Genomic DNA, 72,089 nt, shown 5'->3' with positions numbered 1-72,089 from the left:
AGCAGACTTTTGGTGGAGTCTATCGGATTTTCCATGTATAATATCATGTCATCTGCAAAAAGCGAAAGCTTGACTTTATCTTTGCCAATTTGGATGCCTTTGATTTCCTTTTGTTGTCTGATTGCTGATGCTAGAACTTCCAGCACTATGTTAAACAACAGCGGTGAGAGTGGGCATCCCTGTCGTGTTCCTGATCTCAGGGAAAAAGCTCTCAGTTTTTCCCCGTTGAGGATGATGTTAGCTGTGGGCTTTTCATAAATGGCTTCTATGATGTTTAAGTATGTTCCTTCTATCCCGACTTTCTCAAGGGTTTTTATTAAGAAAGGGTGCTGGATTTTGTCAAAGGCCTTTTCTGCATCGATTGACAGGATCATATGGTTCTTCTCTTTTTTTTTGTTAATGTGATGTATCACGTTGATTGATTTGCGAATGTTAAACCAGCCCTGCATCCCAGGAATGAATCCCACTTGATCATGGTGAATATTTCTTTTTATATGCTGTTGAATTCGATTTGCTAGTATCTTATTGAGAATTTTTGCATCCATATTCATCAGGGATATTGGCCTGTAGTTCTCTTTTTTTACTGGGTCTCTGTCTGGTTTAGGAATCAAAGTAATCCTGGCTTCATAGAATGAGTCTGGAAGTTTTCCTTCCCTTTCTATTTCTTGGAATAGCTTGAGAAGGATAGGTATTATCTCTGCTTTAAATGTCTGGTAGAACTCCCCTGGGAAGCCATCTGGTCCTGGACTCTTATTTGTTGGGAGATTTTTGATAACCGATTCAATTTCTTCGCTGGTTATGGGTCTGTTCAAGCTTTCTATTTCCTCCTGATTGAGTTTTGGAAGAGTGTGGGTGTTCAGGAATTTGTCCATTTCTTCCAGGTTGTCCAATTTGTTGGCATATAATTTTTCATAGTATTCCCTGATAATTGTTTGTATCTCTGAGGGATTGGTTGTAATCATTCCATTTTCATTCATGATTTTATCTATTTGGGTCATCTCCCTTTTCTTTTTGAGAAGCCTGGCTAGAGGTTTGTCAATTTTGTTTATTTTTTCAAAAAACCAACTCTTGGTTTCGTTGATCTGCTCTACAGTTTTTTTAGATTCTATATTGTTTATTTCTGCTCTGATCTTTATTATTTCTCTTCTTCTGCTGGGTTTAGGCTGCCTTTGCTGTTCTGCTTCTATTTCCTTTAGGTGTGCTGTTAGATTTTGTATTTGGGATTTTTCTTGTTTCTTGAGATAGGCCTGGATTGCAATGTATTTTCCTCTCAGGGCTGCCTTTGCTGCATCCCAAAGCGTTTGGATTGTTGTATTTTCATTTTCGTTTGTTTCCATATATTTTTTGATTCCTTCTCTAATTGCCTGGTTGACCCACTCATTCGTTAGTAGGGTATTCTTTAACCTCCATGCTTTTGGAGGTTTTCCAGACTTTTTCCTGTGGTTGATTTCAAGCTTCATAGCATTGTGGTCTGAAAGTATGCATGGTATCATTTCAATTCTTGTAAACTTATGAAGGGCTGTTTTGTGACCCAGTATATGATCTATCTTGGAGAATGTTCCATGTGCACTCGAGAAGAAAGTATATTCTGTTGCTTTGGGATGCAGAGTTCTAAATATATCTGTCAAGTCCATCTGATCCAGTGTCTCATTCAGGGCCCTTGTTTCTTTATTGACCGTGTGTCTAGATGATCTATCCATTTCTCTAAGTGGGGTGTTAAAGTCCCCAGCAATTACCACATTCTTATCAATAAGGTTGCTTCTGTTTATGAGTAATTGTTTTATATATTTGGGGGCTCCGGTATTCGGTGCATAGACATTTATAATTGTTAGCTCTTCCTGATGGATAGACCCTGTAACTATTATATAATGTCCTTCTTCATCTCTTGTTACAGCCTTTAATTTAAAGTCTAGATTGTCTGATATAAGTATGGCTACTCCAGCTTTCTTTTGGCTTCCAGTAGCATGATAAATAGTTCTCCATCCCCTCACTCTCAATCTAAAGGTGTCCTCAGGTCTAAAATGAGTCTCTTGTAGACAGCAAATAGATGGGTCTTGTTTTTTTATCCATTCTGATACCCTATGTCTTTTGGTTGGTGCATTTAATCCATTTACATTCAGTGTTATTATAGAAAGATACGGGTTTAGAGTCATTGTGATGTCTGTATGTTTTATGCTTGTAGTGATGTCTCTGGTACTTTGTCTCACAGGGTCCCCCTTAGGATCTCTTGTAGGGCTGGTTTAGTGGTGACAAATTCCTTCAGTTTTTGTTTGTTTGGGAAGACCTTTATCTCTCCTTCTATTCTAAGTGACAGACTTGCTGGATAAAGGATTCTCGCCTGCATATTTTTTCTGTCTAGCACACTGAAAATCTCGTGCCAATTCTTTCTGGCCTGCCAAGTTTCAAAAGAGAGATCAGTCACGAGTCTTATAGGTCTCCCTTTATATGTGAGGGCACGTTTACCCCTTGCTGCTTTCAGAATTTTCTCTTTATCCTTGTATTTTGCCAGTTTCACTATGATATGTCGTGCAGAAGATCGATTCAAGTTACGTCTGTAGGGAGTTCTCTGTGCCTCTTGGATTTCAATGCCTTTTTCCTTCCCCAGTTCAGGGAAGTTCTCAGCTATTATTTCTTCAAGTACCCCTTCAGCACCTTTCCCTCTCTCTTCCTCCTCTGGGATACCAATTATGCGTATATTATTTCTTTTTAGTGTATCACTTAGTTCTCTAATTTTCCCCTCATACTCCTGGATTTTTTTATCTCTCTTTTTCTCAGCTTCCTCTTTTTCCATAACTTTATCTTCTAGTTCACCTATTCTCTCCTCTGCCTCTTCCATCCGAGCCATGGTGGTTTGCATTTTGTTTTGCATTTCATTTAAAGCGTTTTTCAGCTCCTCGTGACTGTTCCTTAGTCCCTTGATCTCTGTAGCAAGAGATTCTCTGCTGTCCTCTATACTGTTTTCCAGCCCAGTGATTAATTTTATGACTATTATTCTAAATTCACTTTCTGTTATATTATTTAAATCCTTTTTGATCAGCTCATTAGCTGTTGTTATTTCCTGGAGATTCTTCTGAGGGGAATTCTTCCGCTTGGTCATTTTGGATAGTCCCTGGTGTGGTGAGGACCTGCAGGGCACTTCCCCTGTGCTGTGGTGTATAACTGGAGTTGGTGGGCGGGGCCGCAGTCAGTCCTGATGTCTGCCCCCAGCCCACCGCTGGGGCCACAGTCAGACTGGTGTGTGCCTTCTCTTCCCCTCTCCTAGGGGCGGGATTCACTGTGGGGTGGCGTGGCCCATCTGGGCTACTTGCACACTGCCAGGCTTGTGATGCTGGGGATCTGGCGTATTAGCTGGGGTGGGAAGGCAAGGTGCACGGCGGCAGGGGGGGCAGGCTTAGCTCGCTTCTCCTTAGGTGATCCACTTCAGGAGGGGCCCTGTGGCAGCCGGAGGGAGTCAGATCCGCTGCCGGAGGTTTGGTTCCGCAGAAGCACAGAGTTGGGTGTTTGCGCGGAGCGAGCAATTTCCCTTGCCGGAACCGGTTCCCTTTGGGATTTTGGCTGGGGGATGGGCGGGGGAGATGGCGCTGGCAAGCGCCTTTGTTCCCCGCCAAACTGAGCTCTGTCATCCGGGGGCTCTGCAGCTCACCCTCCCTTTGTCCTCCAGCCTTCCCGCTTTCCGAGCAGAGCTGTTAGCTTATGACCTCCCAGACGCTAAGTCGCGCTTGCTGTCGGAACACTTTCCGTCAGTCCCCTCCGCTTTTGCAAGCCGGACTCGAGGGCTCTGCTTGGCCGGCGAGCTGCCCCTCCGCCCCGGCTCCCTCCTGCCAGTGGGTGGAGCGCGCACCGCCTCGCCGCCCTTCCTACCCTCTTCCGTGGGCCTCTCGTCTGCACTTGGGTCCGGTGACTCCGTTCTGCTAATCCTCTGGCGGTTTTCTGGGTTATTTAGGCAGGTGTAGGTGGAATCTAAGTGATCAGCAGGATGCGCGGTGAGCCCAGCGTCCTCCTAGGCCGCCATCTTCCTGACGGTTCCCAAGAGAGCCTTCTTGCAAGTGGCTAGAGTCCCTAGCCATCTAGTATTATCTTAATCCAACTTCAGAGACTGAGATTTTTGGAAGCTGGGCTTCAAATCTTGTAAACATCAGTCTATCTCCAGTTTTCCATTATTACTATGATGTAGCCTTTTTGAAGTGCCACCTAAGAGTTTTGGGTGGACTTTCCAGGCCCTCTTCTCCTTGGTGATCTCTAATCTGCAGATTTTGTACCCCCTTGTCCCTTGAAGCTATTAAAGCACTGCTTGGCTTCTCAGTCATTCAGCAGTATATTCTGGAATCAACAAAAGCCTTATAGGAAAAGTTGCCCCCAAATGCCCTACTTACCTTTCTGAGTTTCTGCCTTTTCTTGGCTCTTTGGATCTTGACTTCCAAAACTCTTGATTGCTTTGAAGCAATGAATAATTACATACACACACACACACACACACACACACTTTTCATAATTTTCCTCAATGGGAGGATTGTTCTAATTCACCATTGCCAGAGTGGAAATCCTGCTTGAAACATTTTTTTTAATATTACCTCAAATATTCCTCACAATAATCCAGATGGTTTTCTCAGCATCACACAGCTAAAAATTAGGAGAGATAACAATGGTAGCCCAGTCTCTCTGATTCCAACCTATAAGTAACAAGACAGAGGGCAATATAGCAGCCTTCATGGCACGGGATTAGAGCTAATAATTTTTATTAATCATTCCATCTCTAAACATTTAGTGTTAATTCAAGTATTAAAGGAAAAGACAAAAATCTCTTTGAGTTATACATTTCAGAAAGAAATATATCAAGATAAGGGTGGCTAATACATATAAACTTCTGAAGATATAAGCTGAGGTAAAAATTCTACACAGTGAGGAATGCATTTGCCTCCCACTTTCCATTCTCATTACCATTACCTTAGTTGAGACTAATTGTCTCTCATCTGGATCTCTCCCTGTAATTTCTACTCTGCAGCGGAAGATAAAGAGGATCAGTCTTCCTAAAGCACTAATGGGGTCACTACCCTGCTTTAAAACCTTCAGAGAGGCTCTGCTATTTTTTTAGACCCCACAGCTCCTCCAACTAACCCCAGTTTCTCTGTTCCCTTTCACAGTAAAGTGTCTCAGAACAGTTACCTCTACCTTATCTTCATTTCCTTACTTCCATTCTCTCTTATACCCATTTCGCTCTAGCTTCTGCTCCTGAACATTAAAAAAAAAAAATCCCGCTTATTTTTTAGGTCACCGGTATCTCCATGTTGCCAAATTCAATGGACCATTTTCCTACCTCATCTTCGTCTCAGCAGCATTCCACATTGTTGTCCACTGCTTGTTTGTGGAGACACTATACTAGACTCCTCTTCTGGCTTCTTTCCCCCTCCCCAATATCTGAATGTTGGCGTCTCAAATATTCATTGTAAGAAACACCTCTTTATCTATATTATTTCCCTCTATGATTCCATCTAGTCCTAGCTTGGAGTACCACTTATATACTATTTCCCAAATTTACATCATCAACCTGACCATTTCTGAACTTTAGCTTCATATATCTTAACATTTTATTTGATATTTCCACTTAGATACCTCAAATTCAACATGCCAAAAACAAAACTTTGATTGTCATACTACTCTATCCCTCTACAGTTTTCATCTCAGAAAATGTTCTTTCCCTTTCTATCACCATCATCCTAACCCAAACTACTATTGTTTCTTGCCTAGACTAGACCAGTTGCTTCCTGACAGGTATCCCTGCTTTTATCTTTGTGTTTCTATAATACAGTCCACACAGAGCAGCCATAATAAGCCTTTAAAAGCCTAAATAAGAACACAGAACTGCCTTTCTTAAATCTCTCCTTCTTTTATACACCCAAAGATTTTATATGTAGTATGAGGAATAGAAATTGTGAGACATCACAAGTATTTGTGCATGTCTTACTCTTCCTAAAAGATGGCCAACATATAAAACTTCAAAGACTCTATCCTCTCTCTTTCCCTCCCCTGTGTGCACACTCTTTCTTGATGAAAATATATAAATAAATCAACATTTAAAAAAAAAAACTTCAAAGACTCCATTGTGCCTTGCATCTTACTAAATATATACTAAGTCAGGGGTCTGCAAACTTTTTCTGTAAAGGGCTATTTGTTAGGCTTTATAAGCAATATAGTCTTATCATAACTACTCATCTCTGCCATTGTAGCCTAAAAGCAGCCATGAACAAGAAATAAATGTGTGTGGTTAAGGACCGATAAAACTTTATTTACAAAACCAGGTGGCAGGCTCAGTTTGGCCCCTGGGTCATAGTTTGCTGAGCCCCGTACTGTGTCCTAAATCTCATCCTGACAACATCAAAGAGAAATAGATACTGTGGTAGACATGAAAGGACACCATTCAGATCTCACTTCCAGAGATTCCAGATTCCACTTCCAGATTCCAGAGAATCTGCCTCAAGGAGTGCAATTATCTGACAGCTTCCAGCTGCAGGCTCCTATAGGGCCTGCTGTTTCTGAGTTGAGGCCATGTGCTTCCCAGGCAGCTTTCAGCCTATGACTGAGCATGTTACGGCCAGCACAGGATAATCTTTGCAGAACTGCACATCTAGCTGGCCAAGATTTTTTCAAAGCTGCACTGCAATCTGAAACTCTTCCTCCCCAATCTTCCTTCCTTCCCTCTTTGCTTCCACAGGTGTCAGACCTGCATGATAGTTTAAAGACAAGTGATGTCATGGCAGCGTTGGCCTCAGTAGTAGTAATGGTGGTGGTGAGAAGTGGTCAGTTTCTGAAAATATTTTGCAGGTAGAGACAACAGGGTTCATGGATAGATTGAGTATAAGTTGTGAGCTAAAGAAAGGTTTCAGGTATGATACTGTAGATAATTCTGTCTAGTATATCTTTGTTTTCTAGTTCATCCATTTCTGCTATTTTTATTACTTGCCTTCTATTCTCTTTAGCTTTATTCTGTTGTTCTGGCTATGAATTCTTTTTTATTCTCTTTTTTTATTTAAGTAAAATATACAGTGTTATATTAGTTTCAGGTGTACAATATAATTATTCAACAATTCTGTACATTACTCAGTGCTCATTAAGATAAGTGTACTCTTGATCCCCTTTATGTATTTCACCCATCCCCCCACTCACCTCCCTCAAAACTTTTACACAGTGATGGAAACTATCAGCAAAACAGAAAGGCAACTACTGAATGGGAGAAGATATTTGCAAATTATATATCCAATAAGGAGTTAATATCCAAAATATATAAATAATTTATACAATTCAACACCAAAAACTAATGTAGTTAAAATGGGCAGAGAAACTGAATAGATGTTTTTCCAATGAAGACATAACAGATGGCCTAAAGACACATAAAAGATGCTCAACATCACTAACCATCAAGTAAATGCAAATCTAAACCACAATGAGGTATCACCTTAACACCTGTCAGAATGGCTAAAATAAAAACAAGAAATAACAGGTGTTGGCAAGGATGTGGAGAAAAAGGAATTCTATGAGCTGTTGGTAGGATTGCAAATGGTACAGCCACTATGGAAAACAGTATGGAAGTTCCTTGAAAAATTAAAAATAGAATTACCATATGACCCAGTAATTCCACTACTGGGTATTTACCCAAAGGAAACAAATACACTAATTCAAAAAGATACACGTACCCCTATGTTTCTTGCAGTATTAATTACAATAGCCAAGATACTGAAGCAACCCAAGTATCCATTTATGGGTGAATGGGTGAATGGATATATATATACATACACACACACAATGGAATATTACTCCACCATAAGTAAGAATGAAATCTTGCCATTTGCAACAACATGGATGGACCTACAGGTTATAATGCTAAGTGAAATAAGTCAGAGAAAGGCAAATACCATATGATTTCACTCATATGTGGAATTTAAAAAACAAAACAGCGGGAAAAAAAAGACAAAAAGTTATGTTTCAGAATTCTTAACTTATACCTTTAATGAATTAATTTTTAAGCATTTCTTCATTTTTATTTTATTATTTTTTATTTTTTTAATATGAAATTTATTGTCAAATTGGTTTCCATACAACACCCAGTGCTCATCCCAGCAGGTGCCCTCCTCAATGCCCATCACTCACTTTCCCCTCCCTCCCAGCCCCATCAACCCTCAGTTTATTCTCAGTTTTTATGAGTCTCTTATGTTTTGCCTGCTTCCCTCTCTAACTTTTTTTTCCCCTTCCCCTCCCCTATGGTCTTCTGTTAACTTTCTCAGGATCCACATAAAACATATGGTATCTGTCTTTCTCTGTATGATTTATTTCACTTAGCATAGCACTCTCCAGTTCCATCCACGTGGCTACAAAAGGCCACATTTCATTCTTTCTCATTGCCACATAGTATTCCATTGTGTATATAAACCACAACTTCTTTATCCATTCATTAGCTGATGGACATTTAGGCTCTTTCCGTAATTTAGCTATTGTTGAAAGTGCTGCTATAAACATTGAGGTATAAGTGCCCCTATGCATCAGTACTCCTGTATCCCTTGGGTAAATTCCTAGCAGTGCTATTGCTGGGTCATAGGGTAGATCTATTTTTAATTTTTGGAGGAACCTCCACACTGTTTTCTAGAGCGTCTGTACCAGTTTGCATTCCCACCAACAGTGCAAGAGGGTTCCCATTTCTCCACATCCTCTCCAGCATCTAGAGTCTCCTGATTTTTTCATTTTAGCCACTCTGACTGGTGTGAGGTGATATCACAGTGTGGTTTTGATTTGTATTTCCCTGATGAGGAGTGACATTGGGTATCTTTTCATGTGCCTGTTGGTCATCTGGATGCCTTCTTTAGAAAACTGTCTATTCATGTTTTTTGCCCATTTCTTTACTGGATTATTTGTTTTTCGGGTGTGGAGTTTGGTGAGCTCTTTATAGATTTTGGATACTAGCCCTTTGTCCCATATGTCATTTGCAAATATCTTTTCCCATTCCGTTGGTTGTTCCTTGTCCCGTCTTTGTAGATAGCCATGGGTAATTATGTTCAGATAATTTTGACCTTGAAATGACTACATCTGTAATGATGCATATATATCTAGTAAGACATATAGGAAAAGTTTTAGTTTTGTTGATTGTTTCCTTTGCAAAGCACAAGTTTTTATCTTCACGAGGTCCCAATAGTTCATTTTTGCTTTTAATTCCCTTGCCTTTGGAGATGTGTCAAGTAAGAAATTTACTGCGGCTGAGGTCAGAGAGGTTTTTTTCCTGCTTTCTCCTCTAGGGTTTTGATGGTTTCCTGTCTCACATTCAGGTCTTGCATCCATTTGGAGTTTATTTTGGTGAATGGTGTAAGGAAGTGGTCTAGTTTCATTCTTCTGCATGTTGCTGTCCAGTTTTCCCAGCACCATTTGTTAAAGAGACTTTTTTTCATTGGCTCTTCCTTCCTGCTTTGTCAAAGATTATTTGGCCATACTTTTGTGGGTCCAATTCTGGAGTTTCTATTCTATTCCATTGGTCTCTGCGTCTGTTTTTGTGCCAATACCATGCTCTCTTGATGATTACAGCTTTGTAGTAGAGGCTAAAGTCTGGGATTGTGATGCCTCCCGCTTTGGTCTTCTTCTTCAGTATTACTTTGGCTATTCGAGGTCTTTTGTGGTTCCATACAAATTTTAGGATTGCTTGTTCTAGCTTCAAGGAGAATGCTGGTGCAATATTGATTGAGATTGCATTGAATGTGTAGGCTGTTATGGGTATTATTGATATTTTAACAATATTTATTCTTCTAATCCATGAGCATGGAATGTTTTTCCATTTCTTTGTATCTTCTTCGATTCTCTTCATAAGTTTTCTATAGTTTTCAGCATACAGATCCTTTACATCTTTGGTTAGGTTTATGCCTAGGTATTTAATGCTTCTTGGTGCAATTGTGAGTGGGACCTGTTTCTTTATTTGTCTTTTTGTTGCTTCATTATTAGTGTAGAAGAATGCAACTGATTTCTGTACATTAATTTTGTATCCTGCAACATGGCTGAGTTCATGTATCAGTTCTAGCAGACTTTTGGTGGAGTCTATCAGTTTTTCCATGTATAGAATCATGTCATCCGCAAAAAGTGAAAGCTTGACTTCATCTTTGCCAATTTGGATGTCTTTGATTTCCTTTTGTTGTCTGATTGCTGATGCTAGAACTTCCAACACTATGTTAAACAATAGTGGTCAGAGTGGGCATCCCTGTCGTGTTCCTGATCTCAGGGGAAAGCTGTCAGTTTTTCCCCTTTGAGGATGGTATTAACTGTGGGCTTTTCATAAATGGCTTTTTTTTTTTAATTTTTTTTTTCAACATTTATTTATTTTTGGGACAGAGAGAGACAGAGCATGAACGGGGGAGGGGCAGAGAGAGAGGGAGACACAGAATCGGAAACAGGCTCCAGGCTCTGAGCCATCAGCCCAGAGCCCGACGCGGGGCTCGAACTCACGGACCGCGAGATCGTGACCTGGCTGAAGTCGGACGCTTAACCGACTGCGCCACCCAGGCGCCCCTTTCATAAATGGCTTTTATGATGTTTAAGTATGTTCCTTCTATCCCGACTTTCTCGAGGGTTTTTATTAAGAAAGAATGCTGAATTTTGTCAAATGCTTTTTCTGCATCCATTTACAGGATCATATGGCTCTTTTCTTTTCTTTTATTAATGTGATGTATCACATTGATTGATTTGTGAATGTTGAACCAGCCCTGCAGCCCAGGAATGAATCCCACTTGATCTTGGTGACTAATTCTTTTTATATGCTGCCAAGTTAGATTTGCTAGTATCTTGTTGAGAATTTTTGCATCCATATTCATCAGGGATATTGGCCTGTAGTTCTCTCTCTCTCTCTTTTCTGCGTCTCTGTCTGGTTTGGGAATCAAAGTAATGCTGGCTTCATAAAATGAGTCTGGAAGTTTTCCTTCCCTTTCTATTTTTTTGGAAAAGCTTGAGAACGTTAGGTATTATCTCTGCTTTAAATGTCTGGTAGAATTCCCCAGGGAAGCCATCTGGTCCTGGACTCTTATTTGTAGGGAGATTTTTGATAACTGGTTCAATTTCTTCGCTGGTTATGGATCTGTTCAAATTTTCTATTTCTTCCTGTTTGAGTTTTGGAAGTTTGTGAGTGTTTAGGAATTTGTCCATTTCTTCCAGGTTGTCCAGTTTGTTGGCACATAATTTTTCATAGCATTCCCTGATAACTGCTTGTATTTCTGAGGGATTGGTTGTAATAATTCCAATTTCATTCATGATTTTATATATTTGGGTCATCTCCTTTTTCCGTTTGAGAAGCCTGGCTAGAGGTTTATCAAGTTTGTTTATTTTTTTCAAAAAACCAACTCATGGTTTCATTGATCTGCTCTACAATTTTTTTAGATTCTATATTGTTTATTTCTGCTCTGATCTTTATTATTTCTCTTATTCTTCTGGGTTTGCTGTGTCTTTGCTGTTCTGTTTCTATTTCCTTTGCGTGTGCTCTTAGATTTTGTATTTGGGATTTTTCTTGTTTCTTGACATAGGCCTGGATCGCAATGTATTTTCCTCTCAAGACTGCCTTTGCTGCATTCCAAAGCATTTGGATTCTGGCATTTCATTTTCACTTGTTTCCATATATTTCTTAATTTCTTCTCTAATTGCCTGGTTGACCCATTCATTCTTTAGTAGGGTGTTCTTTAACCTCCATGCTTTTGGAGGTTTTCTAGACTTTTTCCTGTGGTTGATTTCAAGTTTCATAGCATTGTGGCCTGAAAGTGTGCATGGTATGAACTAAATTCCTTTATACTTATGAAGGGTTGTTTGGTGACCCAGTATGTGACCTATCTTGGAAAATGTTCCGTGTGCACTTGAGAAGAACGTATATTCTGTCACTTTGGGATGCAGAGTTCTAAATATATCTGTCAAGTCCATCTGATCCAATGTATCATTCAGGGCCCCTGTTTCTTTATTGATACTGTGTCTAGATGATCTATTCATCACTGTAAGTGGGGTATTAAAGTCCCCTGCAGTTACCAAATTCTTATCAATAAGGTAAAGTCTAGTTTGTCTAAGTATGGCTACTCCAGCTTTCTTGTGACTTCCAGTAGCATGATAGATAGTTTTCCATCCCCTCACTTTCAGTCTGAAGGTGTTCTCAGGTCTAAGATGAGTCTTTTGTAGACAGCAAATAGATGGGTCTTGTTTTTTTATCCATTCTGATACCATATGTGTTTTGGTTGGAGCATTTAGTCCATTTACATTCAGTGTTATTATGGAAAGATATGGGTTTAGAGTCATTGTGATGTCTGTAGGTTTCATGCTTGTAATGATGTCTCTGGTACTTGTGGTCCTTGCAACATTTCACTCACAGAGTCCCCCTTAGGATCTCTTGTAGGGCTGGTTTGGTGGTGATGAATTCCTTTAGTTTTTGTTTGGGAAAACCTTTATCTCTCCTTCTATTCTGAATGACAGACTTGCTGGATAAAGGATTCTCAGCTGCGTATTTTTTCTGTTCATCACATTGAAGATTTCCTGCCATTCCTTTCTGGCTTGCCAACTTTCGTGGTCCCTGTCTGGGCTACTTGCACACTGCAAGGCTTGTGGTTCTGCTTTAACGGGATCTGGTGTATTAGCTGGGGTGGATCCACAAGGTGCACAGGGGCGGGAGGGGCAGGCTCAGCTGGCTTTACAGTGGGGGGTCCCCTGTTGGAGGGGCCCTGCAGCACCAGGAGGGAGGCAGGCCCCTTGGAGGGATGGATCCACAGAAACACAGCATTGGGCATTTCCACGGTGCAAGTTTGGTGAGGGGAACTGGTTCCCTTTGGAATTTCAGCTGGGGGATGGGAGAGGGAAATGGCCCTTGCCTGCGCCTTTGTTTCCCCCACCGAGCTCTGTCATTCCTGGACTCAACAACTCTCCCTCCCGGCATCTTCTGGCCCTCCCCGCTATCCAAGAGCAGAGCTGTTGACTTTTAACATTCCAGATGTTAAGGCCCACTGGCTGTCAGAACTTTCACAGTCCAGCTTTTTCAAGCCAGACTTCGGGGGCTCTGCCTTGCCTGGCGGGCTGCCCATCCACCACCCCGGCTCCCTCCCACCAGTCCGCCTGTCCCTGTAGCTCACACCACCTCCCCACCATTCCTACCCTCTTCCGTGGGCCTCTTGTTTATGTTTGGCTCCAGAGTCCATTCTGCCAGTCTTCTGGCAGTTTTCTGGGTTACTTAGGCTGATGTGGGTGGAATCTAAGCAATCAGCAGGACAAGGTGAGCCCAGTGTTCTGCACCACCATCTTTGCCCATCTTCCTTAATATAAGCTTGTAAAGATATAAATTTCCAATGAGCAATATTTAGCTGCATGCCATAGTTTTGATACATAGAATTTTCATTATCTCTGTTTTGTAATTTTTTTAATGTCTATTTTTGAGAGAGAGATACAGAGTGTGAGCAGGGGAGGGGCAGAGAGACACACACAGAATCTGAAGCAGGCCTCGGGCTTGAGCTGTCAGCACAGAGCCCAACATAGGGCTGGAACTCATGAACCATGAGAAAATGATGTGAGCCGAAGTTGGATGCTTAACCAACTGAGCCACCCAGGCGCTGCTGCCTTATACACTTTGAAGCTATGTTGTTAGACATATTCAAGTTTAGAATTGTATTCTTCTTCTGGTAGCTTGAAACTTGTATCATTTACATAGTGACAACATTCTTTATTTGTAATAATGACATTTGTCCTCCATTATATTTTGTTTAATATTAATACATCTATGCCATCTTTCTTTTGGTTAGTGTTGGGTCTTCATGTCATAGAGGTGTTTTTGGTACAGAGCATTTGACTCAAAAAAAGAAAAAAAACCTAAAACACCTAGTCATACATTTGTTCATCTTTTAACCATAGTTGTTTTACATGTGTTGTAATTTTTAAAAATATATTTAGATTTCTTTCAGTCATTCTGTGCTTTCCAATTGTCCTTTCTGTTTCTTTTTCCTTGCCTTGTTTTGAATGAAAGATTCTTTGTTCTTACACCATTTCTCCCTTTACAGACTTGTAAGTTACAGCCTCTATGTTTTTAGGATTTATCCTTGAAGTTCAAATTTATATTCTATAAAGCTTTCTTAGAATATTTTGACTCCAGTCATCTCCTGATGGCTTAAGTGCTAATTTTAAAGCATTTTGTTGAAATTTAACATACCTAAAACATTGCAGATTAGTGAACAGCTCACTGAATTTCTATAAACTGAACACATTATTTAATCAACCACTAGCCATGTCAAGAAATAGAATATTACCAGTGCCTCAGATGGCCCCCTCAAATACCTTTCTAGTCATTACAGGCACCCCAAACTATCCTAATCCTAGTAACATAGATTAGTTTCCCCTGTATTTTTTGAAGTACATACTCCTTTGTATTTGGTTTATTTTGCTTAGCATTATGTTTGTGAGATTCATCCATATTCATCCAATATTCAACTATATTCATGATTAAGATTGCATAGTATTTCATTGCGTGAATATACCTCATTTTATCTATGCACTCACCTATTGGTCATTTGGGTAGTTTCCAGTTTGGGGATATTATAGTGTTGCTGTAAATATTCCAGTACATCTTTTGGCAAATATACATCTTCCATAGAATACATATCTGAGAGTGAAATTGCTGAGGATTAAGGAATGTATACCTTCAGCTGTATTAGATACTACCAAACAGTTTTACAGAGTTCTGGTTCTTCCACTGTCTCACCCACCATTGCATATATGCTATTTTTAATCTATTTGAGTTTTTGCTATTTTTAACCCCAAAGTAGACTATATCATTCTAATCTTATACTGTTAATATTTTAGATTTACCGATATGTTTTGCTTTTGGAAAAAGCCAACAAAATTTAAACAAAAGATCAGATATCAGATAAAACTGGTAGATAATTCTAAAAGTGAGGATAACATCAAATTTTTAAACAAACATGTGCATTAACATGGGGAAGGATAGAAGGAGAATTTGAAATTTTTAACTGAAAAACATATTTCTTTCAAAAATTTGGGAAAAATTAGGTGTCAAACCCTTTTGCTACAAATGATGATATATTTGTGCTTTCAATAAATACTCTCTTAAAACAGGAGAATATGAGAGGCGCCTGGGTGGCTCAGTTGGTTAAGCATCCAACTTTGGCTCAGGTCATGATCTCACAGCTTGTGAGTTTGAGCCCTACATCAGGCTCTGTGCTGACAGCTCAGAGCCTGGAGCCTGCTTTGGATTCTGTGTCTCCCTCTCTCTCTGCCCCTGCCCCATTTGTGCTCTGTCTCTCTCAAAAATAAACAAACACTTTTTTTAAAAAGAAGAAAATGAAGAAAAATGGCACTTGGAATTTTAAAATAACTGTTTGAATTGAAAGCTCCATTAATCTCAGGTTAACAAAGCTATTATTAATATTAAATTAACAAAGCTCTTTGCACATGTGCAAACAACCATGAAGTTGTACAAATGAAAATGAGGACTAGTAGAGAAAACAAATAAACCTAATTGTAAGGCAGAATAGCATACAAGCAAAATAACGGTACAATAAATATTTAATGGTGCTTAGAAAAAGTAATACACCCAACTTGTGAGGAATTAGGGTTGACTTAAAATGCACTAGAACCAGGACTTTGTGTAAATGCAGCCCATACTATTCCATAATGAAGTGTTAACTGTTCTATAGCAAAATGACAAAAATGACACTGTAGGAAAGTTTTTCATGAAGCTCCTTTAGGTTATTTCTTTCCTACTTTCTTGGCATTAAAAATAGCGTTGCTTTAACAAAATGTATCTTGGTTTCCTCTTTTGTGAGACTCCAAAAATCAATACAAAAGAATACAAGCGATGTAAGGGCAGACACTGTGTCTGCTTATTTACCACTTATCCCCTAGTGCTTAACACAGTGCCTAGCATATAATAGCATCCGGCAAATATTGTTGAATAAATAAATCTGAGGATAAGAAGGGTGCATCAGGAAGTCATTTCATTCCATATTATATACATAATGTATTAGTTATCTATTGCTGCTCAACAAATTATCCCCAAAATTATCAGCTTAAAACAACACGTCTATTATTTCACAGTTTCTGTGGGCAGGAACCTGGACATGACTTAGATGGATACTTGAGCTCAGCCTTGGGTCTGTCACAAGGTTGCAGTCATCTCAAGGCTCCACTGGGAAAGATACACTTCCCAACTAACTCACAATTGCTGGCAGAATTCAGTTCCTCATGGGCTGTTATATACTAAGGACTCAGTCCCTCTGTTCCCTGCCATGTGGGCCTCTTCACAGAGCATGTCACAGCCTGGCAGCTTGCTTCACCAGAGTAAGCAACCAACAAGAGTACAAGTGAGACAGAAGTCACAATCTTTTGTAACCTAAGCACAGAAGTGACATCCCATCAGTTTTGCTGTATGCTATCAGAACTTAGTCACTAGGTCCAGCCTACACCCAAGGAAAAGGAATTATACAAAGAAATGAGTCGCCACAATCTTTGGGGCCATGTCAGAAGGTGAATACTACAAATACTGAGTAGACTGGTTGGTTTGAGTGTAAAAATTCATGGAAGATCAAGCTGAAAAGCACACTGGGGTCAGGCAAACCATGGAGGCTCTCGAAATGTTCTAAGTTATCTGGATTTTGTTCTGATATTCACTACTCAAAATGTAGTTCATGGATGAGAAGGATTTATATCACCTAGATACCTACTAGAAATACAAAAATTCGAGCCTCTACCCCAGACCAATTGAATCAAAATCTGCATTAAAAAATTTTTTTTAATGTTTATTTTTGAGAGACAGAGAGACAGAGCACAAGTGGGGGAGGTGCAGAGAGAGATGGAGATACAGAATCTGAAGTAGGCTCCAGGCTCTCAGAGCCTGAAACAGGGCTCGAACTCCTGAACCATGAGAGCATGACCTGAGCCAAAGTCGGATGCTTAACTGACTGAACTACCCAAGCGCCCCCAAGAATCTGCATTTTAACAAGATCTTATATAAAGTTTAAATAGTGCTGTTCTGGTTGCTGAGGAGAAAACAGCTTTAGTGAACAGTGAACATGAAAAGAAAAGGAGGAGGAATGAATCAAAGATGACTATGCTTTATGAGGATGGAAGATAGGATCTGGTCTGATCATAGCATTAGATTTACAGAAGAATGTGGTTCACCCTCAATAACAGTGGTTCCCACACTTATTTTGCACTAGAATCACCTGAAGTTTTTAAAACGTTTATTTATTTTTGAGAGAGAGCATGAGTGGGGGAGGGGCAAAGAGAGGGTGGGGACAGAGGATCCCAGTCAGCCAGAAAGCTGGGCTTGAACTTATGACCATGAGATTATGACCTGAGCCAAAGTTGGATGCTCAACAGAATGAGCCACCCAGGTGCCCCACACCTGAGAAGCTTTTAAAAAAGAAGTGTCCAAAACACTTCCAAAAATTACACTGTAATTTAAATTAAAATTTGAAGGAAGAAAAGGTGTCCAGTTCCTTGATTAAATGCTGATTCTAGTGCTGGAGCATTGTATAGTGCCAGAAAAGAAAGCACTCAAAATACAAAAGAATATGGGTAGGTTGAAGGGGCACTAGAAGCAACTTTAAGAGTTCCCAATGTCCAAATCTGGAAATTTTTGAGCTATAAAATAACTTACTATTAGGTTATAGGCCAATGTATAAAATAAATATCCATGAATCCATACTGATATCAGTGATCAAGTAGATAAATACAGAGAAGAGGCAAATCTCCCAAAGAGAAATCCCCAAAACATATGTACAGATCCTTCTCTCTCCAGGAGGCAGAGCCTATTTTGTCTCTCCTCCTTGAGTGTGAGCTGGACTGCATGACTTACTCGCAAAAAACAGAGTATTGAAAGGGAAAATAGTAGCTTTGCAGTGAAGAGCCTGGTGAACACTAGCCAGGTGATCAAAGTTAATGTAACTAGGGTTGAGTCATGTTGATCTTGAGTCATCCCAAAACCCCAGTCTAACTGTGAGAAAAACATTGGGCAAGCCCAAATTGAGGATGACATTCCACAAAATAACGGACCAATTCTCCTTATATTTGTCAAGATCATGAAAAACAAGGAGAGACTGAGAAATTGTCACAAACCAGAGGAGGCTAAGGACACATGATGATTAAACACAATGAGGAATCCTGGATTGGATTTTGGAATAGAAAAAGAACATTAATGGTAAAATTAGTGAAATCTGAATTAAGAATAAATAAGGAAATCTGAATAAACCTGTAGTTAACAGTAATGTGCCAATGTTAATTTCTTAGTTTTTAAAACTAATTTTAACAGTAGAGGATTGAGCAACAGGTACACAGGAACTCTCTATACTATCTTCACAATTTTTCTATAAACATAAAATTATTCCAAAATATAATGTTTATTACAAAACAATAGATGCCCAGGTGTCACCTCTGAGATTGATTTGTCTGGGTGAGTAGGGAAGGTGGTATGGTATTTTTTAAGTTTCCCACAGACAATTCTGATGTTTGGCCAGAGTAGAGAATCATTACTCCATACTAGTGGTTCTCAAACTTGAGTGTGCATCAGAATCCTCTGGGAGGCTTGCTAAAACACAGATTACTGGGCTTTACCCTCCCTCCCCTCAGTTTCTGATTCCCTAGTTCTGGGGTGGGGCCTAAAGATTTGCACCTCTTACAAGTTCTCAGGTGATACTTATTTTGCTGGTGTCCAGCAAAGTGGGGTCCACACTTTAACCACTGCTCTATACCAAAATCCTAAGGTGTTTTCCCCAAAACACTGTGAAAAGTAGTAGCATGATATAAAGCAGTGTGATATAGTGGGAAAAGCACTCAAGAGCCTTGGATTCTAGTCCTTAATATGTCATCATATAGGACGTGAATGAATCACTTCATTTCTCTCACTTGAAAAATAGACTGTTTTAATGACCATTATATCAGAAAGTCTGTATCTGTTTCAAGTTTTCAGATTACCATCTAGTTCTGTTATCTCAGATCTGATGAACAAATCTATGAAGTCTAACCCAACATTTCTAAAACATTACTGGAGAATTTTGCTCTAGAATAAAAGTTATGATTATAAAGAAATCACTATTTTAATCAACAAGCCAGAGCTAATACATCCAAATTAGTAACATCCCCATTCCAAGTCATCACCATACACCTAATCCAATAATGCTGTCACTGCCCAAAATATTTCTAGAACTCTTTTCTTTAATATACATTAAAGCCAGTTTTTACCACATGAGAAAACCAGTCTTATTACTTTTAAAATCATACTTTATTGACCAAATGTAGCAATTTCCAGGTTTCTCATGCACATTAACCACCAGACAGCTTCCCAAATGACCCTTGGTTATTGCCAAAAACCAAAATTGCCCTAAAAGGACAGAATCTTAGCCACTAAGGGGAAGAAAAGTCATCTGAGAACTTAATAAAAGATATGGAGCCCTCCTCAGAAAAATACATTGGCATGTAAAAAAGAATCACCAGCAATTTTTTATTTTTTTTAATGTTTACTTGTTTTTGAGAGAGACAGAGACAGAATGCAAGTGGGTTAGGGGCAGAGAGACAGGGAGACACAGAATCAGAAGCAGGCTCCAGGCTCCGAGCTGTCAGCAAAGAGCTCGACGTGGGGCTCAAACTCACAAACTGGGAGATCATGACCTGAGCTGAAGTTGGATGCTTAACCGACTGAACCACCCAGTCGCCCCAGAATTGCCAGCAATTTTAATCCTGACTCCAATTTAGGAACTCCCAATCTAGGGAGATAAAGATTGACCAGTATCAAGAAAATCCAAATGTTAAGAAAAAACTTGGAAGGAATCATTTGGAGGCAACTACTATAAAGAAAACAAATGCACAATAGGAAAAGCACTCCACTTTTCCAGTGTGAATAAGGCACCTCAAGGTATGGATTCTGATTTGGCCATGTCACTAACCAGTTTGGGCAAAGAAGTCACATTCCATTTAGTGTAAATTTTATTTGCAAAAATACAGGCAAGAGAAAAAGGGATTGAGCTGCATCGCAATGGTTCTCCATGGGTTCATAAAACCAGCAGCATCAGCATCACTTAGGGACTTATTAAAAATGCAAATCCTGAGGCCCCACCCGTACCTACTGAATCAGAAACTGAGGAGTGGGGGCTGGCCACCTGTGTTTAAAACAAGTCCTGCAGGGGATTCTGATGCCCAATCAAGTTTAAGAACCACCAAGCTAAATAAATGATCTCCAAAGTCCCTTCAAGCTCTGAAATTCTACAATTTGGGAAGTCTAAGTTTCAGTAAGTTAAAATGCAAAAACAAAATCAATAGCCTCAGTCACAGCTATTAAAAAGGTTTCCTGAAATGAATTTTGAGGGGGTCAAATAATCTCTATTTTTTATGTCTCCTTGAGTACCCTTGCAAAACTCTTTATAAATAAATAATAGGTATTCAGATCTCTACCATGTGTGCCAATTTGGGCTAAAAAAGATCATTCTTGAACTCAAAGTTAGGTGAGACAGAAAATATCTGTTCAACTCATCTTGAACAATTAATTCCCTCCTTCTTTCCTGCTACCCAAATTATTTCATGCCTTCATTAACAAAGTAGTAAGGAAAACAGCTGGATTTTGTTTTTATCTAAAAGCAACAGATATCTCATCATAAAATGCGCTCAAGACATACTGTCAACACTGACTCAAGCCATAATAAAAGTAATTCTTCCTTAGTGCTAACAAAATGTAGAATGATTTTTAAATGAAAAAGACTAATGGTTATGGTTTTTATTTCAAGCAAGTAAACTACACATTTGATATCAAGGAATTTTTATTTATGAAGGTATATGGTCATATTTATGTATAAAGTAGGAGTGTCCTTATCTTTTAAACATCTGATACTGAAACATTTAAAAATGAAATTATCACCTGGGGTTAACTTTAGTATCATTGGGAGTTGAGGTAAGGGGAGTTTCTGGGGGTGGAGGTCAAAAGAAACAAGATTGGCATAAGGCAAGAGTGGAAGTAAATATGGATATGTGGGGATTCATTTTGCTGTCTTACTTGACAATTTTTATAAGACAAATCTGAAAAAAAGGAATATAATGGGATCCTGGTGACCAAATGCATAAACTGGAATGTTAAAAATGTTACTTACCCATTACGAAGGGAAATAACATTGTACCTAAATCTAATATCCATCAATCTATTACTAAGAAACACAGATAATGTAATATAAAAATACCACTTAACCATAAGATTCAGACTAATGGGGAGAGGGTAGAGGATTGTCAGTCCCAAGTAACAGTGGCTCCATTACTCTATTAAGACTCTTACATCACAAGAATAAAGAAACCCTCTAAGCAATTTTTTAAAATGGAGTCTTTAAGAAATCTTATTCAGAGTTCAAGTGAAATGCTCGATATTTGAGAAATTTCTCCACTAAATCACCGAAGTCTCAACTTTGGTAGTAGATTTAATGAAGTAGAAAAGTGAAACACAGCTTACTCTCCCTCCCACACCAATCACCTACAACAGTTAACTGTGTGAAGCAGTTTTGAATCACTGAGTATGGTTCAGTGGTAAAATGATGACATTGGTCGCTACATAAACCATCAAATCTCTAGACTGTACTGTCCAGCAGAACTTCCCGTGATAGTGAAGATGTTCTGTAAATTGGAGTTACCAACACAGTAGTCTTTTGCCATACGTGGTTACTGGACACTTGAAGTGTTGCTAATGGGACCAAGGAACTAAATTTTATTTAATTTATTTAAATAGCCACATATGGATAGTGGTTATAATGGACAGTATAGTTCTAAAGTATCTAAGAAAAACATACACACACACACACACACACACACGTACGTTTCACTTAATATCTAACTCACATTTATTAAAAATTGAAGATTACAGAAAAGTGTTAGATTTGCTTTATTAAACAAGCTCAATTAACTTACCTTTCACTAACAAATGAAAGTAATATCACAAAAGGGATTTTGAAAATGAGGTGGATTCCAACCTCTGAAATTAAAAACAAAAGAAAAGCAGCTAAGAGATTTTCCAAAGGAGAGCAAACACAGACCTCCCTCTAGTGGCAAGAGATAAAGTTGCTGCTGAAAGTTGAATTGCTTCTGAAACTATGTAAAACTGCTCAGACATTTCTTTCATATAATTATAACCTAAAAATTTTCTAGATTAATATATAAGGAAAATAAATCCGATTTTCTATAAACAAAATTTAGACCTGATTTTCAACTTACTATGAATGCTAATCTCCCTAGAAATCTTATCTCTCCAGAAAAAAAAATGATTTGTCAATGACATTTGGGAAATTGGGGCTTTCACAAAACAAGTTTATGGAATCTTAACCAAACTGTGAGCAAAAGAGAGGAGACCTAATTTTCTCTGTTGATAAATGTTCTGGGATGGAATATGTAAAGGAGTAGATTCAGAAGTATAAAGTAGTAAGTAAGCAACAGTGGGTTTTGTAGAAACCCATGGTACATCAAAAGAAACAATTAAAATACTACAAGGGTTTTCAATAGCCAAAACAACACTGTTCAGTCTGATATTCAGCTTCAAAAGACAGGTCTGCCACATTGCCAGTTTTAATTACAACCATACATACACATTTAGAATTAACTACAGAACCACTACTTTCAAGTACAAGAAGGAACTCAAAATAGAAACAACTTGTGTTACAGCTATTGTTTTTCCCCTACAGCTTCAGGAAAAACAGCTTTTATATACACTGCAGTAAGTACAGAATGTACAGAGACAGTTATATATACAAAAGTGCATTAATATAGTAATACATTTAGCAGAAATACAGGACAAAAATCCTGGTTAACAATCTGAAGTGTTACAGTATTGAAGACTACTTGAAGAATCTCCAAACCAGTCAACTTCCTACTTGCTTTGGTTATGATATTGATGCTACATAACTAACCTTTGAAACTAAAAAAAAGTGAAAATTTTAAACATTTGTGAAGTGTTTTACATATATTTGTGTTTAGCTTTTTTAATAGCTTTTGACAACAGTCCAATTAAACTCCCAACACAAAGATTTAGAATGGATAATACTTATACCCAAATTAGAGTACTCAAAGTGGAAATTAAATTGATTCACTACAGGAACAGACATAGTCTGCTTCATTCCTAAAAGCCTCAGCTAGATAACCTAACTCCAAAGTCTAAACTTAAATCCAATTGGTCAGCTACTGTTGAAGAGCAAGCAGCTCCAGAAAACAAGCCATGGCTTCAGGCCACTGTTCCTTAGAACAATCCAGAGTAGGTAAGTGTTAACATGTCATTTATACATATTAATTCTACAACTACCTTTAAAATGCGTACGTATGATTAGAGCAATTCTCTTTTCTACCCATATCCCTCACCACAAAAAAAAGAACACAGATTTCCACAGGTTCCATTGACCACAAAGATGTAACAAACTTGACGATAAAGGAAAAACACTGTATTCTGAAATAAGACAAGAACAAACCAGTTTTTCAGAGTTCAGTATGAATGTCAAATTAAAAATTAACTTAGCATCATGTGATCTAGGTTAAAATATTAATAACCTGAATTGAAAATATAAACTGTGAGAGGGGCTCAAAATAATTTTAATATTAGAGAAAATGTGAAAATAAAATTTTAGTGAGTCAACTGAGATCTGCAGCTATAGCATGCAACTTCTGTACTCTATTAATTGCCAGTTAATTAGAGAAATTTTTAGAGTTCCTTCTAAGCCTTTGGAAAAAGTAAATTATTTTCCAAAGAAATGAGAATTAAGCTAAAATTCTAAGGAGCTATGTTCTAGATACTATGCTGACAGAAATGTCTAGGTCTAAATATTTCTCTCTCACTCACTTAGCATAATTTCTTTGTAAAGATAGAATTTATCTTACTTTGTCAGACTTAAAACGAATCCAAAGTTACCACAGTACATGTGTATACAGATACTTATTTTCTAACTAATAGTCCTTTTAAGGATTAGATTTATCTCTAAGTTTAGACATGTTCTATGTCAGTGTGCTCAATATCAATACTATATTTGAATGCAACTGGGAATTTTCCTATCAACTGTCTCAAACTATATACTGACTTTAAGTAACTCCTCCCATTCTAAGCAAACATTTTCTTGAGCTAAAAAGTAATTTGTTAAAGGGGAGGGGAGTGTTCCAGCTATTACAGAAATGAATGCAAAGAATGCCTAAAGTTATAATGAGAGAATCAAGTTGTTCTATAATCTATGTTCTTGAACTACTTTTGCCTTTAAAATGATCTTCCCAGATACTAAGAATTATCTGGTTTTAAAAAAGCATTCTGGCTTATGACCTTTTTCATGGGAAAAAATGAGAGAATACATTAAGCTATACTTCAGATAACTTTCAGTGTCCTTCAATGACCTAGCTGGGCCAAAAATAATGTTATATAAATGAAATTTAAGACCTGAAAGGTTCTTGTTTTATTACACACTCTATCACCATTGATTAATCAGATTCAATTTAATGTTTTTGCTTACTGATATCCAACAGTATGGACATTTTATAAAACAAATTATAATTTTTAGATAACTTTTGAGATTGAAAAAGCCTGATATTGAGAAAAAGTACAGAGTTAACCTTTAAGGCACATGAGGCTATAAAGTAAGCCATGAACAAAAATCTCTGCTAAAGAATCTGGAAACAAGACTTCTATATTTGTCATATACTAACATTTTTGGCTTAAATATGAAGACATTTCATTAATTTCACAATTTTTAAAGCTCACCCGAATCTGGATACCTTTATACAGAAGTTTCTTGGAATTTCTCCTTTAAGTGGCAATTAGCACTTTTAAGGAGCTAAATAAATGAGATGTCTGTTCAATCTGTAGAGTCATTAAATTACAAGTCAGTTTCTGGGATTAATTCAGCAATATCTGGTCAACCCGAAGGGCTGAGGAAATGGACAAAACTGCCACAGCCTAACAAAAAAGTGAGACAAGTCTCATGAAAAAAAAGTGCTATTTTATTGTAAGTTCTTGTTAGGGCAGAATGAATTAGCCCTTTAAATTCCACTAAACGTTATACTACATTGCCTTACTTTGATTCAGTTGCAAAACTATAGAAAAAGATATGCCATTTTGTTTAATTCAAGGTCCATACTTTGAAAAGCTGTGCTGGGGTCTCATAGACTTCTACAAAAATTCTTTTTTTTCTTCCAGTTTTATTGAGGTACAATTAACATACATACAAGGTCTCTAATAAAATGTTTTTGAAAAACTTGAGGGTACTTTATCATGCCCTAAGTTAACAAAGGTTATGTTTAAAGGGGAGACACTTATTTACTCCAGTGTCAATTCTCTACAGATAACACTGACACTAGAGCAAATAAGTCTCACATTTTTATTAATTTGTTAGTTTGGATTTATAAACAGGAAAAATACTGAGTTGGATTTGTCTTAAACTCAGAGATATGTCAGACTGAATAAATTATGACTTATTCCAGGAAAGAAATAATTCAAACTTGAATTATCTACATGAGACATTAAAACAGAAAAAAAGTACAGTACAGCACATTAACAAAAACAAGAACTTTTTTATCTTTTTATGCTGTTTTTTTTGGGGGGGAGGAGATGGAGAGAGATTTTGTAATCTCCCTCTTCCATAACACAAGCAAGCCAAGTTGTTTTATTTTTTTTCCCTTTAATCAGAAGAATTATTTTCAGTCTCCTTCAAACCAACTTTATAGGCAATCTCTAGTTTATAGTAAAGACGTGACATCCAAATTTACGCAAAATCTCATGGCATACTTTACTATAAACATTCAAATCTTTATAAACTTTTAAAACTGGCTTTGTGGTGCTTTGGTAAACTTGTTTAATAGTGACTTAAGTTAAATCTAAGGTAATAAGACTATGTAATTGTTGGGAGAGTGAAAAAAATGGTCGTATTATATCATGACCCTGTTAGGATTTTCTTTTACTGGTCATTGTCAATTGTTTCCAAGTATTTAACAGATAAATGTTGCTCTATGGTCTCCAGAAGTGGCCTACTTTCCTGGGAAGAATAGGTAGAGAACAGACAAGTCATTCTCTGGAATTTTGCTTTGCTAAGAGCAGGCAGAGAATTCAGCTGCATTTGCTCTTCTATTTGCTCTTCCTAGACTTGGAAGGAAGACACAATGAGGGTGACCCTTTCCACCTTCCTCAAAGTATTCTGGGGTCTATCCCTAAGCTCTTTTGGGGCCCTCTAAACAAGTTAGGAGCATCAAAGAAAGGGTAAGAGGAAAGTCAAAGGGAGTACTCCAACTGAAAACCATATACATATACTTTTATATTTTAGTAAAATTTAAAGTATGAACTTAGTAGTCTTCAAAATCTTAAAACCATACCACAGACCTCAGCAAAGCTGCAATACATCAATTTTTATCCTCAGTTTCAATTCTTTAACCTTCAAGGAACTAGAGTAAAATCAAAATTTCAAAACACATGATTGTAAGCAAAGGTTAAAAGCCTTTATATCAACTGAGAATTAAAACTTTAAGTCATTAATCTTTTTCTTAATGAGCCACTTGATATGATAGTTTAAAAAAGTAAAGATCCGGGGCGCCTGGGTGGCGCAGTCGGTTAAGCGTCCGACTTCAGCCAGGTCACGATCTTGCAGTCCGTGAGTTCGAGCCCCGCGTCGGGCTCTGGGCTGATGGCTCAGAGCCTGGAGCCTGTTTCCCATTCTGTGTCTCCCTCTCTCTCTGGCCCTCCCCTGTTCATGCTCTGTCTCTCTCTGTCCCAAAAATAAATAAACGTTGAAAAAAAAAATTTAAAAAAAAAAAAAAAAGTAAAGATCCTATCACATAACCTCTGACTCTAGAGTTAAAAAAAATATTGATTACAGTTCCTCCTACAGAATCATGATTACCTCCCAAAAGTTATCCATAATAAAAATTATGAAAGTCAGAAAGCAGCTTGTCAGTAGTATCAGTTTCCATCTTCTTTAACCCATGTGAATGTTTAGACATGTGGTAGAAGAAAAGAAATAATACTACTTCTAATGTTCATGATAACAAAGTCTCCATGAAAACATTTAAAGAAAACTCATGATTTCACATCTAAAATTAGACTTCTATCAATAGCCAACAAGCGAAGGTTTTTTTTCTATATCTCACTGCTCCGTGTATTTCTAGCAATTTATAGAGAAGTTTAGAACTGTAAGGGTTTTCTTTAGTTAACTTTGAACATTAGCCTTTTCACATGCCAGAAGCTGTTATACCAAATATTTAAAAATTAGAGCAGTGCTGGAAAAAAGTGACTTTCAAAAAGAACTTAAGAGAGACAGTTTCACAGACTAAAATTTCAGAAAGCCATGGAAAAGCAGAATTGGCTGTTTTGCTTAATTGCCTTCTCTATTTGAATATTAATCGATATAGCATCAAGTCTGAAGTTCAGCTACTACTAACATTATTTCCTCAGTAGTCATCACTTACAGAAAGGATTCTGAATTTACATAAAGTGAAAAACAGAAACAAACCTAACAGGAAAGACATTAGGGCCTATTTTTACACCTTTGAGTTAATAATAAATGAAAATAAAACTAAACCTAATGAAGGCACTATTGTAAACAGCAATCTACACCCCACACCCACAACCTCAAAACAAGATTTCCACTAGGAATTGAGACTTATGCTATGGCCCTTATAAAAAGCAAACTAAAAAATTGTAACATTAGGAAGGAAAACTGAATTATGATCCGGACATATGTACCTAAACTGACATAATAAGCTACTTGTCAGCAGTACCTTGAAATCTTCTAAACTGTAAAAGTACTAGTTCTTGAAAAAGCCTACTTAGCCACCCTAAAGTCTAAATAGTGAAAACATTTACTAAATTAGTGATTCTTAAAAGTAGAGCGTGCAGCAGAAGAACCTGGTGCTTGTTAAAACACAATGCTGGGCCCCTCACCCAGAGTTTATGATTCACTGCATCTGGGATGGAGCCTGGTAGTATGCCTTTCTAACAACTTCTCAGGTGATGCTGAGGCTGCTGGTCTAGGGACCACCTGCTGAGAACCACTGGCCTAAATTATTAATGGTATATCAGCACAGCCCTAACCAAAAGTTTGGTAAAGATGCATGTAAACAAATAAAAGGAGAATACTTTAATGCTTAGAAAGAATGCTGACAAATTCACCCTTATTACATCAAAACATCTACATCTGCTTCATGGTCTTCCTCAGTCACTTTCAAGGACAGCACTTCTTCATTGAGGAAGAGCCCACTGAGCCTCTCCTTCCGAGCCTGCCTCTGCTCTTTCAGCTGCCTCTTGCGTAAGGCCTTCTGCTGTAACTTCCGCTGCTTGGATCGCTTCTGCCAAAATAAAAATTTCTCAATCAGTAAGGTTCAGTTTTGCCATATCCACCTCGGAGTATTTTATGGATCAAATTCTGTATTTTCAGAATTCTTAGAGATGTTCAAATTCCTCTGCAGTATGATCCTGGTTCCAGTAAGTGAGCCACTGGCTTAGACTTGAAAATGATTCTTCAAGATTCTATTTTTATGGTATTTGACCAGTGAATCTTAGGAAGGGTGGACATCTGATCATTTTATCTAGTTACAGATAATCATTTCAAAGCCTTTTTTTTTTTTTACCAAATTAAGGTACATTGGTGTCACTGCGGAGTGAATACACAGTGAACAATACTAAATATAAATGTAGAGAACAATGCCAAAATCTCTAATGCTTATGCTTTTAAGGTGTCTTTCATCTGAAAGCACTAGCAATTTTACAACAGCTGGGAAAGAATCATGTCTTTTCCATTTTAGGCAAATACCATCTTAAAAACCCATTAGAAACCCAGTGGGTACTCTATTCCTTGTCACTGGTGAAGTGATGCAAAAAAGGAATGACCACATATCCAGAGGAATCCCCTGGCAACCAACAAAGCTGGCTATGTTTCTGCTACTTTGGTAAAAGCCAGGGAAGGAATCACTGTGTATCTTCTAGTCACCACTGGGTTCCCAAAGAGTTAGAGAGATACTCTTATCATTGTTAAGTTGGCTCCAAACTGTACCCACTGCAAGGAACTGAACTCCCTTCAGTATCACAAAACCATTCTATATGCACTAATACCTCCCTATTTTTTACATGCCCAATAATATTACCAAGAATTTCTCAACTGTGAATAGGCAGAAGTTAGAGAAGGTGTTATTACATTTTTAAAAGATCTAAGAACAAACACTCAAGGTTAACAGAACATTTCACACACACACAAAAGACATGCAGAACATTCTTAGGAGCTAATAGACAGCAACATCAGCAACATAGTGAGATCTGCTCAGTAGTGACTTGCAGTCAATGTTGCAATCTTGAGACTCACTCACTATTTCCACCAATTTATCTTACTCAAAAATAGACACAAAAATCAGATAAAATTGATGTGATATGGTTGTGGGTCAAAACGGTATTTCAAAGTACTCAGCGTAAAGGGCTTTACTCAACAGCAGAGTAGCCTTGCTTGTTCAATTAAAGCCAAAATCCACCGGCATCCAGACAGCAAGATAATTTTAACTCTTCAAGAAATTTATATGAAGGAGTACCAATATTAATATTGAAAGGTAAAGTTTTGTATTGATTAGACATTTTACTTTTGAATCCCGAATCCGCTCTGCTGCACTTGCAGACAAGTTGCTGTCACTGTGTGCTCGACTCATGTTGGCACTGGAGTTTGAAGCAGAGTTTCCAACACTGGACCCACTGCTGCTTGCAGAACTGACCATGCTGGCACTGCTGCTGCTGGCGCTGGCGCTGGCACCGCTCACTCCACTGGTGCTCGCACAACTAAAGTTGCTTCTCTTCCAGGCCTCTCTTGCAGGCCGTTGGCGAGGGCTATGCTCCTTGATATAGTTTCTGACCTTGGAACACACAGACAAAATCTGGTTAGTGTTCCTTGACATTCTCCCTCAAAATACTGGAGAAAAGAAGAATATTGTACATAAAGTAAAAGATTATCCAAAGTGCTACAGATGTACTCCTCATCAAGGAAATGCAAGTCAAAACTACAAGGAGATGTCACCTCACCCCTGTCAAAACAGCTAAAATCAACAACATAAGAAACAACAAGTGTTGGTGAGGATGTGGAGAAAGGTAAACCCTCCTGTACTCTTTATGGGATTGCAAACTGGTGCAGCCACTATGGAAAACAGTATGGAGGGTCCCCCCAAAATTAAAAATAGAACTGTCCTATGATCCAGCAATTGCAGTACTAGGTACTTACCCAAAGAATACAAAACTACTAATTCAAAGGGATACAATGCACTCCAATGTTTACTGCAGCATTGTCTACAACAGCCAAATTATGGAAACAGCCCTAATGTCCACTGACTGATGAATGGATAAAGATGATATGGTATGTGTACACACACATACACACACACACACACACACACACACACACAGAGGAATATTACTGGGCTATAAAAAAGAATGAAATCTTGCTATGTGCAACATGGATGGAGCTAGAGAGTATTATGCTAAGCAAAACAAGTCAGTCAGAGAAAGACAAATACCATATGATTTTACTCATATGTGGAACTTAAAAAACAAAAATGGGCTAAGGGAAAAAAGAGGCAAACCAAGAAACAGACTCTTAACCATAGAGAACAACCTGATGGCTACCAGAGGGGAGTGGGGTGGGGGGATGGGTTAAACAGGTGATGGGGATTAAGGAGTGCACTTGTTATGATGAGCACTGGGTGTTGTATGTAAGTGTTGAATTACTAAATTGTACACGTGAAATTAGTATTTCACCTGAAGTTAATATGTTAGCTAGAATTTAAATAAAAACTTTATAAAAAAAGATTGGATTGGATCCTGGGATAAAACAAGATATTAGTAGAAAAACTGGTGTAACCTGAATACAGTCTGTAGATTATTTAATAATACTGTAACTATGTTCATTTCTTGCTTTTGATGAGTATACCAAAAAAAAAAAAAAACAAACTTGGAACTAGATGCTTAACAAATAGAAAGTGAAAGATAGTAATTATGAAGAAATAAAATTAACATTTATTGAATAATGATTTATAAACTTGGATTGTAATCCAGGTTGATTTGTTTGACTCTTTCTTGAGTTGTAGGCTCTATAAAGACAACAATCATTCGTTAAAGTGTTTTTTATCCTACAACTTAATACATGATAGACACTTAATATTGTTAGATAAATAAATCAAATAAAAAAGTGCTACAGATGTACATAAGTAGACTATAAGGACAAAAGAAATTTCTCAATGTAGAAACAAGTACCAGAAAAATTGACAATGTCAAAATTCTAGAATATTGATCATGGAGTTATATTTTAAAAACATATAATATAATCAGTCAATGGAAGGCTACTGGCCTCCAGAATTTAGGATTATAAGAAAATAACACTCAGAGAAATTAACAATAAAATAGATCAGATTAGGCATGTTTTAAAGATCTCCACTTAATATGATTTAAGTTGCTGAATATATTGAAGATTAGGGTGTTTCCTAAATCTTGGCTAGGGGCCCATGGTACCTGTCTTCAAATGCAAGGCATCAATTTCAACACTAATGAAAAATGAGCTGGAATATAGAAAATAATAATATGTCTGTTGAGAGAAATGAAATAAAAAATTTTTGTAAGTAATGATAAATGCAAAAAAAATTCTTTAAAAAATGAAAGTAGAACGTAAGTATTCATTCAGCTATGTACCAGAGAAAAATAGAGCAGTAAAGACTATATTTAGAAGATGGCAGAAATGCATATTTCAGAATAGCAGAAGGAAATTTACGTTTTACCCTAGCCAGGATCAATTACTTCACAGGACTACTCAAATCCCTCAACTCAGATGTTCACTGAAGTATAGACAGCCCTCAATAATCAGTATTCTGATTCTGTCAATCGTTCTTTTTTAAGGTGAATTAGAAGAAGCAAATAGCATAACCACCCCTTAAGTGGTGAAATCAAGTTTCAAAGCCTACACAACTAAACAGCAGTTTCTAGATCCACATGAACCCAGAAAGGTACTGCCAGGTGAGATATACCTAAAACCTTACAACCATGTGCTCTCAAATACTGCCATCATTTTTTCTAATATTACATTTCACAGCAGTGATCTGGACCTTAATTATTTGTGTATTTTAACATGATTATTCCAGTCTACATGTTATAAAATAACAGTTTTCTTAATACTTGTATAATCTGTATTTTCTTTACATACCTGCTTCAGTTTTTCATCTGTGAGACAGTTAAGTTCAATAATAAATTCACTGTCTGTAGGGGAGATTTGAGCAGAAGGATCAATTATTTTAATAATATCAAGTTGCTCCCGAAGACCCATCTCCGTACTGACTTTACGACTCAAATACTCAATATATTCCACCTATGTGATAAAAAATTATAAGAAACAAGATCAATGCCAAAACCTGATATTTTAGTGTGTCATTTATAATGTGTTTCAAATATCAAAAGCACTTAAATATTATATTTGTTCCCTGAAAACAGTTAAAACTCAAATTCAGATTTTACTAAGCAATCCACATTGACCCAGTAACTTTAAATAGGCAATACACTGAATTTCACATATTCTCTCTATATATGCTTTCAATTAAGAATGTTAAGATCCTGGGATGCCTGGGTGGTGCAGTCAGCTAAGCATCTGACTCTTGATCTCAGCTCAGGTCTTGATCCTGGGGTCGTTGAGTTCAAGCCCCACACTGGGCTCTGTGCTGGGTGTGAAGCCTACTTTATATAAAGAAATGTCAAGATCCCTACCTGCTCATCATTTGTCATTGCACTCCAAGGAAGTTCGTCTAAATTCTGGTGCTTGTTTTTCTTTTTAGGAAGCAGGCAAGGTGAACTCGGAATACTGGGTATGACATCAGAAAGTACATCACTCCCACTGGCAATGTCACTGCCCGGTAACTATAAAAATAAGAAGGGGGTAGGAAAAGCAAAATTTTTCAAAAATACATTTTAAATATTACAACGCACTTCATACTGATTAAAAATTATTTTTTAATGACAAATACAGAATGAGAAGACATTATTTCTGATCCCTCCAATGTTACACAAAGCAGCAACATCAACATATTCTTTGTAGATAGTAACTTATTCAATGAAAGATATTTTCCAAAAGTTTAAAATCATAATCAAGACTTGTTAATAATTGCTAATTTAAGAGTCAAGCATCATTAGGGTTTTTAGCTCACAATGTGAATGTAGGCTAGGGCACACACAGCATGATGAATAAGTAACACTGGTCTCCATCTCAGGAGACTTGAGTGATCTGCTACTACCTGGCTCTTTGCCCAACACTATGCTAGACATACTGCCAATATGAAGACAGATAAGCCATGGTCCTTGTGCTCAAGTCAGTATTAATAATCTCAAGGCAATTAAAAGTATTTAAAATATGCTGTTAATATGTAACAAAACATTTTAAAGATCAGAAGTATAATAAAAATCAGAAAAAATGTTGAGACAATGTGTAGACAAAGGAGAAAAGCAAGCAAGCCTAATACACAGAAAATTAGTTTGAAGTGAGATGAACACCAGAATTATGTGCTATAATTTTATACTGCCTGTTAAAAGCCAGTTAGAATGGATTTAATTTTTTACCAGCTTTATTGAATTATAAGTGATACAAAGAACTGTACATAACTAATATAGACAATTTGAGGACTTTGGACATATGCATATACCCATGAAACCATCACCACAATCAAGGTAATAGATCTATCACCTTCAAAAGTCAAAATGGATTTAATTTTAAATAAATGTGTTTAGGGGCACATGGCTGGCTCAGTCAGAGGAGGATGTGACTCTTGATCTTGGGGTCACAAGTTTGAGCCCCATGTTGCGTGTAAAGATTACTTAAATAAATAAGCTTCTAAAAATAAATAAATAAAGGGATGTCTGGGTGGCTTAGTAGGTTGAGCATCTGACTCTGATTTTGGCTTAGGTCATGATCTCAGGATTGTGGGATCAAGCCCCCACACTGCGCTCCATGCTGAGCATGGAGCCTGCTTAAAATTCTTTCTCTCTCTCCCTCTGCCCTTCTCCCAAGCTCACACTTATGTGCTCTCTCTCTCTTGCTCTCTCTCTCTAAAATAAGTAAGTTTAAGTCATTCATCAAAAAGATAATTTCTTCTACAAGGAATACGTAGCTTTCAAAGACAATGCTTTCATTTTTACAAGGTACAAAATAACACCTTTTGGTTGTTGTTGTCCTTTGCAATGATATATGAACTCTGGATGATAACTAGGCTTTTGAAGTTACCAAAAGGGAAAAGCTAGTTTAGCCATGAAGATTACTGCAATTACACACATTTGGCCTCCTACTGCACCCATAGCACTCTGATAAGTACAGAGGACTCAAAGATTGTCATGGTCCTTACACTAAAACTTTATTCTCCACTGGGGAAGAGAATATAATAACACAAACATACAATTATACAAAATATCAAATGACAAATGCTAGGTATGAAATGACAGATCATCAGTGGAAATATCTAGCAGTGAGTTAAAGCTACAAGATTAAAGCTTAGGAGAGCTACAAGAGGGCAGGCATGGGGAGTGAGATGCATAGAATAACCTAATGAAGACACAAATATGGGGTTGAGATCAGTATGCAAAGTGACCATAAGGCTTAGAATGAAATTATCTAAGCTACTACTGTCAAAAACACACATTTTCATTTTAACAGTCGCTGATGAATCCAAGTGCATAAATGACTACCAACAATTTGTATGACTTCCATTAAAAACTCATTAATTGGGATGCCTGGGTGGCTTAGTCAGTTGAACATTCAACTTTGGTTCAGGTCATGATCTCAGTTTGTGAGTTCAAGCCCCATATCAGGCTCTGCACTGACACCGCAGAGCCTGCTTCGGATCCTGTCTCCCTCTCTCTCTGCCCCTCCCACCCTCAGGCACGCATTCTCTCTTTCTCTGAAAAATAAACATTAAAAGCCCTCATTAATTAACACTGCTTGACTTGTTCATTCACCTTTAGCCCTGATGTTATCTAGTCAATGTCATGAAAGAATAACTGCTGAATGCACACATGAAGGCCATCTTTCAGCCTTTAATGTCAAAAAAGAAAATGTTTTGGGGCTTCTGGGTGGCCCAATCAGTTAAGTGTCCACCTCTTGATTTTGGCTCAGGTCACGATCCCACAGTTAATTGAGATTGAGTCCCGTGTCAGGCTCTGTGCTGACAGCACAAAGGGATACTCTCTCTCTCTCTCTCTCTCTCTCTCTGTCCCTTCCCCACTGGTAAATGCTGTCTTTCCCTAAATAAGCAAACATTTAAAAAAGAAAATATCTTGCTATTTTCCCTTTGAAAGAGTTCAAATCACAGTACTACTACATTAAAGATCTCCCTGGGGTTTCTAAAACAAAAAGAGACAGTCCTTATAATATGAAAGCCTTCCCTTACTTCAAGCTCCTTTGATAAACTATGTAAAGGAACTAACAAAATATGTATACCCTAAAAATTTAAGAAGAATTTTCATCTAAATCTTTAGCGAACTTCTGCTAGGTAGCAGACTATGTTAAACACTTAAATTTGTGCCTTTAGTACTGTTTATGTGTTTGTTTGCGGGGGGGGGCTGTAAAAAAAGACAACTAATGGTTCTTTGGCATTTTTTTTTTTTTTTTTTTGTCAGGGAGAAGTAAACAGATGCCAGAGTTCAAATCCCGGCTATAACTGCTCACTAGCCATGTGATCTTGTAGAGGTTAGTTCGCTTCTTAGAGCCCCAGAGTTATGATTAAGGCCACCCATCTCAAAAGACTGCTAAGAAATTCAAATGAGGTAATAAGCCTGGCACACGGCAATACTCCATACACAGATGTGTTTTCCTTTTTCCATTTCTTGCCATGGTTTTGTACCCTTAGAAAAGGACAAGAAGCCATCACAGAATGACACCTGTTGCTAAAGTGGGTGAAGTTTCACAAGGTAGTCTCAGAATGGCAGAATGGGGAAAAGGAGAAGGCATTCAGGTAAGGAGAATAACCTGGTAAATACACAAATTAAAAAAAAAAAAAAGGATGAGATTAATGAGACCAATATAATTAAAACAGAAAATCAGTGCTAGGGATTTGAAAGCTCAATGGATGAACAAGCTCTTATATGATACAGAGAAGTAGGCCAGTAACATTTTCTACATAGAAGTAACTTGATGTAACTGGTCTTGAGGGAAGATGAGCTAAAAAGCAGTATGGGGATAAATTAGAATGATGAAAGAATGGAATTACACAGGAAGTTCTTATTTGATCTACACTTGGACTAAGATTAACAAAAATGCAAAGAAAATGGGAATAAATAGGGAAAATACAAAACAATTTACAGGACTGTTTTTTTTAAGATTTTATTTTTAAGTAATCTCTACACCCAATGTGGGGCTCCAACTTACAACCCTGAGATCAAGAGTCGCATGCTCTAACGACTGAGCCAGCCAGGTGCCCCTACAAGGCTCTTTGATAACTGAATGGATAAGAGATGACCATTTGTTGAAACCAAAAGAAAACTGGCCACATTTCAGTCATACAACCAACCCATCCAGGGTATGCACTTGATGACTTCCAACTTTTATAGCAAGAGACCTGAAGCAATGTTACAGATCTTCCACTACAATACCGTCATTTTACAAATAAGGAAAAATGATGTCTAGGGAGGGTCATACGGCTAGTGGCAGTATCCAAAGTAGGACAAAAGTCCAGTGCTTTCAACTATGCCCAACCGTCCTGCCTTGCAGGGAGTTTGGAATGAGAGAAGAATGCAATTTCGGATATGGAGAGTTTGTACTGATAATGAAAGAAGCAAGTACAAATGTCCTTCGAAATGATAATAGTTTTTATTCACTACACCATAAGATATGTCACAAAGTGGAGTCTATTTTTTTCCCATGGAAACACTGTAATTGGAAGTTACATTACTGACCAAGGAATCAGCATCAAATAACAGGTACATTAAATAATAAGGTCATCCAAGTGGAAATGTCAAGTAGTCAATTGGAGATATGGGATTAGAGCTGCAGATGTACATCAGAATTAACTGTGTGGGCTCCTGTATATTTATCAGACCATTCTTTTTCCATTTTATAACTGATAATATATTTCAAGCTAAAAATGATTAATAATTCTTATTCCATATTTTTCATGGACAACAGCATTTAATATATTTATATTATAATCAGTAATTGTGGCAAGGAGACAGAATTAAATCAAACCTCTGCCAAATTTTCTGCAGTATGCAGCAAAATTTTATGAGTAAGCTCATTTCTGTAACAGTCGATGTGTAATTTCAAATTGTACCTTTAGGTTTCAAGTGTGACAGCTGAATTACTCACTCTAAATTTTCTATGGTTCCCTGCTCAACAGTAAAATAATTTTTCAAGCTCTAAGACTAGTCAAATATATCTTTAATAACAAAAGGACTGCAAGCAAAGAAAACTGTCAGCAAAGCAAAATGCTTTGATTCTACTTCATTCTAAGCTTAAAATCCTGCCTTATCAAGTAGTTAGTATTTCTCGTCCCAAAGAATCTATGAATCCTTTATATTTACTTTGGTAGTAATTGAAACCTCTGTTAAAAAGAAAGATTTAAACAGATATGGTTTTTAATCACAACAAAGGTAATATGAATTTTTAAATTACAGTCAACAATTTCTAGTCTATATTAATCCTAACATATAATTTGTAATCGTCTTCTTGGATAAATTATTGCAATCATCTTCTTGGATAATGTACTGCTAATCATTATGTGGTCCCACAAAGAGCACTTTTTTTTTAAACTGAAGATTAAATTGGCTTTATTAACCCATTCATGAATCAGGCAGTATCTCATATAGCAAATAAAGAGATTATTCACAAAACTAAACAAATAAAAAGTTTTTTAACTGCAGAGAGAGGGCCTTAAAAAAAGGAAGTTATTAACAAGGAATGCATTGTTTGGCAAGGTTGCTGTCCTCCTAAGGAAAGCAAAAGAATTCTATCAGTAAATTTCCTAGTATTGACCAAGACATCCCATATTGACTACTTAAAGGTTACATTCCCAGGACGTTGAAACTGCAGTTAGGTTAGGTATTAAGTCTTGGTTTGCCAGACTTGGCCTAAGTGACACCATATTGGGCCTATAGTTTTCTTTTTAACAGATTTCAACTGATATTTATTGAGTCTGTCTTATGAGTTTGGTGCATTGTATGCCCTGGCAGGCAGCCACAGAGAGCATTTTAAGCCTTTCAGAATAGTACTTAAAAACAAATACCCATGGTGACAGAGTACCCGCACTCCAGTTTCAGAAGTCCAGTTCAGAAAACACATTACTAAGGCAAGCTTTATTTTTGCTCCAATGTTAGAGTCAGTCATGTACATTAACAGTGAGTGGCTGGAGATAGTTTTCCACTCTACTCATGAAATGAATGAAGAAGTCAGCAATTAAAATTAAAAAACGACTACTGTGTTGCAACATTATGGATGGTAAGAACTTTATTTTTTTAATGTTTATTTATTTTAGACACAGAGAGACAGAGTACAAGCAGGGGAGGGGCAGAGAGAGCCAGAGACAGTCTGAAGCAGGCTCCAGGTTCTGAGCTGTCAGCACAGAGCCCAAGACGGGGCTCAAACCCATGAACCCACGAACCGTGAGATCATGATATTATCTGAAGTGGGACACTTAATCAACCAAGCCACCCAGGAGCCCCTGGATGGTAAGAACTTTAATTCAAATAAAATAATCAGAAAAAATAATTCTCAGAATTATCAGGACTCCATCTGACTATATTTTAAAGAATCCTTGTAGTCTGCTATGTATGTATGTATGTATGTATGCAATTTTTTTAAATTTTTTTTTTCAACGTTTATTTATTTTTGGGACAGAGAGAGACAGAGCATGAACGGGGGAGGGGCAGAGAGAGAGGGAGACACAGAATCGGAAACAGGCTCCAGGCTCCGAGCCATCAGCCCAGAGCCTGACGCGGGGCTCGAACTCCCGGACCGCGAGATCGTGACCTGGCTGAAGTCGGACGCTTAACCGACTGCGCCACCCAGGCGCCCCTGTATGCAATTTTTAAAAATATAATTTATTGTCAAATTGGCTTCCATATAACACCCAGTGCTCATCCCAACAAGTGCCCTCCTCAATGCCCATCACCCACTTTCCCCTCTCCCCCACCCCCCCTCAGCCCTCAGTTTGTTCTCTGTATTTAAGAGTCTCTTGTGGTTTGCCCCCTCCCTCTCTGTTTGTAACTATTTTTTCCCCTTCCCTTCCCCCATGGTCTTCTGTTAAGTTTCTCAAGATCCACATATGAGTGAAAACATGTATTTTGTCTTTCTCCGACTGACTTATTTCACTTAGCATAATACCCTCCAGTTCCATCCACGTTGCTGCAAATGGCATGATTTTATTCTTTCTCATTGCCAAGTAGTAGTTTGATTTTAAATACAAAGTGTGCACTTAAAACTGAGGCACAAAATAAAAAGGTACCGACACAAAGATGCTCACTGCTGTGCTATCTAAAACAGAAAAAATTCTGAAATGGATATAAATAGGGTAATGGTTTCACAAACTCTGGCATATCTAGCACCAGGAATATTATAAAGTCATTAAAAGAGTTATAATGAAGATCATGAAAAAGTTTATATGCTAAATGAAAAAATTTTATTACAATATTTTATCTAGAAGAGAATACTTCCTAACTCATTCCATGAGGCCAAAGCAACGCGAAGGTATCACAAAAAAACTACAGACCCATACCCCTTACGAATGCAGACATAAAAATCCTAAACAAAATACTAACAAATGAAATCCAGCAGCATATTAAAAGGAATATATACCATGACCAATTAGGATTTTTTTCCAGGAATGCAAAGGTGGGTCAACATACAAAAATCAATGTAGTACATCCTACTAATAGAATGAAGGGAAGAAATTGCATGGTCATCTCAATAAATGCAGTAAAAGCATTTTGACAAAATCTAAATACTCTTTCAGATAAAAACACTCAACAAACTAGGAATAGAAGAGAAATTCCTCAATATGATAAAAGGGCATATATGAAAAACCTACAGCTACCATTATGCTCCGTGGTGAAAGACTGAAAGCTTCTGTCTTAAGATCAGAAAAGACAAGGATGTCTATTCTTGCCACTTCTATTCAACACTGCACTGGTGATCTAGCCAGAGCAATTAGGCAAGAGAAAAAAAAAGCTATCCAGATTGGAAATGAAGAAGAAAAACTATCTTTATTTATAGATGATAAATAAGATCTTAAACATAAAAACTCTAAAGAATCCACACAAAGAATAATCATTTAAGCTAAAAAAATTAGTTCAGCAAAGTGGTAGGATACACAATCAATATAAATCAATATAAATCAATAAAGTTTTATTTCTATACACCAGCAATGAACACAAAAATGAAATTAAAAAAACAATTCCATTTACAACAGTATCAAAGAATAAAATATGTAGGAATAAATTGAACCAAAGAAGTACAAGGCTTAGACACTAAAAACTACAACAGATTCGATACAATCCTTATCAAAACTCCAACTGCCCTTTTTGTAGAAATGGATCACTTAATCCTAGAATTCATACGGAATTTCAGAAGGGATCCCCAATAGCTAAAACAGGCTTAATAAAGAAGAACAAAGTAGGAGAACTCATACTTCCTGATTTCAAACCTCACTACAAAGCTAGAGCAATTAAAACTGTGGCACTGGCATAAGAATAGACATATATATATTAATGGAATATAACTGACAGTCCAGAACTAAACCCACATCTATGACCAATTCATTTCCACAAGGGTACCAAGACCATTCAATAAGAAAAGAATATAGTCTTTTCAACAAATGGTGTTGGGACAACTGAACATCTACATGCAAAAGAATGAATTTGGATCCCTATCTTACATCAAAGACCTAAATGTAAAAACTGAAACTCTAAGAAGGAAACAGGTGAAAATCTGCATGACCTTAGATTAAACAATGGTTTTTTAAATATAACATCATAAGCACAGAATTTGAAGAAAAAATAAATTGAACTTCTTTAAAATTAAAAAAATTTTGTGTGTCAAAGGACAGCATCAAGTAAAAAAAATAACCCACAGGGGCACCTGAGTGGTTCAGTCAGTTGAGCATGGGACTTTCACTTGGGTCATGGTTGGGGAGTTCAGGCCCCACGTTGGGCTCTGCGCTGACAGCATGGAGGCTGCTTGGGATTCTGTCTCCCTCTCTCTATCTCTCTCTCTGCCCCTCCCCGACTTGTCCTTATGTTCTCTCTCTCAAAAATAAATAAACTTTAAAAAATGAAATAAAAATTTAACTTTCAGTGTAGCATTTTTATAACAAGAAAAAACTGAAACCAATCTAAATATCCATTATTAGGGAACAGGTTAAATAAATTATGATATAGGTATCGAAAAGAATGAGATATTAGTTGAAAAAAAGCAAAGGGCCAAACAGTGGCCAACATATGATCCCATTTGTGTGTTTTTAACACTGTGCAAACATAATTGGATCTGCACAAACTCTTAACAGTGGTAACCACAGCAGAGTGGGACTTGGAGACTTATTTTTAACTTCATGCCAGCCTGTTTTCATATTTTAATAAGAAAATGTTTAAAATAAAATAATATTTGATTCCTCTTTTAGAACACAACTTCAAAGTTTTGGATGGCTTTCAAACATAGTAGGCATTCAAATATCTGTTGAACATAACATTTGCTATATGCAAGGAAAGCTTCTTCAAATGTTACTGTTTTTTACAATCAGACAATGGATGTTGCAATAACATGATTTACATTTTCTGATAGACTGCATTCATTATACGGCAGAATTTCCAAGCAATTTGTACAAAGCCATTTTACATGGTATATATGCCATAAGAAAAAAAAAAACTGTAGGACAAAAAACATCTCTACATATGAAGAGAATACAAAATGAGTAATTGTATTGTGTTGCTGATAACAGAGCCAAAAATTGTTTTTATGATAATAATGGTTTCAGAGCCCAGATATATAGAACATAACCCTGATGCAAAGATATTGTGCCTATAAGGACACGAAGGCTTTTTACTATAGCAGGAAGAATACATTTGCTTGGATTCATGCATAGAAAAGTACTGATTATATATAATAATGGGAACATTATACAAGTATTAAATTACACGAAAATCTAAATAAGGATATCTGCAGCATCAGATGCCTAAATGGTACATTAGCAAAAATAAAGGATACATATTCCATCTAATTCTTAATGTTGTCAGAGAATTTCCAGGACTGGATAAACACTGAAGAAAATTTACTTTGAGGTAGAGATGAAAATATCAAAATAGAAATTCATTCTTCTATTTATGGAATAATGATGGTAATACAAAGAAAAACAAAACCTACCTGCCATTCAAACTCGCTATCTGACCAATCCCAGTATGTGCTAATAGAAGAAGAGACATCACTGCAGACACTTCCCTCAGGGAATAAATCAAAAGAAGTGAAGTCTTGATCATCTAACAGGGAATAGCAGTCATCTTGATCTCCAACAGAAACTGATGAAAATAGCTCCTCACTGCATTCTGAGCTGGCAACGCTTGTTCCACAAGAAGTTAAGTTCCACCTTAAAAACACAACACAAAAAAAATTACAATAGGAACTACAAAATCCACACAATTTTAAGATATTAATAGGATACATTTATGACATTTATGATGACTGTACTGAAAAGAGCCCAAATGCCCATCGATGGATGAATGGATAAAGAAGATGTGGTGTATATATACAATGGAGTATTACTTGGCAATCAAAAAGAATGAAATCTTGCCATTTGCAACTACATGGATGGAACTGGAGGGTATTATTTTAAGTGAAATTAGTCAGAGAAAGACAAAAATCATATGACTTCACTCATATGAGGACTGTAAGACACAGAACAGATGAACATAAGAGAAGGGTAGCAAAAATAATATAAAAACAAGGAGGGGGACAAAACATAAGAGACTCTTAAACATGGAGAACAAACAGGGTTACTGGAGGGGTTGTGGAAGGGATGGGCTAAATGGGTAAGGGGCACTAAGGAATCTACTCCTGAAATCATTGCTGCACTATATGCTAATTTGGATGTAAATTTAAAGCATAAAAAATAAAATTTAAAAAAAATTAAGAAATCATCCTAAAAAAAAGACTGTATGTCTTTAGGTATGACAATATTATTGTGATTATTTTCAAAAGAGCCCTTCTCTTTTAAGAATGTACACTAAAACATTTATGAATGAAATATATCTGGAATTTGTCTCGAAATTATAAGAAGGGTTTGAGGAATGAGTAGTGGTATGAAGCACACTGTCATATGCAAATAATTGTTGAAGCTGGGTATGAGGTTCATTACACTAGTCCTTTTAATTTTTGTATTTGAAAATTTTGATAATAAAACATTTTAAAAGAAAATTGTATTTAGGGGAGCCTGGGTGGCTCAGTCGGTTAAGAGTTCCACTCTTGATTTCGGCTCAGGTCATGACCCCAGGGTCCTAGGATCGAGCCCTACATCGGGCTCCACACTGAGCTTGGAGTCTACTTAAGATTCTCTCTCTTCCTCTGCCACTCTCCCTCACTTTCATGCTCTCTCTAAAATAAATAAATATATGTATTTATATTAAATAAAGATTGTATTTAAATTAAGAATACAGTAAAACCTTCATCTATAATCAAAACTTCTAGCATAGTAGTTATGAATACACTTTGAAGTCAGACTGAGTTCAAATTCTTGCTCTATCATTTGATTACTACTACTACTACTTGATCTTAAGCAAAATATACCCTCCTCAAGTCTGTGTTCTCATCTTTAAGAAACAGTTATTAGGAACATTATATAAGAATGCATATGGAACACTTACAGACATAAAAAGTGCTCAATACATGGTAGCTATTATTATTTTTTAATTAATTTATTTTGGGAGAGAGAGCACACGCACATCAGTGGGGTAGGGCAAGAGAGAGAGAGAGAGAGAATCATATATATGTTAAGTATAGAAAGCAGGATACTAGCATATATAACTTGAAAACATTTTTTTTTATTTTTTGAATGTTTATTTGTTTTTGAGAGGCAGAGCATGAGCAGGGAGGAATAGAGAGAGAGGGAGACACAGAACCCAAAACAGGCTCCAGGCTTTGAGCTGTCAGCGCAGAGCCCAATGCAGGGCTTAAACTCACAAACTATGAGACCATGACCTGAGTCGAAGTCGGAGGCTTAAACGACTGAGCCACCCAGGCTCCCCTATCTTGAAAACATTTTAATGCCTGTAAAATATTCCACTGATTAAAAAGTATCATAACTTATTTAATCTTATTCCTTCAGTAATACTTAGGCTGTTTCCATTTGGGGGGTTAACTCTTTTTTGGTTATAACTATTTATCAAAATATTTAATCTCTAAAGATAGATTACTTGAAAGGAAAGTACTGAGTCAAAGAATATGAACATTTCTGAAGGTCATATCATACTTAGCCAAAGACCTTTCTGAAAAGCTGCACCAATTTACAATCCCCAAAGGAGTATACAAAAAGTGCTCATTTCACCACAAACTTAACAGCAGTAGAATTTTCAAAATTTTTATCTATATGATAGAAAAAACCACATTTTTATATCAATTTTTATTTCTTTAATTACTGGCAAGATCAAATTCTAAAACATTTATTAACTATTTTGCTCTAGTGTTTTTGTATGTGTTAATGTTTTCCTTATTGATTTAATGAGTTCTTAATACATTAGCAACATTAACATTTTGTCTGTGGTATTTATTGCAGGGTTACTTTTTTTTGTCTCAAAATCTACAAGTCTGCTTTCTTTTGTAAATTTCCACTAGCTTTATACTATTAAGGAGGTAATCTTCATTGCTTTGGCAGTAGCCTAGGGAATTAATCCTTAAGATAATGATTTGGTACATCCGATACCAATAAGATACTGAAATAATTACCTCCTGAAGAAAAGCCTGTTACTTAAGATTGTTTCTCATCCCTCATTAAATCCATTATTTCTTGAATTGTGTTTTTCATTTTTTACCTCCCCACTTTGTACGACTAATCTTAATTTCAAAGTTCTTGATTTACAAAATTTGGGCAATCTGACAATTTTATAGCATCAAAACACACACAGACACACAGTCTCTAAACTGTTATAGTTCAGTAAATATAAACACAGATGTCATCAAGCTTTTATAAATAGGCAAAAATCTAATTCATCTAACAATCTTAGAATACCCTGTAATATTACATAGATTCATCACACGCCTCCTAGGCAGGCAGTATCCTCATTTTTCAAAAAATCAACAAACCTAGCAGAATTAACCAAGTTAATATAGTTTATAAGGCAATATAAAAGCTATAAAATGGCAATCACAAGATTTGTCCTAGACCTAGTAAACCAGTACCTATACTGTATTCTGGGCAAATTATTTTTTCTTTTGTGTCTTCAAATTGCATGTGACTTTTTAAAACCTTCATTCACCCACTCAACAAACATTTAGCTAGCATCTTCTATGTGCCACGTACTGTGTTATGTGGTAGGAAAAGCTGTTAGGTAATTGTTTTTAATGAGAATTCCTTTTGAGCTTGCAAAAATTCTGCAGAAATGTGTTTCCTTCCATGAGTAATAATGGCTTTCCTTTTTAAAAAAACTATGCTAGATTTAATAATCTAATGTTTGGATCACTGAAGAGCAGTCAGGAATTTGCTTGGTTTTGTGTTCTAACCGTAGGGCAAAATCAGTATGTTTCTCAATTTTCCAGGTCCATGACTTTATAACAGATTTAACAGGATTCTGGGTATTCTTAGAAGCCTTTTCTCTTTTTTCTTGTAATTAACAGTGGCAATAAAAGTGGGTTCATACTTGAAACCAATCATTTACAAAACAGAAAATTAGTATTTTTACTACTAGAGATTTTTTAAAAATTCTATTATCTTCTAATTTCCAAATATTATCTTTATTATTACTTTAAGGCAATGTGAACAAAAACAAACTAGATAGTACTTTTTTATCCACTGCTGGTGGGAGTGTTAAATTGGCATAATCTTCCTAAAAAGCAATTTGGTACTGTACATATATCAAGAGCTTCAAAGAAGTTCATTCCTTTGGACTCAGTAATTGCCCCTCTAGGAATCTATCACTTCCTCAAATAGAAATTTGGAAAAATATGTATGTACAAACATGTCCAAACAATATCATGTATAATAGCCAATAAAGGGAAAAGACATGGTCCCCAAATATGGGGAATAATTAAATAACATATCTAAATAATGGTGTTTTATAATCAATAAATTTATATTTCAGACTATTTTTTAAAAAGGAAAACACTCACAATGTAAGTGCAAAAACCCGGTCACAAATTTTATATAACCTGATCCTGATTTTTAAAAATTACATATGAACATAAAAAGAATATTAAAAGTAACAACATCAAAATGTTGATAGTTGTTTTCTTTACTGAAAGGGATCATAGGTGATCCCTACAGTTTTGCATATGCCAATTTTCTAAAATGAGATTTTATAATAAAAATTTAAGTGTGATTTCAAATATGTAATGAATGACCACTGTGTGCATGTGCTCAGTCAGCACTGAACTATTCAAACCTGCAAAGCCCCTACATCTTATTCCACTAAGAGAAAGCTACCTAATACTAAGATCCTAGCTATAATCATAAAATTATTCACAAAGGAGACTTTCTATCTTAAAAGAAAAATGTTGAAAAGAATCCCAATGGAGTTTATTGGGAGTTTATTAATCCAATGGATTAATAACAAGGCTTGCTGTCCAAATTTTAATTTAAAAAAAGTAAAGCCAAGTACATTTATCTGCAAGGCTTATCTGCCAAAAACCCCATACAGCCACTCCTGACCTCCGCTACACCTTTGGAGCAGCACAGGCCATTAAGGTCCCAAGTAAGAGCAGGTGATACAACCCTGCTAGCTACTCTACTCACTCAAATTCCTAACTCTCCTCCTAGCAATCTCAATTGTCTTGGTACCCTCTCCACAGCCTCGGAAGCAAAAAACATTCCATGTCATGTCTAAGGTTAATTATTCCATTTGGGCTTCTGAGTTCAACCCATCCATCTCTTGTCATCCCACACTCTCTTGCATTTTCAATTTCTCCCTTTCCTGTGGGTTGCTCCTAAAGAGCTAAAAGCTCTATTCTTGGAAAAGAGAAACTAAACAAAGCAAACAACAACAATGAAGAAACCTTCACCTTTTTTTCAAATTATTATATCTCCTCTCTTTCCCTTCCCTGCTAAATTAATTGAAAAGTTCCTTCTTCTTTCAACCTTTGTAACCCACAGTTCTACTCCTAAGACGCTACTGGAATTTCTGTTCTGAATGCTCCCAAATCCACACTTCTAGCCTGGATAGTTCTCCCAAGCCTGATCCCCATTCTCAACTTGTCTCAAGAAGTCCCCAAACTAAATTCCTCCTGCCTCTATAATCTGTTACTTCACGGAGTGTGGTTCTCCCACCTGCAACTTACAGCTGTTTTGCAACTGTTAATTCTATATTGAGATAGGGAAACTGTGGGGAGTACAAAAGGTACACAATAGTATTGGGGTTCTTCTGGGTAATCACCTAACCAAATAATTGCTTTATACAATAGTTCATTTCCTGTTCTGCCAATAGGGTGTACAAAAGTGGGGCACCGTCCTCCCACACGCTTTTCACAATTGTGCAATGTCTAAGTACTGATGTACTACTAAAAGATGAAGAGAATAACACATCGAGTAGTTCATATTAATCTCCTTCAATTTAATTCCAGGACCAACCAATATCATCTTAATTTTTTTCAGTTTTGTAAATGACATCCTTTTTTGATAATGGTGGAGAGTGCCATGGACAAATGCCAACAATTACATCAGAAAAATCCTGTATCAAAACCAAGGAAAAATGTCATAAACACCACATATATTCTGTATTAACATTTAAACTAAAAAAAATAATTAAGTTTCTTAAAATTTATTTTATTCTAAGCAAAATTCCAGACAAACCCAACTCGGTCATAAATCCTAAAAGATACTCCTAGGAAAGTGTGATTTCTTAGGAAAGTGGCTGTGTTCATGTAATTTTCCACTGAATGTAGAGTAGTGACATGCCATTTGAAGTCTCAGGTGACTCTAATATGAACACTACAAACATTCAAACTTAGGGATAATAAATAATAGTGCCTCGAATCCCTTGGCTAACAAAGATTTCAAATATAGCCCAGAGTCAGGTAAATGAGCAGGCACAAAACTGTCATCATCAGATACTATCAACGATATCAAACAATCTCCACAGTTTTCTCATCAGGTAACAAGGAAGAAGCAAAATAAACGTAAATCAAGTATCTGCCAACTGACAAGCTTTTTATTTCCAATAAAATGTGTTTTATAATGACTAAACCCAAAGCAGAACATCAGTACTCAACTATTCTGATCTGTTTTGAATTGTTGCTTGAACTGGTGATGTGAAGGAAAAAAGTGACACATGCAAATTCAAAATAAAAGAATTCTGTAAACTAAACTTTGCCTACATACATGACTTAGCTGTTTGCTTCTCTCTGAGAAGAACTGACTGGAAGTATATGGTCCTCTCAAATGCCATCTTGAGGAGGGGTAGGAAGGCAGAAGAGTCCAAAATGAGAAAAGATTTAAAAAGTAGCCTAAGGGGGAGTGTGGGGAAGATGGCGGCTTAGGAGGACGCTGGGCTCACCGCGCATCCTGCTGATCACTTAGATTCCACCTACACCTGCTAAACTAACCCAGAATACCACCAGAAACTAGCAGAACGGAGTCTCCGGAGCCAAGCACAGATGAGAGGCCCACGAAGAGGGGCCCCTCCTGAGGTGGATCACCTAAGGAGAAGCGAGCTAAGCCTGCCCCTCCTGCCCCCGTGCACCTTGCCTACCCACCCCAGCTAATATGCCAGATCCCCAGCTCCACAAGCCTGGCAGTGTGCAAGTAGCCCAGACGGGCCACACCACCCCACAGTGAATCCCGCCCCTAGGAGAGGGGAAGAGAAGGCACACACCAGTCTGACTGTGGCCCCAGCGGTGGGCCAGGGGCAGACATCAGGTCTGACTGTGGCCCCGCCCACCAACGCAAGTTATTCAAGACAGCACAGGGGAAGTGCCCTGCAGGTCCGCACCACTCCAGGGACTATCCAAAATGACCAAGCGGAAGAATTCCCCTCAGAAGAATCTCCAGGAAATAACAACAGCTAATGAACTGATCAAAAAGGATTTAAATAATATAACAGAAAGTGAATTTAGAATAATAGTCATAAAATTAATCACTGAGCTTGAAAACAGTATAGAGGACAGCAGAGAATCTCTTGCTACAGAGATCAAGGGACTAAGGAACAGTCACGAGGAGCTGAAAAACGCTTTAAACGAAATGCAAAACAAAATGGAAACCACGACGGCTCGGATTGAAGAGGCAGAGGAGAGAATAGGTGAACTAGAAGATAAAGTTATGGAAAAAGAGGAAGCTGAGAGAAAGAGAGATAAAAAAAAAATCCAGGAGTATGAGGGGAAAATTAGAGAACTAAGTGACACACTAAAAAGAAATAATATACGCATAATTGGTATCCCAGAGGAGGAAGAGAGAGGGAAAGGTGCTGAAGGGGTACTTGAAGAAATAATAGCTGAGAACTTCCCGGATCTGGGGAAGGAAAAAGGCATTGAAATCCAAGAGGCACAGAGAACTCCCTTCAGACGTAACTTGAATCGATCTTCTGCACGACATATCATAGTGAAACTGGCAAAATACAAGGATAAAGAGAAAATTCTGAAAGCAGCAAGGGATAAACGTGCCCTAACGTATAAAGGGAGACCTATAAGACTCGTGACTGATCTCTCTTTTGAAACTTGGCAGGCCAGAAAGAATTGGCACGAGATTTTCAGTGTGCTAGACAGAAAAAATATGCAGGCGAGAATCCTTTATCCAGCAAGTCTGTCATTTAGAATAGAAGGAGAGATAAAGGTCTTCCCAAACAAACAAAAACTGAAGGAATTTGTCACTACTAAACCAGCCCTACAAGAGATCCTAAGGGGGACCCTGTGAGACAAAGTACCAGAGACATCACTACAAGCATAAAAACATACAGACATCACAATGACTCTAAACCCGTATCTTTCTATAATAACACTGAATGTAAATGGATTAAATGCGCCAACCAAAAGACATAGGGTATCAGAATGGATAAAAAAGCAAGACCCATCTATTTGCTGTCTACAAGAGACTCATTTTAGACCTGAGAACACCTTTAGATTCAGAGTGAGGGGATGGAGAACTATTTATCATGCTACTGGAAGCCAGAAGAAAGCTGGAGTAGCCACACTTATATCAGACAAACTAGACTTTAAATTAAAGGCTGTAACAAGAGATGAAGAAGGGCATTATATAATAATTACAGGGTCTATCCATCAGGAAGAGCTAACAATTATAAAAGTCTATGCGCCGAGTACAGGAGCCCCCAAATATATAAAACAATTACTCACAAACATAAGCAACCTTATTGATCAGAATGTGGTAATTGCAGGGGACTTTAACACCCCACTTACAGAAATGGATAGATCATCTAGACACATGGTCAATAAAGAAACAAGGGCCCTGAATGACACATTGGATCAGATGGACTTGACAGACATATTTAGAACTCTGCATCCCAAAGCAACAGAATATACTTTCTTCTCGAGTGCACATGGAACATTCTCCAAGATAGATCATATACTGGGTCACAAAACAGCCCTTCATAAGTATACAAGAATTGAAATTATACCATGCATACTTTCAGACCACAATGCCATGAAGCTTGAAATCAACCACAGGAAAAAGTCTGGAAAACCTCCAAAAGCATGGAGGTTAAAGAACACCCTACTAACGAATGAGTGGGTCAACCAGGCAATTAGAGAAGAAATTAAAAAATATATGGAAACAAACAAAAATGAAAATACAACAATCCAGGGGCGCCTGGGTGGCGCAGTCGGTTAAGCGTCCGACTTCGGCCAGGTCACGATCTCGCGGTCCGTGAGTTCGAGCCCCGCGTCGGGCTCTGGGCTGATGGCTCAGAGCCTGGAGCCTGTTTCTGATTCTGTGTCTCCCTCTCTTTCTGCGCCTCCCCCGTTCATGCTCTGTCTCTCTCTGTCCCAAAAATAAATAGACGTTGAAAAAAAAAAAAAAAAAAAAAAGAAAATACAACAATCCAAACGCTTTGGGACGCAGCGAAGGCAGTCCTGAGAGGAAAATACATTGCAATCCAGGCCTATCTCAAGAAACAAGAAAAATCCCAAATACAAAATCTAACAGCACACCTAAAGGAAATAGAAGCAGAACAGCAAAGGCAGCCTAAACCCAGCAGAAGAAGAGAAATAATAAAGATCAGAGCAGAAGTAAACAATATAGAATCTAAAACAACTGTAGAGCAGATCAACGAAACCAAGAGTTGGTTTTTTGAAAAAATAAACAAAATTGACAAACCTCTAGCCAGGCTTCTCAAAAAGAAAAGGGAGAGGACCCAAATAGAGAAAATAATGAATGAAAATGGAATTATTACAACCAATCCCTCACAGATACAAACAATTATCAGGGAATACTATGAAAAATTATATGCCAACAAATTGGACAACCTGGAAGAAATGGATAAATTCCTAAACACCCACACTCTTCCAAAACTCAATCAGGAGGAAATAGAAAGCTTGAACAGACCCATAACCAGCAAAGAAATTGAATCGGTTATCAAAAATCTCCCAACAAATAAGAGTCCAGGACCAGATGGCTTCCCAGGGGAGTTCTACCAGACGTTTAAAGCAGAGATAATACCTATCTTTCTCAAGCTATTCCAAGAAATAGAAGGGAAGGAAAACTTCCAGACTCATTCTATGAAGCCAGGATTACTTTGATTCCTAAACCAGACAGAGACCCAGTAAAAAAAGAGAACTACAGGCCAATATCCCTGATGAATATGGATGCAAAAATTCTCAATAAGATACTAGCAAATCGAATTCAACAGCATATAAAAAGAATGATTCACCATGATCAAGTGGGATTCATTCCTGGGATGCAGGGCTGGTTCAACATTCGCAAATCAATCAACGTGATACATCACATTAACAAAAAAAAAAAGAGAAGAACCATATGATCCTGTCAATCGATGCAGAAAAGGCCTTTGACAAAATCCAGCACCCTTTCTTAATAAAAACCCTTGAGAAAGTCGGGATAGAAGGAACATACTTAAAGATCATAAAAGCCATTTATGAAAAGCCCACAGCTAACATCATCCTCAATGGGGAAAAACTGAGAGCTTTTTCCCTGAGGTCAGGATCACGAGAGGGATGCCCACTCTCACCACTGTTGTTTCACATAGTGTTGGAAGTTCTAGCATCAGCAGTCAGACAACAAAAGGAAATCAAAGGCATCCAAATCGGCAAAGATGAAGTCAAGCTTTTGCTTTTTGCAGATGACATGATATTATACATGGAAAATCCGATAGACTCCACCAAAAGTCTGCTAGAACTGATACATGAATTCAGCAAAGTTGCAGGATACAAAATCAATGGACAGAAATCAGTTGCATTCTTATACACTAACAATGAAGCAACAGAAAGACAAATAAAGAAACTGATCCCATTCACAATTGCACCAAGAAGCATAAAATACCTAGGAATAAATCTAACCAAAGATGTAAAAGATCTGTATGCTGAAAACTATAGAAACCTTATGAAGGTAATTGAAGAAGATATAAAGAAATGGAAAGACATTCCCTGCTCATGGATTGGAAGAATAAATATTGTCAAAATGTCAATACTACCCAAAGCTATCTACACATTCAATGCAATCCCAATCAACATTGCACCAGCATTCTTCTCCAAGCTAGAACAAGCAATTCTAAAATTCATATGGAAACACAAAAGGCCCCGAATAACCAAAGTAATTTTGAAGAAGAAGACAAAAGCAGGAGGCATCACAATCCCAGACTTTAGCCTCTACTACAAAGCTGTCATCATCAAGACAGCATGGTATTGGCACAAAAACAGACACAGAGACCAATGGAATAGAATAGACACCCCAGAACTAGACCCACAAAAGTATGGCCAACTCATCTTTGACAAAGCAGGAAAGAACATCCAATGGAAAAAAGACAGTCTCTTTAACAAATGGTGCTGGGAGAACTGGACAGCAACATGCAGAAGGTTGAAACTAGACCACTTTCTCACACCCTTCACAAAAATAAACTGAAAATGGATAAAGGACCTGAATGTGAGACAGGAAACCATCAAAACCCTAGAGGAGAAAGCAGGAAAAGACCTCTCTGACCTCAGCCGTAGCAATCTCTTACTCGACACATCCCCAAAGGCAAGGGAATTAAAAGCAAAAATGAATTACTGGGACCTTATGAAGATAAAAAGCTTCTGCACAGCAAAGGAAACAACCAACAAAACTAAAAGGCAACCAACGGAATGGGAAAAGATATTTGTAAATGACATATCGGACAAAGGGCTAGTATCCAAAATCTATAAAGAACTCACCAAACTCCACACCCGAAAAACAAATAACCCAGTGAAGAAATGGGCAGAAAACATGAATAGACACTTCTCTAAAGAAGACATCCGGGGGCGCCTGGGTGGCTCAGTTGGTTGAGCGTCCGACTTTGGCTCAGGTCATGATCTCACGGTCCGTGAGTTCGAGCCCCGCGTCGAGCTCTGTGCTGACAGCTCAGAGCCTGGAGCCTGCTTCGGATTCTGTGTCTCCCTCTCTCTTGGACCCTCCCCTGTTCATGCTCTGTCTCTCTCTGTCTCAAAAATAAATAAAACATTAAAAAAAAATTAAAAAAAAAAAGAAGACATCCGGATGGCCAACAGGCACATGAAAAGATGCTCAACGTCGCTCCTCATCAGGGAAATACAAATCAAAACCACACTCAGATATCACCTCACGTCAGTCAGAGTGGCCAAAATGAACAAATCAGGAGACTATAGATGCTGGAGAGGATGTGGAGAAACGGGAACCCTCTTGCACTGTTGGTGGGAATGCAAACTGGTGCAGCCACTCTGGAAAACAGTGTGGAGGGTCCTCAGAAAATTAAAAATAGACCTACCCTATGACCCAACAATAGCACTGCTAGGAATTTACCCAAGGGATACAGGAATGCTGATGCATAGGGGCACTTGTACCCCAATGTTTATAGCAGCACTCTTAACAATAGCCAAATTGTGGAAAGAGCCTAAATGTCCATCAACTGATGAATGGATAAAGAAATTGTGGTTTATATACACAATGGAGTACTACGTGGCAATGAGAAAGAACGAAATATGGCCCTTTGTAGCAACATGGATGGAACTGGAGAGTGTGATGCTAAGTGAAATAAGCCATACAGAGAAAGACAGATACCATATGGTTTCACTCTTATGTGGGTCCTGAGAAACTTAACAGAAACCCATGGGGGAGGGGAAGGAAAAAAAAAAAAAGAGGTTAGAGTGGGAGAGAGCCAAAGCATAAGAGACTCTTAAAAACTGAGAACAAACTGAGGGTTGAGGGGGGGTGGGAGGGAGGGGAGGGTGGGTGATGGGTATTGAGGAGGGTACCTTTTGGGATGAGCACTGGGTGTTGTATGGAAACCAATTTGACAATAAATTTCATATATTGAAAAAATAAAAAATAAAAAATAATGCTTTGGCAGTTTTGTTGAGGATAAATGGAGAGAAGGCTTTCTAAAGACAGATTTAAGAAAATAATAAATAAATAAATAAATAAATAAATAAATAAATAAATAAATGGTATCCTAGGGCAGAAACATCATCGGATGTAAACATTGCTAATTCTGCTTGCCCTAATCTCTGTTGGAAAGGGTACAGAGCAAAATACATTAGACCAGTACTGCCATTCCAAGCCTTCGGAAAAGTAGGGTATGAGATGGAGATTTCTGAAAAGTAGGCAGTAACTAGGAAAAATGTCTGACTTAGAAAAACTGGGGCTGAACAATAACCTCCCCCTCTATCATAACTGCCCCATTCTGGAAAACAACCTTGACCTTACTTCCGTCTCTAAGAAAAGGAATAGAAAAACACAAGAACAAAAATGGGGAGGAGGCGAAAGAACAGAACAAGCTGTAAGAAATATATTATTCTCCTGGTTTCACGCCTCATCACCCCACCCGTTTTGGCAGTGCTTACCCTCAGCCTCTTTCTCCACTCCCTTTCCCTCATCATCAGAGCAGGCCAATTCTGAAATCATTTCACTTCCTGTGTATATGACTTGCTCCAATGCTGCAAAAACTTAAATACCAAATATGTGCAAAAGTATTCTTTTATATCATTTTCCAGTGCAAACAATCCTAAGACACTTGATTTCATAAACAGATTACATTCATGTTATAATCACATCTTGGGTTAAATAGGCTTCTGTGAGTTAGTCTAAGGAACTGTAACAACCATTTATAACATTTGAGCCATTAGTTCTGTTCCAAGTTTCATCACTGACTTCAAAGAAATAATCTTGGCTTTGCCTAACTCAGTTTTATGACCTTGAACTCAGTCTTTCCTCCTGGGCCTCAGTTTCCTCAGTTTTGTAATGAGGATTTGGAAAAGATGTAACAAATTTACTACCACTTCCTTTTCAAATGTGTTATACTGATGATACTCTTTAAATGTAACACGTTTCCAGACTATACATTTCTTTCAGGTAAGAATCATGTTTTATACACTCTTTGTACTCAGTAAATCTGCAGACTGATTTAAGAAGCATGGGGTATGCAAAAGACATCAAAATGTGGAAGGATGTTCATGCTCATGTTGTGGATCAGAAATCAGAACTAGACTTCTTAAGTCAGCTCCAATATTTTCCATAGCTGAACCCTTCTCCTCCTCCCTCGTTCCCCCCACACCCTCCCAGGCTTTGGTATGTATCTCCCAATATCCACCTTTATTAAAGGTTGGACCTCTGTGTACAACATCTTTAAATCCCCACATTTGGTATAATACTTAAATGCCTGTGTGATGGAATTCTCCAGAACAATCTTCCTTCCAATAAAATCAGTTAGGAGAAGCACCCTCTAAATAAATTTGTAAAAGCAAGCCCATCCTAAGCGTAGCTCCATCCCTCCACTGGGGGAGCAAACCAAGGGATAGGCTACATGAAGGAACCTTCCAGATCTAAGCTTATACATTTTGGCAGGGCCTAAAGTGGTAAAGCAAAAGTTCATAAGGACAGGAAAAAAAGAACGGCCTGGTTTTCTAGAGCTTCACCAAAAAAATGGGGGGGTGGGTGGGAACTGGGCTGTGAGACAGGCTAAAAATCGGGAAAGGGAAGATTCTAGTTTCAAAAGTGCCATTTTTCAAAAGATCCATAGATTGACTTTGAGTCATCCGAAATCTACTCTAGAGTGTATGGGAGATGGAAGGGGTTAAACTTTTTCAGGTGGATGGAAACAGGGATGCATCTTAAAATCGTGGGTGGGGATTTGGAATTCTCAGGGTACAGATGAGGCAAGAGGGTAAAGGGAGGAGTCGCTGTGGTCAGAAGAATCGGAAGAGAGAGCGAGTAAAATGCCAGCAGAAAGGAAAATCGGAGGGCAGGGGTGAACATAGGGAGGGGGAGAGGGAAGGAGCCAGGGAATGAGCACTGGTCAGAGGAAGGTGGGGGAGGGGACGAAAGGAAGCGCAGACCCGAGGTGGACATCCAGGCACGGGAGGGACCTGGCGTTCTCCAGCTTAAGGCAGGGGTGTGAGCAGTTCGCCCCTGTCCTCAGCGGCAGCTCGTACCTGTTGGTGTGAAAGCGGTGGAGCGGATCGGTGCGATGACAAGAGGACAGCTGGCAGCCAAAGTCGCTGATGTCCAGGCAACCTGGCTCCTCGCTCAGGCAGGTGCCCACCCCGCGAGGGGGTCCCAGAAGGGGGAAGGGTTCCTCGGGGGTTAGAAACTTCTCATACGAAGTGGTGGCCGACGTCTCGTCGGACATGGCTGGAGACTGCCTGGCTTCGGGCTCCCTCTCTAGCCCCAAGCGGCTCCCGCGCTTGCCCCTTCCCCCACTCTAACCTGTCTGCCGCCGCCGCGCCAGGGTGTGCCCACCGCAGCTCACTAGCAGGCTGAGCGCCTCGGCCAGACGCCGCCCGGGGAATGCTGGCCGCGCGAAGAGGCTGCTAGAGACCACAGCAGCCCGCTGACGACCCGGTCAGCGCCTCGGCCTCTGCAGCCGTCTCCGTCACCGCCGTTGCCCGGCCCAGCCCAGTAAGCGCAGCGCAGCACAGAGCCACCGCCGTCCGTCCCGCCCACTGCGCTCGCAGCTCGCTACTCCTGCTATCCGCCTGGCGCCCGCCGGGAGGAGAAGGGCGGCAGTAAGTCGCTTCCTGCGCCCCCTGCTGGAGCGGAGGAGGAACTGAACCTCCGCCCGCCCCGCCCTCGACGCATGGAATCAGGGATTCCAGGCGCTGGAAAGGCCCGGCACTTCAGGCCAACCACCTCCTTTTTCTCACCCAGGGCTGATTGCTAAGCAGCAAGCAGCGGCCCTGAGAAAACGGACTTGGCCAAGGTCACACTGAGAGTGCGTGAGAAAGAATCCAGATGTCCTGGTTGCCAGCGTACTTGACCACCCTGTCCCAATTCAATAAGTATTTATATTGAGTCCCTGCAGTGTGTGCCCAGCACTGTGCAATGAGCTATAGGGAAAATGGGCCAAGAAGGAAAAAAATAGTCCCTGCCTCACCCCTGATCTTCTAACCCTGAGAACTCTACACAACAGTCACCAGGCTACTCAGAGCTGCTGGACACGTAGTGCTCTTTTGTGCTCTGTGCTCTTGCTTGCATTATGCATTCTGCTTGGAATGCCCTGCCTTTTCTCCCCTGCTAATCCTTAAAGCCCCAGCTCAAATGTTACCTCCTCTGTGAAGCCTTCCCTGACTCCCAAATGAGTCTTACATATTCCTGCTCCAGTAGAAAGTATATTATGGCGCTTAACTTGTTCAACTTAAGTCAACTTATTATATATCACATACCATTCTTTCTCCCTGTCTCTTTTCTCTGTTTTCCAGACAAGTGGGTGCTGATCTTGGACATGTTAACATTTTTTTTTAATATTCAGAGGAAAGCACAAGATAGCCAATTTCTTATTTTGCCAAATGAAGACATTTTTTCTTTATTTTATTTTATTTTATTTTATTTTATTTTATTTTATTTATGTGTATTCATTTTTGAAAGACAGAGACAGCAAGCAGGGGTGGGGCAGAGAGAGGGAGCCATAGAATCTGAAGCAGTCTCCAGGCTCTGAGCTGTTAGCTCAGACACAGCCCAACGCTCACGAACTCACGAACCGAACCGGGAGATCATGACCCCAGCCGAAGTCAGATGCTCAACCGACTGAGACACCCAGGCGCCCCTAAACTCTATTTTATAAAAGGAAGCACATTTTCATATAAAAATGATAAAGGCATAATCTCTTAATAAAAAAAAACACTGAGGGTTGATGGGGGGTGGGAAGGAGGGGAGGGTGGGTGATGGGTATTGAGGAGGGCACCTTTTGGGATGAGCACTGGGTGTTGTATGGAAACCAGTTAGACAATAAATTGCATATATTGAAAAAAAAACATTAAATATATTTAGCTTTATGGAAAAACTCATTACATTGAACTCTGGGGGAAAAGTAAAACTAAAGTAGGTGGAAGAAAGAGGAAAGGTGAAAGAACCCAAAAAGAAGGAAAGGAGAAAACAAGTTGGGGGAAATAGGTAGTTGTCACACACAAGCCCCAAACAGTCTTTCTTGTGCCACGTCCACCAATGCAACTTAAAATGAAAACAACTGAACCACTCCTTTAAAATTTTATATTGTCTTGCTTCAGTTATTTGGTTACCTGACTGTTGAGTGTGCCCGTCTTCTTTCATTTAATTTAAAAATCATGCATGTGAGGGTGATAATGGGTTGACTTGTGGTCTCCAAAGCACCATTCCCAGTGAGCCTGAATGGGCCATGGCTTAGTCCCCACAAACAAGAGACTTAATTGTCCAAATGAAACAGGAGTCAAGAGCTGCATAATAATGTAGGTACTCAAGGGGCAACTGGGTGGCTCAGTCCATTGAGCATCCAACTCTTGATTTCAGCTCAGGTCATAACTTCAGGGATGTTGAGTTTGAGCCCCGAGTTGGGCTCTGTGCTGACAGTGTGGAGCCTGCCTGGGATTCTTTCTCTCTCTGTCTCTCTCTGTCTCTCTCTCTCTGCCCCTCCCCCACTCTCTCGTTCTCAAAAATAAATAAACTTAAAAAAATAATGTAGGTACTCAGGTAATAGCACCAGAAGCTATTAATAAGAAGCTAGCAAAATAGTCTAAACATATATATTTTTTACACATACTGTAATAATAGCACAGTGTTTTTCAAACTGGAGTCTAACGACAGAGCTGTGAAGTTTTTACAAATATGTTTTACTTTTACATTTAATTTTAAGCATTTCCTGGAGTCTGGATGAGGAATGGTAACTAACAGCTGCCACATAATTAGGACATGTATTTGAGCCTGTTTTCAAAATCAAGTTGGCAACAATACTACTTTAATTGTCATGGCCTAGTGAGAAAATAAATTAGGTGTACCTCTTACTTCATGGCTGACTATACAGATGAAGATTTTCTGGTAGTTTGGAAAAGGAAAGTGATGGGAAAGCTGAGTCCTCACAAGACTCAGATACAAGCCTCTTGAGTCCTCACAAGACTCACATACAAGCCTGTTAAAGGCCAAGAACGCACGCTGGCCACTCAGTAGTATGTTCAGGTTTCTAAGAGCAGTTTTGTCTCAGTAAATATCATGTACCACAGTGAATTAATATTTTTTATTTGTGCGCAATTTTTAAATTTCCTTTGGTGTTAAATTTGTATAAGGGCTTTATGAACAGCAGAGTCTCTATTTAGTTTTATATTTGTTTACATTTAAGAAATATTATTAAAAGAATTTATATAAATGCTTGAGTCTAAGAGAATGTTTTTCCTTTAAAAGAAGTCCCTCCAGTATATTTCTCAGTAGAGAAATACTAATTAGATATTGAGAGCAGTAAACAGAGTATGTGCACTTGTGTATATAACTTTTACTTAAATATATGGTAATAATGTATTAATACATCTTTACCAAGCTCTTAACCATTAAGAGCTCATGACTGTTGTGCATCCTCCCTCCTTGCCCCACTTTAATTTATTTGTATTGTCCCTTGGGTGTATCTAGTCTGAACGAATTTACCCAGTTCATCTCTCCCTTCCTTTCTCCACCAATATCTTTCCTAATTCCTGTTTCTCTGAAAACATAGATATAGTAGTTCCCTACCTTCTGTGAGGGTTTGGGCCTGCAAAGAAACTCCAAGGTGATCTGCCTTCTTCAGATGCATAATTTACCTCCCAGAGAGCTGATGGGCTCCAAGAGGGTTGTGGAGAGACTGAACAAGATTGAGAATTGTCAACCAATTTTTATCATTTTGGTTACTTTTGGATAGAAATATATTGGACTTGACCCAATGATCTATAGTCTAACCCTTGTAATTTTTTCATGTGATTGATGTATATGTATGTGTATGTGTGTATCTATGTCTATATTTGTATCTGTATCTACATGTACATCTAGATATATAAAGTTGTGTGTGTGTATATATATACATTATACACACACACACATATATATATATACATATATATATATATATATATATGTATATATATACAAATAAATAATTAGCTCCCCAAATATCACCAACACAACCTACGGATAAAATGAAATTTGAATGTATTATTTGTCACAGTTCAGTTTGTGGTCTACTTCTCAGCTAGGAAAGCCAAGTGCCCATATTACACCAAGTGAATAGATCTCGGCCCCAATCGAAAGAGTCTGTCAAAGCAGGTATGAGATTGTTCTCCAAATTATGCAATTTCTGATTTTTTGGTTTATTTCCTGTATTTTTAGTAGTATCAAATATCTCAGAGAGGTCTGCAGGGATATAAACACAAAATTCTACTGTTAAAATTGCCCACACTCTCCCTCAAGAAACCAGTCTTATATCTAAGCAGCTCTATTCTGAACCACCACCTGTTCAATTTCATGAACTTTTGGATCAAAAAGTTCTATAGTCTTGGGGTGCCTGGATGGCTCAGTCAAATAAGCATCTGATTCCTGATTTCAGCTCAGGTCATAATCTCATAGTTTGTGGGTTCGAGCCCTGCATCAGGCCCTGCACTGACAGTGTGGAACTTGCTTGGGATAGTCTCTCTTCCTCTCTCTATCTCTACCCCTCCCCCACTCTCTCTCTCTCAAAAATAATAAATAAATAAACTTAAAAAAAGTTCTATAGTCTTGGTTGCTATGTTAGTTTCCTAAGGCTGCTGTAACAAATTGCTGTAAATATGGTGGCTTAAAATGAAAGACATTTATTCTCACAACAGTTCTGGAGTCTAGAAATCTAAAATCTGTCAGGACCACACTTGCTCTGGGAACTCTAGAGATGAAATGTTCCTTGCTTCTTCCAGCTTCTGGGGGATTCACTGGGCTTGTAGCTCCATCACTCCAACCTCAGCCTTCATCTTCACATTACCTTCTGTCTCTGTCAAATCTCCCTCTGCCTCACTTTTATAAGGACATCTGTCTTTGGATTTAGGGCCCACCTAGATAATCCAGGATCAGGTCCTTCTCTCAAAATTCTTACTCACATGTTTTTTTTTGTTTGCCATTTACAGTAACATTCACTCTTTTGCCATATTAAGTAATAGTCACATGTTCCAGGGATGATGACGTGGAAATAATATCATTAGGGGGATATAATTCAGCCTGTTGCAGTGGCATTGTCAAAACTACTTGCTATTCTCTGAACCACAGCATGTAAGATTTGCTCTACTTTCTAGACCTCCTATAAAGCATGAACTTAGGGCTGAGGGGAGAAAAAAGAAATCCAGAAGTCATCTAAAGTACTTAGGGTTTCAGTTCTTGAGTCAGAGACCCCTAACTTTTTTTTCCTTTCTTGAATTTAATTATCTGCTGATCCTTTTTGCTAGATGACAAACCAATGGGCCCAAATGTATGATATCAGAGACAATCCCAATAATAAAGCCAATTCCCAAAGTTATAGATGAAATATCTGTAAGGATAATTATTGAGCCTATTTTCAGCAAAGATAGTGAATATTACATCTGATTTACAAAAAAATTAATGAAAATAACTTTTATAAAGAAAAAACTTAAGATATAGTATATAGTAATACAGAGATACAATGTACATTCTATACTATGAATATATCAAACATTCAGGGAGAAACATGTTGATAGAATATGAACAATATCAAATAAAGAGATTTATTAAGGCTGGAAGAGGTACAAAAAACTATATTTTAATGGAACTCCATAATTAAGTTTGATGTGCATCTTCAATTAAAAAGCACTGGCCTTGAGATGCTAGATTCAAATTCATAAGATGTAAGTTGTGGTCCAGTAAAAGTTTATAACACTAACTGAAATTATAACTGATAACACTATATTGCTGTTGCTTAATATTCTCAGGCAAAGCACTACCAGTACTCTGATAAATAGAAACATCATGGAGACTGAGGGCATTGAGAAATCTCTATGTATTTCCCATATAGCATATAATTTCTGAAATTTTTATATTAATATAATGTTTTTCCCATGCAAACTTAACTTGGGGAAGTCTGAGCATCTCTTCAAATTGTACAACTTTTCCCATGGAATCATCAGTAGTAACACTGAATAAACATAACAGTTTCTAGCACCTCTCTTTTTACAAGGTGAAGGAATAAGTTTTTGATTGTCCAGGGACCCTTGGGGAAATGCCGAAGGATAACTATAGATGCAAAAGATATCCTGAAATTTATTTTATTTCATTTTACATTAAGGATTAAATTTTAGGAAAGAAAAAAAATGAAAATTTATCAGGAGATTTGAGCACTTAAAATAGAATAGTTAGTGCCAAGAAACATTATTTGGCTATTCGTATGAAGGGAACAATAAAACATTTAAAGATAAACATAGAAGGTAACATGATTGTCAAGAACCTTAGCCCTTACATAGGTGAAGAAGCTTTGTTTTCTTAAATAACTGAGGACACAATGAAGTCAACATAAAGCACAAAAAATTATTCTGATAAAACATGGAATCTTTTTTTATCTAGGCAAATTACACAGAATAACCCTTCATATTGTAAGTAAAGGAAATAAACAGTAAACCACTGTCTTGAGTGTCTTGTACTGTGCTAGACTCTAGAAATACAAAGTGAATGTGACATACTCTATACCTTCCAAAATTTTACATTCTAGGTAAGCAAACAGATATGGTAAAAAAGAAAAAAAAGTGAAAAATGTGTCAGATTGCTAGTTGTCTATCACATATCCTATCTCCTCATTCTAAGTGACAAAACCTGATTTTGTTGGGGGTGGCTATACACTCAAATAGGGCGAAATGTAATTTCTCAGCCTTCCTTTCAGATAGAGGAGCCCATGTGACTATATATAGGCCAATTGTATGGAGGTGGAAGATGTTGGTTGGGCTTCCTAGGAAACTTCATAATTGAGTCCATGCATATGTGTGTGTGCACATGTATGCACTGGGGTGGGAAGAGGAAGATTGATGGTGCTTATGAGGCTGCTAAGGTGGGAGGCCATTTTGCATTACCTTCTTATTTATCCTTGCCTAGCACATGGATGTGATGGCTGGAGATAGAGCAACCATATTGTTACATTAAGGAAACTTCAAGCTACAAAGGCAGAGCTTGAGCTTGGAAAATATAGCAGAAAGATGAAAGCATCCAGCCACCATAACAATATTGAACTGCCTACCTTTGGATTTCTCTTACGGGATAGAAAAATCATGGTTTTCTTAATGACAGCCAAAACAATTCCTAACTGATGCAACACATAATTATAATACACTGGGATGTAAAGTCTAAAAGAGGTATCTAAAAAGACCTATGAATGCACGTTTAAGGAAAGGATGAACTCTGTCTGGGAGAAAGATTGGTAAGGGTTTTGCAGGGGGAATAACATTTGGCCTGGGCTTTTAGAATATGAGTAGCTGCCCACTAGGCTAGGAAAGATGGACATTTTAGATGAAAGAATGTGGCACTGAAATTCACTATCATTTCTGTGGTGAAACTGGTGAATTTTGAAAGAGATTACGGACTTAGAAAACATTTCTGATTAGAAATGGATGATGTGATATTAGTCATATATAATCATGGAAACGTTTAAGGGTTGATGGCCAGAAATATTTTGAGAAATACCAACAAATGGGACTATTACAATAAAATTTACATATTTTCCCTCATACACTTTTCTTCTTATTTTTGAAAAGGAAATAATTTATAATCTTCTTCTATAATTGTGTACATCCTAATGTTCAAGTGCTTTAAAATTTTTAATGAGTGGATAATTCTCCATTCTTCAATTGCTCTTAACAAACTTTCATTTAACCATTGTTACAGATAAGTTAGGAAACTCATATCTCCTCTTCAGTATATGTCTCTGTTAAGCACATAAGTGTAGTATTCTTTCCTATGCTATATTGCAAATCTTGCACACAACTAAAATACTATATAAGTCCTATAAATACTGAGATTTATCTGACTAATGTAGAAAGTACTTTTTGGAAACAACAGACATTTCTCAGATCAGTACACATTTTCAATTAATGATATTTTCTTTTTTTTTAAACTCAAAAAAAATCTTTTTTTCATTTAAAAAAGTATTTAGAACACATAAAACAAGGCAACATTTATTCTTTCTTCTCGTCTTCCGGTGTGGGGTATGCTGGTGGTTCCTCTACGGTTGCACTGTTGCTCTCTGAGCCAGTGTTACTATCACTGGTCCCTTACTCAGCCATACTGTCCACCCCCTCTTGCCCGCTCTCCTTGTCCTCAGGAGTAGATGTGCCTTCTTCACCATTCTGTTGGCTCTCCGTCGCTTCTTCAAGGTGTGTCTCTGTCTCCATTGGGACTCTTTTGTTGTCCTTCTTGTCCTCGGCCTTACTGGAAGCTAGCTCTTCCTCAGGAACCATGCTGCTCTGACTGAGTTCAGCTTGCTCCGCTGCCTCTTTCTCTCTTTCCTCCTGCCTTTTGTGAGCCTATTCGTCTGCCTGTACAATTTCAGCGGCGATTTTTTCCATGTCCACTTCCACTTTCAAACTGCACAACGTTTTAAACTCATTGTTAAATGAATCTGTGCTTTCCAGGAATTTCCTCTTCTTTTCCTGGTGTCTCTCCTCTATTTGAAGAAGTTCAGCTTCTAGTTTTCGCTGATGAACCATTAAGGACTGGACCTGTCGTTTGAGGACCTGCATTCTAGCTGTTGTGACAACTGACCGAACGTCTGGCACCACACTCTCACTAAGGATTTCACGGATGAGGCGGTGGTTTCTCTGGAAACGGGCAGTGGCTGTATGCTTCATTGAAAAGCCATCATCATAACCATCTGGATCTTCAGCAGGCTGAATGCTCATGTAAGGTTCTCCTTTCTCCATGCGAGATTGTCTCTGTCGACTTTCTTCCTCTAAAGCAGCTTCTGCACTTTTTGCATTTATATAGGCAAGGTATGCGGGGGAATTATGATAGGCCTTCATAGATTCATTGTACTCTATCTTTTCTGCTTCGTATTCGTTTAAATATTCTTGTTTTTCTTCATCAGTGAGATCTCGCCACATGCCACCAATAATCTTGCCAATCTCCCACAACTTTAGGTCGGGGTTGGAAGCTTTTACTTGGTCCCAGACCTTTCTGCTGTACCTCATGTAGGGCATCAGCGGCTTATCTGGTGGCTTTGGGGGTTTTGGAATCGTAATACCAGAGGAGGCCGTGACCCGGCTGTTGGTGCCCGGGTTCCCTCCCAGCCTGTAGTTGTTGTAGGCGAGATAACTGTATGGATTGTATCCCACAAACCCTGGTGTGCTGGGCATTTGTGTTGCAGGAGCTGGGGTGGGAGGTGGGGCATAAGATGGTCTTTTTGACATTTTGGAAGGTTAAGTTCTCAGTTCCTTAAGAATGAATCTGAGACACCGCGGGCAGAAAAAGCGCCCGTAGCTCCGGCCTCGTTTTCCTTTCAATGATATTTTCTTCTTATGAAATAGACAATGTTTATTTTAGTTGCCAAATCAAAAGCAATCACTTAAAAGTTCCTCCATACTTTAGATTTTTTTCGAGGGAAGAGATGATCAACATATTTTGCAAAATAACAAGTGAAACGAATTAAAATAAAAAATTACATGTAAATAGATATATGTAAATCAATAAAAAATAAGTAAAAAGGAAACTAATTATGAGAAGTCACACCAAAAGGAAAGTATTCAAATATAGATAGAAATAGATTTTCAGGTACATCTGTGTCCTAATTTAGGTGGAAGTTAATTGAGAAGATAATCTCAGTGAAAATTGTCTTGGCACTTTTATTGTAAGCCAGAACAGTGGATTTATTCAACTGAGATTGGTTATGGGTGGCTATACAAGGGATATATAATAGGACATACATATTGGAGGATAAACACTGGATGAGATGCCAGACGTTATGGAATCTGAATCTTTGCAAATGTAAATTTTAAAAATCTGGTTATTTTCTGGGCGCCTGGGTGGCTCAGTCGGTTAAGTGTCCGACTTTGGTTCAGGTCATGATCTCGAGGTTCGTGGGTTCGAGCCCTGTATCAGGCTCTGTGCTGACAGCTCAGAGCCTGGATCCTGCTTTGAATTCTGTGTCTCCCTCTCTCTGCCCCTTCCCTGCTCATGCTGTCTGTCTCTCTCCCAAAAATAAATAAACATTATTTTTTTTAAACCTGGTTGTTTTCAACCTGAACATTACTCTTAACTAATACTTCTATATTTCTACAATATTGAGGTTTATAATGATTACCCCAATATGTCTTCTGAATCGCAGAATTATTAAATTAGGATATATTTTTATTATTTTCAAACTAGTAATCTGGTCTGTTTTTTAACACTTCTAGATTAATCAGTGCATCCTATCAGGTATCCAAATTTGGGCTTATTCTTTGGCCATCTTCAATAACAGTTTACAGTTTACAGAAATAAAACAGCCAACAGCTGATAAACAAATTTAAGATTCATGCTATTGAGCAGGAATATCTATCACAAGAAAATAATAGTCTAGCCAAAAGTTTAAGAAATGCTATATAGCATTTTCCCATAATTATAGGAATTTTTGACATTCTGTAGTGACAAAGAATTACAATGAAGTATGAACAAATATACCTTTATTTATGATTTGATAGAATGTGATCTGTTGGTGTCAGCAAGACAAAAGATATTAGGAATTGGCTGGGCTTCATTGTCATTTGAATTATGTCATAGGTCCAATTTTGATTTGAGGGGCCCTGTCTAGTTTCATAATTCACCACTGGCTTCCCAGAGATGGATGACTCTTCTGCTTACAATGGGGGTTTGGTCTGGTCAGGGAAAGGGAGGACTACAGAGGGCCTTCTTTACTTAGTCCTCTGATAAACCTGAGATAAGAATGAGTCTTGGGGGCACCTGGGTGGCTCAGTCAGTTAAACGTCCTACTCTTGATCTCGGCTCAAGTCATGATCTCACGATTCATGAGATCAAGCTCTACATCAGGGTCTGCACTGACAGCATGGAGCCTCCTTGGGATTCTCTCTCTACCTCTCTCTCTGCCTCTCCCTTGTTCACACTCAGTCTCTCCCTCTCTCAAGAATAAATAATAAACATTAAAAAAGTTAAAATAAAATAAACTTAAAAAAAAAAAGCATGAGTCTTAGAGAGTGTTGTTTGAAGTGCAGCCTGAAAGGAGGTGGTTCGTATGTAAGTGATTTATTAACGAAGTGCTCTCATGTAAAGGGAAATGAAGGAAGCAGGACAGGGCAAGGAGGAAAACAACTAAGCCAGTTGGAGACTAGCTTTAACTTTACCCCACAAGGAGCAATGGAGTAGAATTTGCCCCCACAGAATTGGTCCATCTTGAGGCAGAGTGGCTGGCATTATGTACCTTCATCATCATTCAGTCATTGACTGCAGGTTGCAGGGGTGTGTAAGGAGTGGGAGTGTGGCAGAGTACTGAAGCTCTTATTCTGCAGAGTGCAATTCTCTAGAGAAGGAAGAAGCTGTAGTTAGCAGCTAATACCCAGAGCTGCTGGGGGATGGGTCCATCTGCCCTATAAAGGAGGCCTGAGCTGGTCACCAGCAGTGTATGTACACTACAATATAGAAACACTGTCATTTGTTTAAAAAAACTTTTTTAATGTTTATTTTATTTTTGAGAGAGAGAGAAAGAGACCGCGTGAGTAGGGAAGGGGCAGAGAGCGAAGGAGACACAGAATCTGAAGCAGGCTCCAGGCTTCAGCTGTCAGCTCAGAGCCTGACAAGGGGCTCGAATCCACAAACTATGAGATGCTGACCTGAGCTGAAGTTGGACGCTTAACCGATTGAGCCACCCAGGCGTCCCAAAACACTGTCATTTGTGTGTTAGGATGCCAGATCAGCCCTTAAGAAACATGTAACTGAAACATACTACAGAAAGTATTGCAGAACTTGAACACTGAAACTATGTATGGTTTCTAGAACACTGAAACTATGTAGTGTTTCTAAAAATATGTTCTGAGAATCACTAGGAATGCTGGGAACACATCTCCCTTTCTAACACTGGTTTAGGAATATTCTCCCCACTCACCTTTCTTTTTGCGAAGCAGTTGCAGCTGGTGGTGGCTTCAGTGATCAGGGCAAGATGCCCAGAAGTGAAAGCTGGGTTGGTTAGGAAACCAGGTTGGTTAGAAGAATTTAATATAGATGAAGTCTCTGGAATTAGGATATGGAGTTTTAAGGTGAAAGGAGCTATAAGGGCAGGGTCTCTTGTCTGAGATCTTTATCCCAACCTCCCCTCTTCGTTTATTTCTACTGACCCTAGAGGCACCCTTGTCTGCTTGTCTTTCTTTTGTCAACACTTTTGCTTTGCACCAAGACCTCTATTTTTCCTGGCCTCTAGAACTAAACTTCTTGTAGCTTTACCCCTGCACTGATATTTTCTAATAGTTTGATAGCTAAAAATATTGAAGAAAATTAAGTAAAATGTCTTCTTATGCTATTTCTCTCCTTTTTTCTTTTAAAACTTAGCCTCTTTAAGTAGAAGACCAAGGCCAGTCATACATGCTATTGTGGACATTGGAGGGGAAAAAAGACAAGAAGTTGATTCTTCTACAATTCCAGCCCAGAGGTTTCCTGGGTGTGCAGAATAATGGGTTCTAAAGTGCCAAGAGGGAGTGAGGAAGGTCGGGGATCTGCAGAAGTAATAGGGGGTGGGTATAAAGCAGTACTTGATTTACCTTCAGCAAACTTGGGATTTACCTTCTCCTTCCCCTGCCTTTTTAAACCATCACCAGTCCTTCTGGGGGAAAAAAACACATTATAAACTGCCTGAGGATAAGCTGGGAAGTGGGAGTGGATGGGTGTAGAGCAAGAACAAGACTGTGGGTACTGTAGGCTCTGAAAGAAAGGAGGAAATTACCTTTTTAGTTTTCATCTGGGGTAAAAGGAGATTTCCCTCGGCTCTTGGGCTGAGGTAGAAACACCTAATTCTACGAACGGCAAATATGAAAATTACTACTGATTTGGCTGGAGTCAGAATAGTATATTACAGAGCCTCTTGATGCTGTCCTAAAACAAAATCTTTGATAATATCCAAGCTTTACAGGTCAGGTGAGTTAGGGATCCTGCATTTTTATCTCTGGTGGCCTTAGGCAGTAATGTGGACTGTGTAGCACACTGGGGCACAATAAGTGCGCTGGTTATGACTATTGCTATTTTGGTCATCCCCTTTGCTGCCAGCCTTCAAGAGAGAGACTCTTGCTTTATTGCCTGCTGCCCTTCTGCCTCTGAAGAAAACCTAGCCTTCCTGACCTGCACAGTATTGAGGCAACTCTTGGGAGGTGGGAAACACACAAAAATAATTTATTGCCATTTTCCCAGTGATATTTGAGAAAGACCAAGACATATTTGAATTCATTTTAGGTTAAGTATTGGCTGTATTTGTTACTGACTCTGTAACTATGAGAAAATTACAGAGTTATCTGATATCTTACTGACCTGAATTTTCTTAGCTGCTTTAGAAAAACAAAGAGGAGGAAAGGGAAGGATAATACTTTTAACTACCACAATAATTGTGAGGATAAAACAAACAAACAAAAAACAATGGGTTCAAAGCAATTAACATTGTACCTGGTCCATAGATGCTAAAATGTTAACAATTATTATCATTTATTTATTAGCTAGAAGGCATTAGCTGAGAAGACATCACCCTCAAAGTTGATAATTAAAATTTCTATTTCAGTATGCTGCTTAACTCTTTCAGGCAATGTTCTAGGTGCTGCTCACACACCTAGAACTGTTAAAATTCTCACTACAACTTTAGAGGTAGGTACTACTATTATACCCATTCTACAGATTAAAAAGCCAAAGAAAACGTGCTTATATCACTTGCCCACGATTCCACGTTTGTAAAGTGGTAGAGTGGAGATCCAAACCCAGAAAGTCAGGTCTAGAAAGTACCTGCTCTTAATCATTGAGGTAGGCGGTTAAATAATCAGACAAGAACCAAAAGGAGATTGGGAACGTAGGATAGATAGAAAGGGCACAGGTTCAAGATGAACAGTCATAAACTACAAAGTTAGAGTTTGGGTTGGTCCAGAAAGAAGCTTAAAGCATCGTTATGAAACGTTCAGGTTATGAACAAGTAAGTTAAGCTCCTATTTAAAAATGATTGGTAAATTTACAAGTCAATTTACAAGCAAACTGAGAAAACTTCGTCACATGACTGTGACTAAGAGGACAAGCATGGTCTTTTATTTCGTTTACCAGATAAATGACCTGGATCTCCCAACAAAGCAATCTGCGCAAGGGTAGGGTCTATGAGACAATGAATTTAGACGCGAAGGGGTTAATGCTTTTTTTTTTTTTTTTTGCGCGGGGCGGGGGTAATGGATGGGGGGTGGGGAGAAGGCGAAGAGGATTGTGGGAACCCCGTTTTACGTCGCCCCACGAGCGCCCGGGAAATATGCGGTTCGATTGTCTATTATGACCAACTCTTATTGAGGGCTACGGCGGGGTGGAGTATGGTCAATGACGCCCGAGCTGCTTCCGAGGCCGCAAGGCAGGGGTCTTTGGCCGCCAGCCAGAGAGCAGATGAGGCGGATGTTTACAGCACTTCTTTAGGGCTGAAAGCATAGACACATCCTGCCTCCAACCGCGAAGGGAGAGGGGAACGGAAGTGAGACGGGATGAGGATTAGAGGGAACTGACAGACTGACGGACCAGCGGCGAGAATTGCGTCGGTGTCGGAGAGTGGCTTGAAATATGTCCTGCAGCTGTTGTATTTGAGACGTGTAAATTTTCTGGTTATTTGGAGATGGGGGAGACGGTGAACAGATGAATGGAGGGTAAAAGCTGGGCACCAGCATCTATGAATCATACCTATACGGGATGATTTTATTGAAATGATTTTGATGGGTCCCTGGTTTCAGATTCTACTTCTGATGGGTTGATTGATTCCCTTTAACAAATTACCAAGTGCCCAGTCTGTGCTGGGTACTGGACTAGAGGCTCTGGGTGAGGAAAGGAGTTAGTTATTATCCTCGATATTTAAAGCCTGTCAGTTACTATATGCATTTGAAGACAATCAAGTACAATACAAGAAGACAGAGAAAGTGTTTTGAAAACGTACTGGGGGCCACCAGTCTCACCTGATGTGCGATCTAGGACGCTCTTTGATTTGGTGATTTGACATATACTTCGAAGATAAAATAAGTAGGGCGAAACTATAAAATTTTTGCAAGCATGTTACATGCCTGTTTAGTTCAGGAGCAGCTACCTGGAGAACTGAGTAGCACTTAAGGCCCAAACTAGTTCATTCTTGCTGAGAGCAGTTGTCCCATCACAATGGCACTTTCAGGGCCCCTGCTGGAGAATCAGTCTTATCTGAGAGCAAGGCCTCCCTTTGCACGTGGAGCCTGCAAGCTCTGAGTAGAACTACAATGCAGGACTCAAGGCCACTCTGCCCTAAGCATTTGAAACACTTATGTGCCAGTTATTTAGTTTTCCAGGAAATTCAGCTCACATCACGAATTGTGCATCCACCTGAA

At 38.3% G+C, this 72,089-nt stretch overlaps 2 protein-coding genes across 3 annotated transcripts; both read right to left on the bottom strand.

Annotated features, from left to right (window-relative positions):
* Positions 1-26,728: 26,728 nt before the first annotated feature.
* Positions 26,729-57,176, bottom strand: FAM199X (family with sequence similarity 199, X-linked). 2 transcript variants are annotated; one of them, XM_047081888.1, is made up of 6 exons: positions 56,742-57,176; positions 42,366-42,585; positions 32,744-32,893; positions 32,190-32,351; positions 29,593-29,859; positions 26,729-28,314 (listed from the first exon to the last, which is right to left on the bottom strand). In XM_047081888.1, exons 1-6 carry the CDS (start codon positions 56,936-56,938, stop codon positions 28,144-28,146), a joined length of 1,167 nt encoding a protein of 388 aa, XP_046937844.1. In that variant the 5' UTR covers positions 56,939-57,176; the 3' UTR covers positions 26,729-28,143. The 2 variants fall into 2 exon arrangements, with proteins under 2 accessions (XP_046937844.1, XP_046937845.1); XM_047081889.1 differs by having other exon boundaries at positions 29,722-29,859.
* A 7,539-nt stretch (positions 57,177-64,715) lies between these two features.
* LOC124513897 (SWI/SNF-related matrix-associated actin-dependent regulator of chromatin subfamily E member 1-like) lies at positions 64,716-66,029 on the bottom strand. The gene is given in 1 exon segment (XM_047081903.1): positions 64,716-66,029. A coding segment is annotated over 1 exon segment (1,230 nt). The 5' UTR covers positions 65,946-66,029.
* Positions 66,030-72,089: the final 6,060 nt, after the last annotated feature.

Source organism: Lynx rufus, unplaced genomic scaffold (genome assembly GCF_022079265.1).
Source record: "Lynx rufus isolate CCGP_SWC_20201006 ecotype Redwood Valley unplaced genomic scaffold, mLynRuf1.p SCAF_19, whole genome shotgun sequence".
NCBI classification, from domain to species: domain Eukaryota; kingdom Metazoa; phylum Chordata; class Mammalia; order Carnivora; family Felidae; genus Lynx; species Lynx rufus.
Note: the sequence above shows the minus strand (reverse complement) of the source record. Positions and strands in the feature narration are given on the sequence as shown.

Coding starts and splice junctions, on each gene's coding strand:
- FAM199X (XM_047081888.1), bottom strand. CDS start 56,938: ATGTCCGACGAGACGTCGGCCACCACTTCGTATGAGAAGTTTCTAACC. Junction 42,586..56,741: donor CACCGCTTTCACACCAACAG/GTACGAGCTGCC, acceptor TGTGTTTTTAAG/GTGGAACTTAACTTCTTGTG. Junction 32,352..32,743: donor CAATGACAAATGATGAGCAG/GTAGGGATCTTG, acceptor TTTATCACATAG/GTGGAATATATTGAGTATTT.